We start from the raw sequence: 53,262 nt of genomic DNA on the forward strand, positions 1-53,262 counted from the left end.
ACAGAAGCGGGTTAGCTCTAACTAAGCTTCGACCCTCATAATTCTCTTAAACTCAAATAACTTTGAAAAGCAAAATTTGAAAATAGATTTTCTGCAGCTATCTTGTATTTTTTTTTGATTGGATTGTCAAGTCTCTTTATAGTAAACATTCTTCAAAATAGAAAAAAAAAAATCAAAGAAATCGAAAATTTAATCTGATTTTTTTTATCGTGGGGACAGGGTTACCAGGTCTGAAGGGTAAAAAATCTGGCAAAAAATCTGGGAAAAATCTGGCAAGCCACTTTTCTCAAAGTAATAAGTAATTTTTTGTTCAAAAACTGTGTATTTTAACTTTTTATACATTATAGCTTCACAAAATAAAAAAAAATACGTCAATGAAACAATGTGAGGAAGAAATAGAAAATTATTTTTTTCTAATTGGCGCAATGCCAGATTTATCTGGCAACCTGGCACCCCTGCGTGGGGATAACTATTGGCCAAAAATAATATACCTCTCGTTATTTATTAATAAAAAACGTTACTTAATCCACCTTTAGATGGTTGTTGCCTTCCTCATATTTAGAGGGTAATGCTATCCAAAATAGATACACAATACATAATTCAGGGCACTTATGTCCTTATAACTTTTGATAGGGGTGTCAGATCTGCAAGCTACTGAACTATTTGGAAAGGTTTTTTGATTACCTATCCAACGACAGGTCGCATGATAGATCCGGACAACGTTTTCATCGAAATATATGAGATCCGGCCTCTAAAAAGTTCATATATATTACTTAGGTGCTTATAACTTTTGATAGGGTTGTCAGATCTTCAATCTTTTAAACTCGTTGGAAAGGTCTTTTGATCACCTATCCATCGACAGGTCGCATTAAAGATTCGGACAACGTTTTCATCGAAATAGATAAGGCCTCTAAAAGTGCATAAAAACACTTAAGTGCGCATAACTTTTGATAAGGTCGTCAGATCTTCAAAATTTTGAACTCGTTGGAAAGGTCTTTCAAATAACTTTCTAAAAATGTATAACACGACGGGGTTTCTTACAAAAACCACCCTTTTTACAATCTTCTGGACTTTTGCTAGAATCGTTTTTTTAGCATAACTTTTGAAGTACTTTACTAAACTTTATAATTTTCAATAGCGACTTATGGAACCCCAAGACGGATCGAATAAGACCAATACGGTCCAAATCGGTTCAGCCAGTGCCGAGATAGTCCAGTGCAAATTTTTTTGATCAACATCAACACCACACACACAGACATTTGCTCAGAATGTGATTCTGAGTCGATAAGTATACATGAAGGTGGGTCTAGGAGGTCAAATTAAGAATTTCGTTTTTCAAGTGATTTTATAGCCTTTCCTCAGTAAACGACAATTCCGTGTAAAAGGGGTGTCAAACACGGAAAAAAATCAATTCTCAAAATCGTTAATTCAATTCACGAATGCGAGAACCACGAAAGAATATAAATTTAAATTTAAAATAAATTCCTTCGTGGTTGTCACGTTCGTGAACTTAATCCACGATTACGAGAATTGATTTTTTTCTGTGCAGTTGGTCTCAAACAATCGTGGTTTGAGTGTATCATAACACATTGTGAAAATCGGTTACTGAAAAATTGCGTAAGACATTTTTGAGACATATTTTTTAAAGAAAAAAAAAAACACCCACACCTAAACTTTAAATTGCTGTTAAACTGACAAGATTTGTTCCAGCCGGACTGATGACATGATTTTAATTTTCAATCAGGGTTGAGTTTTAATAATTAGAATAAAGACCAATTAAACTAAATTACACCAAATGGCCAAAGGTCATCTCTACGAACGGTACTTGTATTTTGTTTAAAGTGGACTTAATTTTTAAAAAATCTGGATTTTATAAACGACAATCTTTTGAAAGAAATCTTTTCATGAAATCGGAAAAATTTGCGATCGTGACAGACGTCACGTTTAAAAAAAAATCACATAAGAAGATTCAATTGTTTTTTCAACATTCAATATATCTGCAAACATTAATATTTTCATAGAAAGTTGCAAACTATTGGGGCTAGTTTTGAATTAAAGGTGAAGATGAGTAACTTCAATCCATATAAATTGTGGCATCATTTGAACATCTTAACTGTCAATTTTGAATGACTGCGATTTCAACAATCGACCCTTAGTTACTTTGATAATTGTAATAAAAAAATTACTGAGCTTAAGAAAATATAAAATTCCCTCAGAAACCGGCTAGCCCTGCTCGTGCTGACTTCGTTAAAATTTCCCCAATATTTCAGTTTCTAGAAAGTCTATGAACATTGCTTGGGTCGTGGAAATGATATGTTTCCCTCCCCCAACTCCCTCTCCAAACAAACGAATAAGCAAGCACCTGCACAAATTGGCACACTACATACACACATACAGATACGCGCGTACTGCTGAATCAAAGAAGAAAAAAAAGAAGTTAAAACAAAATCAAACACTGAGGAATTGCAGAAAAAAAATAATAAATGGAAAAACAGAGTGATTAATCTTAAAACCCTACTACTAACTACAAGCTAACGCGATAAGTAAGCAAGCAAAACCGAGGTTGTTTTAATTAGTAACAAAAGAAGAAGAAAAGAAAACACTTTATGAAGCTAACAAAAGCCGTAAATGTACATTGCATATGTGTGTGTATGTAAATATCAGATTGTTTTATTGTTTTTTTTTTTCAGTTGAAACTGTGTCAAAATCTGTGGCTACTTCCAATGGACGTGACTTTCACGTTTTACAATCAATCTGTGACAAATAACAAAAAAATGTATTGAAACACCCCCTCCACCAGAGTTGAGGCAATTTTCTGATTTCGGTCACACACCAGCTAAGTTCGCCTTCCGCCACCACGTAGACAATCGCGCTTCCCACGTGTACAGTTGTTTGAGTTAGCTCGCGGAGAGAGCATTTTTTGGTCTTTGTCAACCTTCTTTTTGGCATCGAGCCCGATCCTTGATCGAAACGAAACTTGAAGCAGAACTCAAGCCAACCGAAGTACTTTAGAGAAAAATACTAACATAACACAAAACAAAATCGCATACAACACATACGTAGCAAAAGCAAAAGTTGTACAAAACGTGAAAATAACATGGTGAGACATTATTGGAAAAAAGGAAAAAAAGACACTCAGCCACAATTCAAGGACTACAAATAGAACGGTCAGTTAATCAATCTTAGCTAATGAACCTATCATTATTGACAAGTTGAAGTAATATTAATGGAAAATAAACATGGGAGAATTAATAGCACAGACACACAACAAAAAAAAACGAATCGACGTGTAAACTGTATGCGCAAATTACCTTTTTTATGAGACAGAAAATTGCAGTAAATAGTATAGATATTGAACAAAAAAACATCTTATATACACATCCATTTTCAAATCACGCGTTTTTTACATAAACAGTTATCTTTTGTAAGAAAACACTCACTAAAAATAACAAAAAAATAACACTCTGCTAGGTGATAAATGACGTGTAGTTAAAAGTGAATAAATTTACAGAAAAAAAAACATTTCCCAAATACACATTTAAACACCACGCATACATCCAAGTCTAACCATCCTATGAACGGAAAATATTCCATTAAAACCCCCACTCATGTGTGTACATTCACCAATTTCTATCGCGATTGATCGAGAGCGTCGAAGCAGTACTCACACCGTTACTCAACGATTTTTAAACAAGAGAAGTGTCAAAATTAACAAAACCCTCTCATCACACTGCGCGAGCAACTCGCTCTCGATCGCGTGCGCGCACGCTCTCTCTCTCTCATCGATTCTTACTCCCGTTCATCCATATTATCGTGTAAGAATAACAAAAAAAAAACTCTTTGTTTTGATTGTACTTATTTTTTATGAAAAATATTTCGTGCAACTTTTCAATTAAATTGATCAAATGAAATTAATTGAAAAAGGAAAACAAAACAAAAACCAGAGCTGTGAATCTTAATCGACGATGTTGGGGTTTTCGGAACCACCCTAGTGAGGGCGGCCGGCGAGGGGGTCCACGTGGTTGGCCCGGACCTACCTTTTTCGCGACATCCCGGGCACTGGCGGTGACGTAGGACGTAGTACGAAGGTTCTATTTTAATAACAAACTTTTTCGCGCTTATGAAAAAAAGCCTAGTGTCACGAAGCTAATAGCAGTAAAAATGTACATTTTTTGCACAAAATAAAAATACACGAGAACCACCCCGTGCCGGTTCGGGTCAACCGCGGAAACTCCTCCACCAGCCGTTCTCGAGGGCTCACGTGACATCTCATTGGATTCTTGAACATAGTAAAGTTGTAAATATATTTTTTAATGAAGGTAAATAAATTTTTATAATTGTTTTCGAAAATAATTTATAATAAGGTTAAGGATAACGATAGTGTAAAAATATGGTTAATTATTTATAAAAGTGGGAGGAAAAATGTAAGTAACGATTTTTATCAAAAGCAAAAAAATAAACTACCAAAAATTAAACATAAACTAATGGAACGTCTATACTAAAACCCAACTATACCTGCGAAGTAAGGAACATGAAAACAACTCCGACGTCAGCAGAAATGAGTTAAACTAATCCTACAATGATATTAAATTTATAGATAAAACAAGAATAACAAGTAACGCAACACTAACAGACAAAGTGGAAAGAAAACGGATTCTTAATCATAACTGCATAAGTATTGTGATCATTGATTAACTTAATGTTACTGTCACATATAATGATGAAACAAATCACTGGAGAACACCACAAAATCTCGAAAGAAAAAAAAGAAACGCAAACATGACAGCAAGCGAAAACAAACACGAACCATCGCCAACTGGAGAAAATAGTGAAACCCATTCGAACAACCACAACACAATATAGCAAACAGTGAAGAAAAAAAAAATCAGACAACACAAACACGAAACACAAAACAGCACACAAACGCATGTGGAAACTATAAATTTAGTACATTGACAACAACAACAGCATAAACAGTGGTTAGACGAAAATGTGTGCAAAAAAAAAGGAAAAATGAAGAACTTGAAAATACACACGTACACCCAAAATAACACACGAAATGTAGACAAACTGCAACTGTGGAGAAAATGATGATAACAAACGTCATGTGACATAATTAAAGAAAAAAAAATTAGATTGTATATTATAGAAATTTATTAATATATACATATATAAATAAATGTTACGCGTTATTAATAAATTATAAAAAATAATTTGAGTGCTTGATTTTTTAGAACATTCCGAAATCGCCAAACAACTTTATACCTTCAACCGATTATCAATTCGTGGTTTCACCAGAAAACTGTTATTACTTTTAGCGAGACTTAAATTAAAAATCTGATGCATCGACGAAAAAAAAAATCAAAATCAAACCATTTCGCTAATCCATCCAATGATCCCCTTTTTCAAATATGATTGACACGTGTCTATCAATGCCACGGGGCAAAGCAAGAAAACAAAAACGTTTACATGACAATGTCATCAGTTCTAAAAGCCTTTTTTCCGCTTTGGCACACATCATGTTTGTGATCACTGCACAAATTACGTGCGTTGATCGGCTGATGCAGGTTGGCTGAAGGCGAGTAATAACGCATGTAGTTTAAATGAGTTTGGAAGACATTTGTTTTAAAGCACAGACTTTGCTTGAAAATATTGGTGCGTTTTTTCTTGGGAACTAAAACAAAGTAAACAAGGTTAGCACAAATCGTTTCAGATTTCCCGAGCAGACAGAAATAACTTAGGAATAACATTTTATGTTATTTGAAAATACTAGGCCAATAATATTGTATGTTATTTAAAACAAGATTTGTTATTCGTCGTTATGAATTTTTTGTTATTGGATTGTTATTACACGGCGTGTTTTCTAGAACAAACTTTTCAGGAAAAAAAAATCCTCGCTACTTTCAAATGTGTCTTATAGAAAATTTTCTCAGTTTCCAATGCTTCTAAGAGCGAAATGTTTCATCGGGAAATTTCTGTAATTTCTCTATTTTAAGTTTTTTGGTTTCAAATTTCTTTATTATTTATTAGAAACATTATACTAACAGTTCAGAAAACTTGTCAAATGATGTGTTTCATGTGTCATTTACTCATCAAATTGTGCAAAATAAGACAAGAAACAACTTTTTAGAAGGTTGCAAACCGCTTAACATTTTGAAAATAATGTTTTGTCTGAGTTTTTGAATGTGTGGGGTTTATTCAGCAATTTAAATGATAAAACAGTGCAAAAATATATTTTTTACAAGAAAAAATATAGATTTCTCAGAAATTTCCCGATGAAACATTTCGCTCTTAGAAGCATTGGGAAGCTGCGAAAATTTCCTATAATACACATTCGAAAGTTGCGATAACTATTTTTTCTCTTTAAGGTTGCCCAGAAAACACGCCGTGTATTGTAATAACAAACTAATAACATTTAAAAAAAGTTATACTATTTGTTATACTACTACAGAGTTCTTCGACGCTCAGACTCAGTCGCCAACAGATCGTCCAAGAGATTGGATGGGATGGGATTTGGGGAGGTTTGGGACTTGACTAAGTCAATTCCCACATTAATCGAAATCCCCTCTCGACAGCCACCTACCCCTTTTGCCTCGCCAGATGGGTTTTAAGCCATCGACCTTCCGCTTACAAAGTGAAACCCGTACCACTAGGCCACGGGAGCTCGGCACCGCGCACTTGGGTTTGTGTTCGAACATCCGTACAAAACGGAATCTGAGAAAAGTTGCTGGTTGGAGGCGGGTGAGAAAAGTTTGACAGAAGTTCAAACAATGTTTCTTTATACACTCAAACCCCCTGTTGGTCACTTTTTCGTTTGACACTTTTTTAGTTTGTGCCCCGTTGGTTGGTCAAAGTCAAACTAAAAAGTGACGAACTGTCACTTTTTACACGGCGTTCACGCACACTATCAAACAAACGTTTGGTATTGTGTGTGAACTCCGTGTAAAAGTGGTGTCAAAATAAAACTTGATCCCACTCGTTTGACAACAGTTGGTGTCAAACCATCGGGGTTTGAGTGTATATGAGTCACTCGCGAACAAACAGAATAATTTTCAATGTTCTATGTCGATTTTTTTTTATCTCTTTGAAAAAATGTTTTGTAAACCCTACTAACTACGTTGTATCAAACTGAGTCAGTTGCTGATACCAGTTTAAATTGATAAATCAAGTTTTTCGATAAGGGATTCCTTAAATATAATCAACAATGACTTTTGCAGCAGTTTGTTCTAAATGTTTCACAAACAAAACAAAAATGCTGTTTTTTTAAATAGTACTTGTTTATTTTTTTAACACATTCGCTCCACCTTGTTATAAAATTGTTGCACATTCCAGATTCGTTTATCTGAAGTTTTTATTATCTGAAGTTTCGATTATCTGAAGTTTCGATTATCTGAAGTTCGATTTTTCGAAAAAATTAAAAAAATCAAATGATTTTAGAGTAGTTTACTGCCCATTTTCGCATAAATGTCTCATATGCAAAAACAGCATGCTGAGAAAAATGTATTTGAAGTTTGACCTACACATAAGGCTATGTGTTAATCTTTCGTGAAAAAAAATTGGATTTCCTACTGATTTCTCGAAAAAAGTACTGGATGGACACGATTTTGAACCAAAGTGCACTCAAAATTGATGAAAATGCTGCTTGGAAAATGAACTTCTTTCAGAAACGTCGTAGACCCGCTTTCATGTATAAATCGGCTCGAATCGAATCGAAAAACTCAACAAATGTGTGTGTGTGTGTGTGTGTGTGTGTGACACAAATTCTTACTTAGTTACTGGCTTAACCGTTTTGTTCAAACTGGTCGTATTCGACTCGGTTTAGGGTCCCATACATCGCTTTTGAGTTATTTGAAATTATTTTAAATTTTGATAAGTACTTCAAAAGTTACATAAAAATGTGTTATCACAAATATCCGGATCTCACATAAATGTAAGTAAACTATGTCCGGATCTATCAACCGACCCATCGTTGGTTAGGTAATCGAAAGACCATTCAAACGAGTCTAAAACATTGATGATCTGGCAAACCTGTCTCGAGTTACGATCACTTAAGTGATATTTATGCACCTTTTTTCCGGATCTAATAAATATGTAATATGTTAGTGGCAGTGTGTGGCCGAATGGTTACGCTGTCCGCTTTGTAAGCGGATGATTCTGGGTTCGATTCCCATCTGCTCCAACCTTCCATCGGATGAGGAAGTAAAATGTCGGTCCCGGCCTTGGTTGTTAGGCCGTTAAGTCAGTCCAGGTGTAGGAGTCGTCTCCATGCCATAAGTACAAACAACACACCAAACCAAGCCTACTCCGGTGGAATCGCTGGCGGCGGTTGGATTCACAATCCAAAGGTCGTCAGTTCAAACACTAGGGTGGAAGGTTCCTTGGAGTAAAAAGAGGTTTGGGTGCTCTCCCCATTCAAGCCTTCGGACTCCTAGGTTCGAGCAGAAACTTGCAATAGAGACCACAAAAGACCCGGGGGTCGTTAATGTGGTTGGTTTGATTTTTTTTTTATATATTTTTGTAATTTGTGTTCAAATGTGTGTGTTTCATCAAGTCACCCACTGTTTGTGAACAGTGAGGAAGGGATGAACCACAAAGGTGAATTAAGTTAGTTTTTTTTTGTGATTCGATTATCCGAAGTGAAGGTTTTCCGAGGCCTACAAATAATAGAGTCTGGACTGTAACATACAAAAAAAAATCATCAATTTTGATGCAGAGCATTTTCAGCTCAAAACAGTATTTTTCAGGTACTTGTTCAAACGACTCTCTTCGATATCAATGCAACTTTTGTATATGGAGCACTCGAGCTCTCGAAAATGACATTTGAGAAGGGCGTATGTTATTTAAATATTTTGGTATAAGGTAATTTAAACATTGCTGTGTCTCAAAGCCGTTGCATTGAATCAAATAGTGATAAGAGACAAACTTGTTGGAAATATGACGGGCTTTTCAAATCGTTTATTAAAATATAAAAATGTATGAAATGTTTGATACATTCACTTTTCAATCGACTAATGTTGAACAAAAAGTTCTTTAACTAATCCCAGCCTTTTCAGATATCATTAGCTCTATCAAGTAAAAGCCTTGTTTGCCTTACGCCATGACAAATCCATACTCTCTCTACTTTCCACTTGTTTACGCTGGATCTGGTGGGTACGCTAATTGAAACGGTAATTCCCTCAACAATCTAGATTACCTACTTCTGGGCTAAAGAAAACAAGCGAGCAAAAGTAAAAAAAAACATCGTCATTCCCCCACCATCCGGCTCGATTCTTCCGCGGACGGATCAGAATCGTGGCGGTTGGCACCAGGTAGTGCAAGGTAGCAGCCAGCAGTGATGAATGGCTATAATTATCACCTTTTGCCATTCGAGGGCACTTGCCAAAGCGAGAGGTTCGAACTCATTACACACACACACACACCGCCACATTTCACCTGCTAACCAACAGGTCACAGTCCCCGGCCAAAGTCAGACGAGAAAGTCGAGCACGTGAGAAATTATTTTAAATCGAGAGCTTTCCATTGCCTGCCCGCTGCGCCAGGGTTCTAATTGATGGATGAAAGCAAAGTTTTCCGAGCGGGATTTTTTGCCTTTCTTTGCTGTGCGGTATGTTTTTATTTTATTAGAATAAAATGAGACAAGTATTGCAACTAATACTTGTTTGTGTTCATTTTTAACAAACATAGTAATAAATTCCAGTGAGATCACGGAAAGTGGATCCAGCGTCAAATAAGCAAAAGGAATTCACTGGTTTGATTTTGCTAATATTTGCAGAAAAACTTGCTAATCCAGAGAAATGATTCTAGTAACCCGTAACTAAGTTTTGACAACCCAAAATCTATCAAGAACTCTAGCAGAAATTATACTCAAAGTTTATTAAGGCCCATTCAAATATTTTTCCAACAACGTTCTAAAACGTTCCAAAAAATGAGGTGACAATTTTTTTCAAAAAATTTCAATGTTTTATTGGAATTAGAAGTCTAATCAACTGAGATAAAATTGAAATGCTTTTTCTTGCGTTTAGAATCATTTTTAGCATGTGAGCAATAACCTGAGATTTCGGTCAAGAAACTTTTTTAGTGCCTTCGGTATGCCCAAAGAAGCCATTTTGTATCATTAGTTTGTCCATATAATTTTACATGCATAGTTGGCAGCTGTCCATACAAAAATGATGTATAAAAATTCAAAAAACTGTATCTTTTGAAGGATTTTTTTGATCGATTTGGTGTCTTCGCCAAAGTTGAAGGTATGAATAAGGACTACACTGAAAAAAATGATACACGGTAGCATCTGTCATTACACTGAAAAAAATGAAACACGGTAAGAAAGAATTGGAAATTTTTTATTTCACATTTTGTCACATGATTTGCAAAAAAAAAAACTATTTTTTATATGTTTTAGGGGACATCATTTCACTCAGCGTCACACCTCTGCCGCGAGTAGACGCGTTTAGTTTTTTCTCCGCCGGGCAGAAGTCGACCGAACCATTGTGCCTTTTTTTTTTCTTTTGTACTCTTCCAATCACGCGTCGCGATCTCGTCGCGAGTGCTGAAAAATGGGAAGACAAAACACGATTCGCATCGATTATGGTGATCTTCCAAACAAGCCGGGATTGCAGAAGGCGCAGAAATTCTGCGCCGAAAAACTCGGACTGAAACGTGGAGAAGTGATCCGCATCCAGACCAGCCATACCCTTGGGGTAACCTTCGTGACGGTCGCTGACCTCGCCCTTGCCCTTAAGGTATGCGAGGAACATGGCAAAGCCCATGAGTTGACCGGAAGCGACAAAAAACAACACCAGGTGACCATCACCATTGAAGACGGAACAGTGCTAGTGAAGCTGTTCGACCTATCGTCTGACGTGTCGAACGCCGACGTCGCAAAGTTTCTCGAGCGTTACGGCGATGTGCGTGATGTCTACGAGGAACAACTCGGCGACGACCAGGAATTCGCCGGGGCCTACACAGGTGTCCGCTTAGCCAAGATGGTTGTACGGGAGAACATTGCATCCTGGATAATTATCAATGGCGAAGAGACCAAGTGCTCATATTATGGGCAACGGAGCACCTGTAAACACTGCCACGACTACCTCCACATAGGCGTGGGTTGTGTGCAGAACAAAAAATTGCTTGTGCAAAAAACTTTTGCCGACGCCGTCAAGCAACCGGCGAAGCCGCAACAACCGGCGAAGCCGCAACAACCGGCGATGCCGCAGCAACCGCTCAACCCGCAGCAACCGGCCGACCAGCAGCAGCCGCTCAACCCGCAGCAACCGATCAACCCGAAGCAACCCAAACTGAAACCAAATGGCGGGAAGTTGAAGCCGAGCGGTGGTAAGTCCAAGCTGATTTCGGACAACTTCCAAACAAAACCAACCGACGAGGGAAACGGCTCATCTCTTTTGATGCCCCCACCCGCGGACGTGCAGCCATCGGGCAGTGGGCTTATCCCCGCTGGAGGTGCAGGTTTTAAAAAATCTGGCCGTGACAAATCCGATGGCCATGACACCGACTCGTCGACCAGCAGCAGAAAACTTCGCCCAAAGGGTAAAAAACCAAAATACAACGACGACGCCAACGACGACGAAGACGAGGAAGACGAGGAAGAGGAAATATAATTTTCGATTTCTCGTCTTACAACCTTGCAACCGTAAATATCAACAACATCACCAACGCCACAAAGGTTGACGCCCTGCGAAGCTTCGTCCGTACACAAGAACTCGACATCGTGTTTCTGCAAGAAATTGAAAACGAGCGTCTCACGATTCCCGGTTTCAACATTATCTTCAACGTGGACCACGCCAGGCGCGGAACCGCAATCGCTCTAAAAGAGCAAATTGGATACAGCCACGTCGAGAAGAGTTTGGACGGCCGCCTCATTGCGCTGCGTGTCCAAAACACAACGCTCTGCAATGTCTACGCTCCGTCGGGTACCGCACTCCGTGCTGAGCGAGAACGCTTCTTCAACGGTACGCTCGCGTACTACCTTCGGCACAACACCGATCACATCGTCCTCGCAGGCGATTTTAACTGCGTGCTACGACCGTGCGATTCCACGAGCTCAAACCCGAGCGCCGCGCTACAGACGGCCGTCCAGCAAATACAACTGCACGACGTGTGGCTGAAGCTGCATCCCAATACACACGCACCCACGTACATCGTACACAACGCCGAATCCAGACTCGACCGTGTGTATGTGAGCGCGGGACTGTGCGATCAGCTGAGAACTGCCACGACACATGTGTGTTCATTCACGGACCACAAAGCGCTGACGGTGCGAATCTGCCTCCCCCACCTCGGTGGCGAATGCGGCCGCGGGTTTTGGAGTTTGCGCCCCCACCTCCTGACTCAGGAGAATAAAGAAGAGTTCGCCGTACGATGGCAGTACTGGACGCGCCAGCGCAACCGGTACCGAACTGCGCTGGACTGGTGGACTTCGTTCGCAAAACCAAAAATAAAATCCTTTTTCAAGTGGAAGTCGAACGAAGTCTACCGTGTCCACCAAGCGCGGCACCAGCAGCTGTACGCGGAATTACGTGAGGCGTACGATGCCTACTACCAAAATCCCGCCATGCTCACCACCATCCACCGCGTGAAGGCACAGATGCTGACGTTACAGCGCGAATTTTCGCAGAATTTTGCGCGCGTCAACGAAACCCGCGTTGCCGGCGAGAGCCTGTCCACGTTCCAGTTGGGGGAAAGACGAAGAAAGAAGACGACGATCACGCGCCTTAAAAATGCGCGCGACGAAGTTCTGCAAACACAACCCGAAATTGAGCAGCACGTGCTTCAGTACTTTACAGAGCTGTACGCCGCAGACCCCGCGGGAGCACCACAGATCGACGCCGGCATCGGTTGCGAGAGGATTATCCCCGCCGACGATGACACGAACGCGAGTCTCGTGGAAGAGATCACGCTTGAGGAGATCAAATTAGCAATAATTACGAGCCCCAAGCGTAAATCACCAGGGGGCGATGGTCTAACTGCCGAGTTCTTAAACTGGGCGTTCGACGTCATCTACCGCGAACTGCACGCGGTGATGAATGAACTGCTGGTGGCGCCCGTACCAGCAGAATTCTCCGAAGGGACCATCGTGCTCGTGAAAAAGAGCGGCCGGAGCGCAGAGAACATCTCCTCGTATCGTCCCATCAGTCTGTGCAATACAGACAGCCGAGTCTTCAGCCGTATCATGCGGCAACGATTGACCAGAGTGCTGCAACAACACAACGTTCTCACCGCCTCGCAGAAGTGCGGAGAGCACCGGAGCATCTTCCAGGCAACTCTCGCGCTGAAGGACCGAATCGCCAGTCTGCTGGCCCGAAAGGTAAAGGGTAAGTTGATCTCTTTTGACCTCGACCACGCTTTCGATCGAGTATCACTACCCTTCCTTTACCGCACGATGCTCTCTCTCGGGATCAACCCTGAATTCGTGTCTCTGCTGGAGAGACATTTCTCCCGTGCTGGATCTCGTATTCTTCTCAATGGGTTTTTGTCCCCACGGTTTGATATAAAAAAATCTGTTCGTCAAGGGGACCCACTTTCGATGGTGTTGTTCTCCCTATACATGCATCCACTGTTGGTCGAACTTGAACGTATCTGTATGCATGGGGATCTCTGCGTTGCTTACGCAGACGATGTGTCGGTGGTAGTAACATCGACGCAGAAGATTGAGGCAATCAATCAGCTGTTTGGTCGTTTTGAAATAGCCGCGGGCGCGCGCCTAAACCGACAGAAAACCGTTGCAATCGACGTGGGGCGCGTCGAAGGGAGACCGCTGGTCGTTCCCTGGCTGCGAACGGTCGAGAAGGTGAAAGTGCTTGGCATTTTCTTCGCCAACTCGATACGCCTGATGATCAAGCTAAACTGGGATGCGCAGGTGACGAAGGTGGCGCAACTAATCTGGATGCACTCGATGCGCAGCCTAACGCTACAGCAGAAGGTGATTCTATTGAACACCTTTATTACGTCCAAGGTTTGGTACTTGGCGTCAACTCTTCCACCGTACCAGGTGCACGTGGCGAAGCTGACAGCGACGATGGGGACGTACCTGTTCCGGGGCCTCCCAGCGCGCGTCCCAATGCAGCAGCTGGCGCGACGCCGCGAAGACGGCGGGCTGAAGCTGCAACTACCGGCGATAAAATGCAAAGCACTTTGCATAAATCGCCACCTCCAAGAGATCGATTCCCTTCCCTACTATAAATCCTTCCTAGACCGAGCTATTCCTCCCCCGACAAGCCTTCCCTGCCTAAAACTCCTTTGCGAGCAAACGCCCTTGCTCCCCGCCCACATCCAAAACTTCCCCTCCAGCGATCTAATCAACCAGCACTTCCTGGACGGAACGGAGCGGCCCAGGGTCGAAATGAAACAACCGAACCACAACTGGAAGCGACTGTGGAAAAATATCTCGTCTCGGAGACTAACTTCCGGCGAACGCAGCGCGCTGTATTTGCTGGTGAACGAGAAGACGGAGCACCGACGGCTGATGCACGTGATTCAGCGTGCAGACGGCCCGAACTGCCAGCACTGCGCGGCGAACGAGGAAACGCTGACGCATAAGTTCAGCGAATGCCAGCGCGTGGCAGCGGCCTGGGCGCAAACACAGCGAAGGCTGACGGCGATTGTCGGAGGAAGGCAACAGTTTTCCTTCGGTGAACTCTTCAGGCCAGTTTTAAACGGGATTGCAGACGAAGAAAGAGCAAAATTGCTTAAGAATTTTATCAACTACATCGTCTTTGTTGACAACTGTTCAACAACTGCGATCGATGTAGCCGCTCTTGACTTTGAGCTCAGCCTGATCCGCTCCTAAGCAGCGTGGTGTAACCACTGACGCGCCCGGAGGTCCCGGGGCCCCCCTGACCACAAGCTACATTTAAAGTGGAACAGGGAACAACCTCCGGCTCCTCCGGGGCGCCTGGCATCGACACCAACGCACCAGCGAAGAATCCACGGAGGTGCTCGGGAGACCCGGGGTCCCCCTAACCACAAGTCTTTGGAGGAGTGGAATAGGGACAACCCTCCGGGCTCCTGAGACCCCTGGAAGAGGACGCAAAAGGGGTAACCCCCCATCCCCTCGGATCAAGCAAGCATCCCGGCGAGGGACAACGATCAACGATTCACCGGCCGAACTACAACACACCAGTACAAGTGAAACTCTTATACGTTTAGCATATTCGAATATAGGTTATCAAATTTACTGTTTAATTTTAAGAAACGTCAAATAAACAATATTTTATATATAAAAAATAAAAAAAAAAAAATCTTCATAAAAAAAAAAAAAAAATCATTTGCCAAAATTTCAAAGATTTCCAGAATGTGCAAAAAATCTTTGACCGAGTTATGAATTTTTGAAATTATACTGACTCGTTTCAAAAAAAAAAAAAAAATATTGATCGCAAAAATATTTCAACTTCATTTTTCGAATAAAAATCAAATTTGCAATCAAATAGTACAGTACTGAGATTTTTGATAAATTGCACCGATTTTATGTAATAGCCATTTTCAGGTTACTTTTTGGAAAATAGTGCAGCAATTTTTTTTTAAGGTTAGTACCCATGTTTGCCCACTTTATAAAAAAAATATTTTCGAAAATCTGAGAAAATTCTCCATACTTTTCTTTTTGAAATTAGTCAATATAACCCTTAGCAGCTAAAATATTGCCATGCAAAGTTTTAAAAACAGGAATATTGATGTTTTATAAGTCTCACCCAAACATCCCGCCATTTTCTAATGTCGATATCTCAGCAACTTATGGTCCGATTTTCAATGTTGAAATATGAAATATTTTTAAAATTTTCCGATCTTTTCGAAGACAATATTTTCAAAAATTTTAAATCAAGGCTAACATACCAAAAGGGCCAAAAATTTAATTTTACGCCCTTTTAAAATGACAGTCTTGATTTTTCTCAGATTTTCAAAAACATTTTTTTTCAGAAGTGGGCAAACATGGGCCTTATTTAAAAATGGGAATAACAGCGACTATTTTCAAAACACTTATCTAAAAATGGCTTTAAAGGCCGTTGCAAATATTTTTTGAAGTTTATGTCCCTCGGCTCTGACCAAAGTCGAGGCGGGGGAGGGGGGAGGGGCAAAAAAAAAAATAAATGACAAGACTAGGTATCAACAGTTGGATGAAAAAAGTATTTTGAAATGCATTTTACACGCGCCCAGTTGCTTTCCAATCATTATAGTGTTCAAAATATCGAGGTATCGACGGATTTTTTTTCGCGAAAAAAAAAAACTTTTCGCTGGACTGTTCATTGGTATTTTATGAAAGTTCAAAATGTTTTCAAAGAAGTTCAAGCATGGCAAATATGATTATAAACGCAGGAAAATGCATTTTAACTGGTTTTCAGTTGATTAAACTTTAATTTTCACTAAAATTTTGAAGTTATTCGAAAAAATAGTTTTTGCCCCCTGATTTCAGGCCGACTTTGAAGGGGGAGGGGTGACATAAACATTGAAAAAAAAAATGCAACGGCCTAACTTGAACTGGTGCACTTCATCAAAATTTCACTACAGCATTTTTTGATTGCAAGTTTAATTTTACATCGAAAATGAAGATATTTTTTTTTTTGCTATCAATATATCGATTATTTTTTTAAATCAGTTTTTCTTTTGATTCATAACTCGGTCAAAGATTTTTTGCACATTCGGAAAATTTAGGAATTGTTGGCATATAATGTCCCCTAAAACATATCAAAAAATTAAAATAGTGGTTTTTTTTGCAAAACATGTTTTAGTGACAAAAAGTTAAATTAAAAATCATCAAAAAAAATATGTGTATCATTTTTTTTCGTTCGTTCATTTTATTTCTTATAAATACATACAACTTCACTAAATCGATCGAAAAAATTCTTCAAAGGACACAGATTTTTTAATTTTAATATATCATTTTTGTATGGACAGCTCCCAAATTTGTATGGAAGATTGGAGAAACTATTGATGAAAAGTGGCTTCTTTGGGCGTATCAAAAAAACTTCAGCCGCATTAAAAATAACAAAATTTAAATCATGAAAAATACCTATTTTGTAGAGAATTGCTCTTTTGCCTTAAAATCGGACCGTTGATATTTTCTCAAGTGTTTTGTTTGCGATATTTTTCGAATTTTCCATTACGGGGTGTGTCTTCCGGTATCACCTAAGATCGCTCTTGGTAACCTCCGGGGTACTTGTAGAGTAAACCGAAGCGCGAGGTTTTTTTGCCGGGCCGATTTTTCAAAAAATGCCAAACTTTGAAGGGCTGTACCGAGCTCCAGGGTGCTCCAAATTTCAATGTTATATATACCAAAAGATGCGCAAGGATCTGGCCTACTCGCCAATGATTTAGTGGCCAAAATGCCTCAAAAAATAACATTTTTGAAAAAAATCTTTTTTTACGGGTTAAACCCCATTTAAAATTCAAATGAAAAGCGCCAGCTCCTGTTACGTCCAATCAAGTTCATATTTTGGATTTGGGCTAAGTATGCCCACCGGAACAAACCCTTGAATGCCGGTTAAAAAGTCATTTTTGTTACATCCTAATGTGCACTAGCCTTTTCTGGCTTTAATTGAAATGAAAATTTCCAATATTTGGGTGGTGAATGTGTCTACGGTTATGCTGTATGCTCGCGAAAAAGAAATCGAAAAAAATTAAGCGTATTATTTTTGCGGGCAAAAATAATGTTTTCGCTGGTTTCTTAGTAAATTTCTTGTTTGATATACAAGGTTTAAAACACCTAAAATTAACCAAATAAAAAAAACTGGTTTGCAGATTGGTAACTGAAGTAACTGCAAATAAAATAGTGAAAAAATATTCACTGTATTGTTTCTCTAAGTTGTTCTATGACCTTTTCAAACATAAAGAGCTGTACGGGGCAAGTGTGCGCACTTAAAATTCCCAATCAATTTTATATGGAGAAAAAAAATTATCAAATCGATTGATTCATAACAAAAATATGTTGAAACGATGAAAAAGTTGCGTCCATGCAAAAAACATCAAAGTTTTAAACAAATAACCCAAATATGAAGTTTTCTAAAATTCAAATTATCAAAACATTGAACTACTTGTCACAAATATATTTCGAATCACTTATTTATTTATTTTTTTTTTTTTGAAAAACTCTGGCAATACGTTTTGAAGGAAATTGATATTGCTTCCTTTTGATAACAAGGTCGAACAATAAACGATCCGATAAATTTCAGTAGAAACCAGAACGTTGTTTGTTAGGTGCGCACACTTGCCTCGGGCCACTCTAGCCCAGGTTAACAACTCGATTCCTCTGTGCTCTCTTATACTAAGCTTGCTGGTTTTCCTTTCTAGTTAGCATAAGAGATCACAGAGGCATCGAACTGATGCAATACAGGAAAAATCAATTTATTTCAAAGACCAATTTTTATTCGATTTTAATTGAGATTGAATATGTTGGATTCGGTATACTTCTAAGATATGCATTTAGTTAGATTTTATTAATTTGAGTAATTCTGTAATAATTTGGCCAACACATGTACCAAAGTTTACATTCAAGCGAATGCATGCTGATGGACTGCATAAATCAGATAAATTATGTAAATTTTACCAAACTTATCGTACGAAATGGTGTTCTAAGCTCAAACGTTGCCTCCTAGTTGAATCGATCATTCCTTCCATCCCGTTTGCTTCCCGCTTTTCGCTCCCAGTTTTCTAGATCGGTGAATATTTAATTTCTCAACCTCCTCATTCTCAGCACTTTTTTTTTCCTCCCGCTCTGGACTCTGGAGAGCTTTCTGGGCGTGGGGAATCCGTTCGCGGCGCGCAGTTGAAGCTGTACGTCGGCAGCCGAAAGTGGCTGACTTGGTGCGCTTGTTTGCGCTCAACTTCTGGACGATTAAATATCAATAGCACTTATAGTTTTGTGTGCAGGGCCAACTTTTGCGAGCTGGGAAGAGTAATTGATACATGCCAAAATGGTGCTCAATTGTTGGTTGGAAGTTTGTAATGGAACATAGTTTTAATGGCTGTTCACTAATTTTGCAGCAGCAGGACCAGCTGAGGTGGACTCGATGGTTGGTGATAGTTTTGGCATCGATTGGCCAGTGTTTGTCACAGGCATTGGCCGCAAATGGCACGTGGATCACCGAGTTGGGGACCAACGCCACAACGGAGGTGGAAGCTTCACTTGGTGCCGATTCGTCGGGGCTGTTGTCCAGAAAGAAGAGATTCGTCGTTTTTCCCGAAGGTGCAAGTTTTTCGGTAAGTTTATTAAACAGTAAAATCATGATTACCGTAAGTTCTAAGCCTCAAAGTGACTTATTCAAAAAATGATTTTTCTTCAGGTTGCGGTGTGCATGACGGTCGGAGTGTACGGCAATCCCAACTACCAGATGTTCAGTTGGGCGTTGAACTGGGGCATCGCGTACAACTTGCCGAACCAGACCCTGACCTACCAGCAGGACCTGATGATGCCGAAGCCGATGGCCCAGCGCAGAAACCGCCGGGATCTGTACCACAAGCTGGAAGTGGCCATGAATAGGTAACGTAACACTAACTTTTCAGCAAAAGTAATCAAACACAAACTTCTCGCGTCGTCCCCAGCATGGGTTACGACGGTCGCAACTGTATCCTGAGGGCGCTGTGCGAAAGTTCGCAGTACTTTGGCCGCAAGGGAACCAACATGGTCGCGGAGATGCTCCGGTCGCTGTTCAGCTTTCCCAAGTCGAAGGTGCTGTCGATGGAGCACGAGGACACGCGCATCTACGACGCGGCCCACCGGAAGGGCAAGAACCGGGTGATGTGTCAGTCGTTGTACCCGGAGTGCGGGTTTTCGCTGCTCGAGCTGGGCCTCGGCAAGTACGCTAGTCCGTACAGCTTTATGTGATTGAGACTGAAATAAATGGTGTTTTATAGAACGATTTTGAGTCATTTTTTGTGAAATCATTTGCTGTTGTTATTTTTTTTTTTAATATGTTGAGTTTCAAAAACTGATCAGCTACGATTCTACAAATTTTCGAAATTTACTAAGCAAAGTCAAGTAGAATTTGGCTATCAGGAAAATTGTGCAATTACATAGTAGAGTGTAACAAAATTGACTTTTTGGCGGGCATTCAGGGGTTTGTTCCGGTGGGCATACTGAGCCCAAGTCCCAAATATGAGCTTGATTGGACGTAACAGGAGCTGGCGCTCCGCCCTTCAATTTTAAATGGGATTTAACCCGTAAAAATACTTTTTTTCAAAAATGTCTATTTTTGAGGCACTTTGGCCACCAATGCGTTTACCAAAAACATCATTGGCGTGTAGGCCAGATCCTTGCGCATCTTTTGGTGTATATAACATTGAAGTTTGGAGAACCCTGGAGCTCGGTACAGACCTTCAAAGTTTGGCATTTTTTCGAAAAATCGGCCCTAGCAAACGCGACGCTATTTGATTTCTCTACGGAATCGGTCTTTTTTCTTTAATTTTAATTTTTGTATTTTTTAATCCGGCTGAAACTTTTTTGGTGCCTTCGGTATGCCCAAAGTAGCCATTTTGCATCATTAGTTTGTCCATATAATTTTCCATACAAATTTGGCAGCTGTCCATACAAAAATGAAATGTGAAAATTCAAAAATCTGTATCTTTTGAAGGAATTTTTTGATCGATTTGGTGTCTTTGGCAAAGTTGTAGGTATGGATATGGACTACACTGAAAAAAAATGATACACGGTAAAAAAAATTTGGCGATTTTTAATTTAACTTTTTGTCACTAAAACTTGATTTGCAAAAAAACACTATTTTTATTTTTTTTATATGTTTTAGAGGACATCAAATGCCAACTTTTCAGAAATTTCCAGAATGGGCAAAAAATCTTTGACCGAGTTATGATTTTTTGAATCAATACAGATTTTTTCAAAAAATCGAAATATTGGTCGCAAAAATTTTTCAACTTCATTTATCGATGTCAAATCGAATTTGCAATAAAAAAGTACTGTAATAAATTTTTGATAAAGTGCACCTTTTCCAAGTTATAATTTTTTTTGGTAACTTTTTTGAAAATAGTCGCAGTTTTTCATTTTTTGAAAATAGTGCCCATGTTTGCCCACTATTGAAAAAAATATTTTTGAAAAGCTGAGAAAGTTCTCTATATTTTGCTTTTTCGGACTTTGTTGATACGACCCTTAGTTGCTGAGATATGTATTACCATGCAAAGGTTATTTTTTTTTCTCAACTTATTTTTATTAGGTCCTTTTAGGTGCTGTGACCAGGTTGGGATCGAGGATCAGTAAAACAATAAAAAATAACAAAAAAAACTCCTTAAATTCCATACTTGGAGATCATGTAACTGACGAGGGTTACTTGGTCCAAGCGGGTCTTGCAGGTCTTGAACCTGCCGATGTACTCGGAGAAAATCCCCCACAGCTCAGCTGAACTGTAGAGTACCTCCCCGGCTTCCTTCTCCGTGGCTCCACCGTCTCGGGGGCCACCTTGGCTGCTTCCTGCGGGACGAGGGCGATCCTTGGATTTTCCGTCCGGAACTGCGCCCGGCAGTGGAGGGAACTCCGCCGGCGTAAACGCCGGAACTGCTGGACTCTGCTTCTCCGCCTTCCTTGCCGGCGGTTTCGGTTTCGACGCCTGCTGGCGCCTCCGGATAAAGTCCGCACGCTTGGGGCAGCTGCGGTCCGTGGCTTCGTGGGCTCCAGAGCAGTTGGCACACCGCTTTGGCTCGGCTTCCTGGACTTTGCACTCGTCCGTCTTATGAGGACCCCCACAGTTGTTGCACCTCCCCTTGAGGTGACAGTTCCTGGTTCCATGACCCAGCTGCAGGCAGTTCCTGCACTGGGTCACGTTCGGCCGCTTGTTCCGGTAGGCCTCCCACCGGATGATAGTGCTTGCCACAACTTTCACTGCAGATAGCTTTTTCAGATTGGTGTATCCCTTGGGGAAGACCACAATGTACGGAGTTTCGTCCACGGTGGACTTTTCCTTCCGTTTGATGGCATGCACCTCCAGCGCATCCAGCTTCAGATCCCTCTTCAGCAGGTACTTGACCTCGTCCGGTTTCAGTTCATCAGGTAAACCACGAAGAACTACCCGATGATTTCGTTCGCTCCGCCGTTCGTGGGTGTAGAATTCCACTTTCTTCTTCTTGAAGAGCTCATGCAACTTGTCAAAATCTTTGACAGAGAAGCAGGTCACCTTGGTTCCAAATCGGGTTAGTTTGTAAATCGGGTTGAAACCAAATTTACAACTTTCCACTATTGCCACGAGCTTGTAAAAATCCGTGGTGCTCTTCACCACCAAAGGTGGTTGCTTTTGTTTACCTGCCAACTGGCCGGGTGATGAAACCGCCGGGGCGTCACCTCCTCCTGCTGGGCTGGCATTGTTGTTGTTTTCGTTTTCCGCTAGCGGGCTGAACTTGTTGTTATTGAGCACATTCTGCTCCACTTTTCCTTCTCCGACGACAGCTCCGGTGATCTCAGGGGTCTTCTTCCGCATCCGATTTCCGGGGATGAGTTGAAAATCATCCGTCTCGGAGGTCTCTTCCACCTCCATCCGTCAAACAACCCGAGGCACGATGCCTTTAGCGCTCACGTCACACACGTCTACACTCTTGGAGCTGTCAGAGCCAAGAGATGCAAAGGTTAAAAAACAGGAAAATTGATGTTTTCTAAGTCTCACCCAAACAACCCACCATTTCGACGTCGTCGTGCTATCTTGTCGCACCCGCCATTTTGACGTTCCGAGAAAAACGCGTTTTAATGTTTGACCTTGAATATTCAAAAACGAGAGCACGCAATGTAAACAATAACAAACACGTTTTGTTTGGCTCACCATTCTGTGCATTGTCCCAAAGTTTGGTTGAAGTTGGTTGCTGGAGTCCCGAGTTATAATTACAAATGTTTACGGTAGTCTAGCTTGTACGTGCGACAAACGCATCCTGACTTTTCTGGCCTGAAATCCCTTTGGCCTTTTGTCGCACTTACATCAATTTTCATGGAGTGACAAGATAGCACGACAAGATTGAAACTACTTTCATATGTAAAGTGACAAAAATGCACGGAGTTTTTTCGGGTTTTGTTGAATATCTCAGGATTGAAATCGAATTTTGGAGATCTATGAAGGTCAAAAGGTGAGGCATAGTGAGCTGCACAAAATGGCGTTCTTAACTCAATTTGGCCCAAAATGCACGTACGACAAGTTAGCACGATTGCGACGATTTTCTAATGTCGATATCTCAGCAACTATAGGTCCGATTTACAATGTTAAAACATGAAACATTCGTGAAATTTTCCGGTCTTTTCGAAAAAATATTTTCAAAAAATTTAAATCAAGACTAACATTTCAAATGGGCGTAATATTGAATGTTTGGCCCGATACAAACATCAGGGGTTTGCCTGTAACCACCACAAGTTATCGCGATTTTACGAAAAAAAAAGTTTTGAAAAAGTTAATTTTTGCGTTTCACTTTGTTTCGTCATCCGTGACTGTCGCTGATCAACTACGAGCTTGAAAGAAAAACATGAAATTTTTTATGGCTTTAGTAATATTTCAATAAAGTCATGCTCACAAATCAAACCAGTTGGTGTAAACAAAGGAGGATTAAGGTAAAAATCCACAAACTCCAATTCATTTGTCATTACCGGCGCCTGCCATGTCAGTTTGAAGATTTCGATTTTAAGGGACAGGAATGTTAGTAAGCGCAGGTTGCTACAGTTCGTATCATTTTGAAAGCCTAATTTTCCTATGGTAATGCCGTTTAGCATTCATTATCCTCAGTTTACCCTCACCATCAACTCTTTATTTCAATCAATTGTCTATCTCGCCTGTCATGTCGTCGCTCACTGTCTGGACAGTTCAATTATTTTCCATTTTGATTCAATGATTAAATGATGGCTCGATTAAGCTTCGGAAAGTCGAAGCGAAAACGGGGCAGAAATTGTACACCTCATCCGGAATGAATTTAAATTAAATCAATTATCATCCTTGAAAGGCCTTTCCCGCGAACGCACAGCCCCTTTTTGCCAGCACGACACGTGTCAATGGCAGATTTTGGACTGATTGAGGCTCATGGTGATCTTATGGGAGGGAAAAATAGTTTGGTCATAATCAGTTTTAATTTGATTATTTGATTGTTGAGCCCTTTTTAAGTAATTTTTAATATATTTGTTTCATTATTCTTCAAATCACTTGAAAATGGTGTCATTTATGGAATATCTTGAAATTGTTAAAAATTTAAGAATGTCATTCTTCTGAAATATTACAATCAAACGTAAGTGAAATGTTTATAAGCTACAGTAGGGTGATCACTAACCTACGCAATATATTTTGTATTTTTTATTTCAAAACAGTTTATATTCCAAGTATAAATCGGTAATTCTTAAATAAATCGGATCCATTTTTAAACAACGAGAGTTAAAAAATAGGTTTGAAACAAATTTCCGGTTGTGGAACATGAGATCATTTCTGGACATCCTAGCCCAAAGTCATCTAAATCAATGGTCCAAATCGGCACGCTCCCGTACTAAGCCGAATATTAGACAATAATCAAAACAACCAACAAAACGAGGCACGAGCCCAATTAGAGCAGAGCATTTCGCCTGGTACTAATGAGTCGCGGACTATGGAAGTTGTACTAATTAAAAGTTTTAATTCCAGAAAGCAAAACAAAAGCCAATTTTGCTCAAAATCCCTCCGCTCTTGGCTGGTAATTGATCGGCGGCGTACAAGTAGTCTAGCGTGATTAAAGTGAAAAATGGCTAGAAAATTAGCTAAACTAATGGTTATCATCCTGATGGCATACTGGGGTGCAGCGGTTGAATGTGGTGAATTGAACGGAACAGATACCTCTGGTAGTGATCAGCTTCATTTGCGCAAAAAACGATTCCTGCTGTTTCCCGTCAACGCAAATCTTCTGGTGAGTTATAAGCTGTATGGTCAAACATTGAAACGTCAAAAAGCTCTAAAATACAATATTATTCTCACAGTTCACTACTTCCGGCAACAAGGCAATGATTTTCAAAGGCCCGGGTGGATACTTTACCATACTTGAGTTGGACATGTATTACCCCCTGCCAGATTATCGCTTTCGCTTCTCAAAGTTTCGACTGGGTGAGGTGGCCATACTCCCGGACTCTTCTTCGGCAGCACCACCGCCACCATCGACAACCACAACTACAACCGCAAAGCCGGAAACTTCTACAGCTGCTCCAGCCCCGGTGAGTGAGCACCACAACGGGCAAGAGCTATCGCCGATGGAAGTTCAGCAGTACCTGAAAGATCATCCCGGTGCGTGGGTTCCTCCGGGGTACGGCAAGGACCGTTCCGATTGGTTTCCGGTTGAGTCCTACAACCAGCACCTGAACAAATGGCACCAAAGCAATTGGAATACTTATCCATCTCAGCAGTACAGCTATCGGTACATTCCACGGATGAAGCGATCTTCAAGCGATTCAGAGGACGAGGACGATCTCGGTGAGGATGATCACTTCAACATCAGCCACCATCGTGACTGGGAGCACTTCCACCATTACCGGGAACGTCGTGAGCTGTACCACACGCTGGAAACGGGAATCGGTAGCAAGTAAGACCAATTGCTTTCCTCATTAGAACATATTTTTTGAGTAAAGTGTACTTTAAGGTTCGACTTCTCGATGAAATCTTGCATCATGAGAGCGATCTGTGAGGCGCAAAGTTTCCTCATGCCACCGGGAAAGTCAATGGTGATGGACGTTGTGCGGATTCTGTTCAGGTGAGGCTCGTGAATCAATCTGTGATGTATGCTAGAATACATATTTAAATAAAATTTTAGTGTTCCACTGAAGGAAGATTTGCACGATGAGTACAGCAAAGCGATGCGAGAGGAAGGACTCGATTGTCATGAGCAGTACAGCAAGCACTGCCCGATCAGTATATTGTATTTACTGTTGTTTGGAAAATTTGTGCCATAGATATCTAAAAATAAATTATGAAAATAACAAAAATAAAACTCATGCAAAACTAGACACTAAAACAATATTTTCAATTTTTAAGTCAAGACTAGCATTTAAAAAAGGCAAAACAATCAATATTACGCCTTTTTAGTCTTGATTTAAACATTTTGAAAGTATTTTTTTAGAAATGGTTGAAAAATTTCATGAATGTTTCATATTTTAACATTGTTGTTTGGGTGCAAAAATTGGAAATTTGGTTTATTGAACCTTTAAAAAAAACTCCAGTTTTGCATGGCAATATCTCAGCAACTAAGGGTCGAATCAACAAAGTTCAGAAAGGTGAACGGCCCGAGCGGTTTAGGCTTTCAGGATTTTTGTGATATTTACATGCGTAGTCAAAATAGATCAGTAAACTTCGCTTATTTGTATATTACACTTTTTTTATAGATTACATTTTTTACGGTAACACTCTTGACTTTTACGCGCACGATCACATCACTTTGCATTAAGATCTTCGTCGAGCCAGTTCTCTATGTTGTAAGCAAGACTTGTCCTCCAGACCTCTGCGCCGAGCCATGCCAGACCCGAACTCTGCTATGTCCCTGGTTGACTCCACGGCGGCTAAGTCCCGGCGGACTCTTCACGGCGGCTAAGTCCCGGCGGACTCTTCACGGCGGCTAAGTCCCGGCGGACTGCGGTCTCCACCGCTAAGTCCGGCTGGACTGGGGCCTCTGCTACTGGTGGCTGCTGGCGGGTCCGGCTGGTCTGGGGCGTCTTCTGGAACTGGAACTGGACTGGAGTTGAGCTGGCTGGAACTGACTGGAACTAATTCTGGAACTAACTGCCCTCCTCAAGAATTTTGGGGTTTTTATAGTCAGTCCCCGAAAACTCTACTAAATTTTGTTCTACTAAAAGTGGTCCGTTTTGATGAGAAGCATCGATGAACCTCATGAATTAAATTATGCAGACCTCTGCAATTCTTCATGACTTTCCGTATGGTGTAGTGAGTACACCTCAAAATCGGAAGTCATGGGTTCGAACCATTGTCGTGAAACTTTAAATTATGTTATTGGAATATCAAAATTATGTTCCTCAAATATTCTCAAAAATGTAAGTCAATAATGAGAAGGTCGAATTCTCCATTAAACAAACATGCCAATGAATTTGGTTAAGCCACACCCTCAATTTCCCCTGTGGAATAACATCGCACATTCATAATTGAAAGCTTAACCATTTTTTTGATTGCCTAACAATTGGCGAAAATTAATAAAGGGCTTTTCAGGTGAGGATGACTCATGATCCACACCTGTACATAAGCTTAATTATTTGTCGCGCAACGCGTGTCAACGGGTAAAATTATTTATGCTTGCGTAAGCGCGCATGGTCAGAACTGTGGTGAGGTTCGAAAAATGGACAAATTTAATGATTTAAATTTGAGGTCGCTGCAAAGGCAAAATATAAAGAAGTTTCTCAGCTTTTCAAAGATATTTTTTCAAAAGTCGGCAAACATGTGTTTTTATTTCAAAAAATGAAAAACTGTGATTATTTAAAAAAAAGTTACCTAAAACTGGTTTAAATTTGAAAACGGTTCACTTAATCAAAATTTCACTGAAGTACTTTTTGATTGCATTTGCATTGAAAAATAAAGATGAAAAATTTTTGGGACCAACATTTCGATTTAAAAAAAAATCGTTTTGATTCAAAAATTCATATCTCGGTCTTAGAGTTTTTGCATAACCTAGAAATTACTGAAAAATTGGCATTAGAAGTCCATAACATATCAGAAAACCCGATTTAATCCCACCAGGGGTGAGATAGAGCCTTTCTTACTAAAGAATACGAAAACGAACAACGAAACTATTGGCACTACGCCCCCCGGGGCATGGCCTTCCTCTAACGTGGGATTTCTGCTCCAGCGCCTCTGACGAGACAGGAGAAACTAAAGAATACAACTTCTTTCAATTCATAACTTCAACTTTGTTTATTTATAACGTCAGCACAAAAGAAAGTGACATGATACAAACAATCTTATGATGAAAGCAAGGTATTATTATAGAGTATTTCAAAAAGAAATTGAAAAATCAATTTTCACCAAAAGAATATTTTTAATCGTACATAATTTCAATCAATCAAGCGTTTATGACAAACGCGAGCATAGCAAGCTTCCCATGCGCCAGTGACGACTAGAGAGCCTATATGGAGAGGCGAAATGTCACTCTCAGGGTTCCAATTGAACTGTCAAAACGGGGTTCCAATCGAGCAACAAGACCATGCAAGAGCAAGGTCGGAATTAATTTAAAATCATTTTGACCAAGAAAAATAGATTTATAACAATCACATGCATTGTAAAACTGTGGTTTATAATAATCGGATAGTTTTTGTTATGTTTGTGCTTGTTCGGTACCGTAAACCGGGGTGACTTTGATAGGATTTCAATTTGTTTTTGAAATATTTTCCAACAGGTAAGGTTTTTCTCAAGATTATTATTTTTAAAACATGTACTGACGTAGGCCACACAAAGTCCATGCACTATTTTGGATAAAAAGTTTTTTCAATAGTGTTTAGAAAAATAGTTACGTTAAAGTTACGGGGTGACTTTGAAAGTCATAGTTTTTCTTGTTAAAATCATATTTAAGATGTTCAAACTTTATTTGTACGTTAAATGTACCATCACTAAAGTAGCTGATATAGTTTTAAAGAAAAAAAATCAATGTTTATATTTAGTTAACTAAGTTTATAAGCTTTTTATCAAAATACTAATAAATTTTACATGAAATTGTTGAAAAGTAGGAATTTTGCCTGAAATTTGTTAAAACTAGTTTTGTTTATGGGTAATTCTCCGCCAACTCACACAGCAGTTGCCCCGACCCCTCTTCGATTTGCGTGAAACTTTGTCCTAAGGGGTAACTTTTGTCCCTGATCACGAATCCGAGGTCCGTTTTTTGATATCTCGTGACGGAGGGGCGGTACGACCCCTTCCATTTTTGAACATGTGAAAAAAGAGGTGTTTTTCAATAATTTGCAGCCTGAAACGGTGATGAGATAGAAATTTGGTGTCAAAGGGACTTTTATGTAAAATTAGACGCCCGATTTGATGGCGTACTCAGAATTCCGAAAAAACGTATTTTTCATCGAAAAAAACACTAAAAAAGTTTTAAAAATTCTCCCATTTTCCGTTACTCGACTGTAAAAAATTTTGGAACATGTCATTTTATGGGAAATTTAATGTACTTTTCGAATCTACATTGTCCCAGAAGGGTCATTTTTTCATCTAGAACAAAATTTTTCATTTTAAAATTTCGTGTTTTTTCTAACTTTGCAGGGTTATTTTTTAGAGTGTAACAATGTTCTACAAAGTTGTAGAGCAGACAATTACAAAAATTTTGATATATAGACATAAGGGGTTTGCTAATAAACATCACGAGTTATCGCGATTCTACGAAAAAAAGTTTTGAAAAAGTTGGTCGTCATCGATCATGGCCGTTCATGGTCACCCGCGACAGACACGGACGACGAAACAAAGAGAAACGCAAAAAGTAACTTTTTCAAAACTTTTTTTCGTAAAATCGCGATAACTCGTGATGTTTATTAGCAAACCCCTTATGTCTATATATCAAAATTTTTGTAATTGTCTGCTCTACAACTTTGTAAAACATTGTTACACTCTAAAAAATAACCCTGCAAAGTTAGAAAAAACACGAAATTTTAAAATGAAAAATTTTGTTCTAAATGAAAAAATGACCCTTCTGGGACAATGTAGATTCGAAAAGTACATTAAATTTCCCATAAAATGACATGTTCCAAAATTTTTTACAGTCGAGTAACGGATAATGGGAGAATTTTTAAAACTTTTTTAGTGTTTTTTTCGATGAAAAATACGTTTTTTCGGAATTCTGAGTACGCCATCAAATCGGGCGTCTAATTTTACATAAAAGTCCCTTTGACACCAAATTTCTATCTCATCACCGTTTCAGGCTGCAAATTATTGAAAAACACCTCATTTTTCGCATGTTCAAAAATGGAAGGGGTCGTACCACCCCTCCGTCACGAGATATCAAAAAACGGACCTCGGTTTCGTGATCAGGGACAAAAGTTACCCCTTAGGACAAAGTTTCACGCAAATCGAAGAGGGGTCGGGGCAACTTTTCCCGATTTCGTGTGAGTTGGTAGAGAATTACCCTTATAAAATTATCGATTTATGTTGCATTTTAAACTGAATGCAAAGCACGAATCACAAGTTTTTACATTTTGCATGAAATTTGTTCAACTGAAATTGCCTATAAATTTGGAGATTTTTTTAATTGTGTTTCAAGGACACATAATTTTTATTATTTACAAATTTATTTAACATTCTCCTAGTGGAAAATTGTCCAAAGAACCCGAAAATGCATTCCGTTTTCCGATTCAAAATCATGTTCATTGAGAAAATCATGACACTTTGAGAAGTTTTAAATAATGACTTTCATCAACATTTTCTTAATTATAGTTAACTAACTTTTTAAACATTTCAAAATTTTATGCAAAGTTCTTCTTGAGGTACTTTGAACACTTCTCTACCATGGTCAGTATGATTCTGAACCATTCCGTACGTATTTTAATTGTACTCTTCATTTTGCAGAAAAATCGCAAACCTATCAAAGTCACCCCGGCTATCAAAGTCACCCCGTTTTACGGTACAAGAAAAGCGCCAGCTCCAAAATAAAACCACAAGTTTTCCAACCTTAAATTTGAATCACTTTGGGTGTTTGAAATTTCTTCCAAAACATTTCGTTTCCCTATATAGGTCCCTAGTGACGACGCACACCGCGGTTTTGGTGTTCTAGTTTTGGTACGATTCCATAAACCGAACAAAGCAGGCGCAAAGCAAAAACGAGGTACAAGTGAACCGCGTGTGCCGCACAGTGCTGGGAAGCTTGACATTCAGCATCTACGAAAGTGAGAGAGTCAGAGATAGCTATTTTTACAACCGCACCACTACACACAAAATCGCGAGTACCGTAAGTAGAAAGCCATTGGCGTCGCCAGCATTGAAAACTTTGAAAACGATATAAACGATGAAAAGCTTAGAGAGCTCCTATTGGAATCCAATGAACTCTGTAAAATAAAATTACAAAATCACGACAAAATGAAGCCTACTTAAAGGTGATTTCAGGAGCACACAGGAAACACATTGTTTGTAGCCGGATGAATGTCCTATGTCACAAAAGTTTTTGCATAAACATTGGACAGTTATGCAAAAACGGATAGGGAAAAAAATTACCGAAAAGCTACGATATCTTACATGTTGTAGGAAACATCGATATATGAGCTACTACAAACGAGTATATCTCTAGCCACAACATATATGCGCCAGCATTCTCGCGCCAGTATTCGAAGCTCAACTTGACAACATGTCGACTTGGCGATGAAGCGTCGAAAATCGATGTTGTATTATTTTTTTAGCGATTTTTCCAATTAAAATTCATGCTGAATCGTCATATTTACGAAAATGAAAATGATGTCCAGCCACAAAGTAAACCCTATACCTTTCTTTAGTAAGAAAGGCAAAAAGTAAATCGTTCTAAAAATTGATCGGGATTGCCGATAGATGTTAAATTTGTTTTAGATGCTCACTCATGGTCTGTACTATGAATGTAGAAAGAAATTTCATATAAAATTAGAAACGAAAAAAGTTGGTCACCAGGTGGGCTTTTACCTTTTTTATGGGATATTTTTTCTTATAGTTGATTGATCAAATGGCTCTAACTCCAAGAACCAAATTATGAATCTCGATGACAATTTGGGAGGTTGTAGAGCTAGAAAAATGCAAAAAAATTGAGATAAATAAAAAGTATGAAAATGAAAAATTTTGACCATATTTCCATTTGAAAACTGTGTATTTTGTTGAAAAGTCTGGCCACATTCGAAAACAGATGGATATTTCGAAATTTGAGCGGTAACTCGCCTAGGTTCAGCACACTAGCTTTCATCTGCATTCAGAAGAATCAAAATCGGATTCAGGGGAGCTGAGAACGACGCGACACCAAATTTGGCAAAATTTTACCACACACGAACATCACTTGATCTCCACGGAATTTATTTTTTCAAAATTCGAGGGTTGGAGATAGACGAGTTCTGTCAAGATGAATCGATAGAGCGTCGAAAATCAATGCAGTGTGATTTTTTGGCGATTTTTCCGATTAAAATTCATGCTGAATCGTCTTTTTTACGAAGATGGCAATGACGTCCAGCTATAAAGTAAAACCTATACCTTTCTTTAGTAAGAAAGGCAAAAAAAATAAAAATAATGTTTTTTTTTATGCAAATCAAGTTTTAGTGACACAAAGCAAAATTAAAAATCATTTTTTTTTCTTTTGTTTAACGGTATTGAATTTTTTCTAATTCTTTCTTTCGTGAGTTGTTAATTAAATAGTTTTTTCCAAGAGAAATTAGTTTCTATTTAAAAAACATTTTTTCCAAACAAATATGTTTTTTGTCCTTCATTAAACCTCTATCAAAAGTTTATTATGTATTTTGCTGTAATATTTTTTTTGTTATTGTTTTTAATAAAACTCGTTGTACAGTCATCCCACATATTCGGAACGGTTTCCAGATCGGCCAATGTTCAAAAAATCATAGCAAATCGATAATTGAACTTTATGATTCACTTTTACCTTCATTTGAAAGCTTTTCTTGCGATCTTTCGAATACTGTATCGAACATCTGGAAATTTTAAACTTTTATATGAAGTTTTTGAAGAATTACTTTGACCCTTGAAATCCACAAATTCGGAACACTTTTTTCTTACGAGTTTTAACAAACTTTGGTTCTCTCCAGGAGTACATATTTATTACCAAATAATGACTTCACACACTGAAACCAATGAAACTCAAGCTAAGTGATGTTTTATACATTGTTTGATATTTTTTTTTGTGAAAATATCAGTTAAATTCAGGTGTTCCACAATTGTGGGAGGCACAATAACATCCCACCATTATGAAACAGGCCATTTGGAGGCAGTGTTTTGCTGCTCTGAGCAAAATAGTCTTGGAATGAAGTTTTTTGTTAAAAAAAGTACTACTTTTACTAATGAAATAGCAAGATATTTCCAAATGAAGGTTCTAAAAATAGTAAGGCCGACAGAAAAGCTACTTTTGGCATGCTATTGACAAATTATCATAAAAGTGTTCCGAATTTGTGGGTGTTCCGAATATGTGGGATGACTGTACTTAGTGATTATGTCCGTTCAACTTTTTAACCATTTTCTCAGTTTTTTCACACGACCTTATTGTTTGTAACATTTTGTTATGTGTAAAAAAGAGATTCTCCGGACGCATGCGGCGAATTAGGTAAGCGATTTTAGCCATGTTTTTGCACAATATTGTGTTTCAGTTAGAACATACCGTCAACATGGGTAACATTGGGTTTGGGGGTGAGAGTGGGTCATACAAAAATGCTGAAATTTGTGTGACCCAATCTCACCCCCTGACCCAATGTCAACCTTGACTATGGTACACAGAACAACAAAATAAAAGCATAGTTTTTTTCAAATTTTGAAACTGAACTGAATACTTCTGCCCCAATTCAGACGGTACGATGTCTCTTGATCTCTTTTTCGATTCAGCACGGAGAAACAATTTTGAAAAACGTACCATGGCATTTGAACACTTTGTTCGTGGTTCCCATTTTCATGAACGCTTGTTCACGATTTTGGGAACTTTTTTTTCTCCGTGAGTTGTTAAAGAAATTGTACAAATACATTTTTATAAATTTTTGGAAGTGATTGACTATTTTCATGTAAACACATGACTGAAACACTTTAAAAATAATTTTTTTGATCCATTTTTATCGCCGAAAGTTAAATTTCCAAAATATGGTTTTAATATTTTTACTGAACTACCATCATCGAACAACAAAAACGTACCCCAACCATGCGTTGAAAACTAAACTGCTCTTCTCCAAACAATATCAAAGAATCATGTCCCGCAAGTAAAAGTGAGCGTATGGCACGTTTTTATTTGTTCACTTGTTATCGAGTTCACTCGCAGTAAATAAAAAGTACCTTTCTCGCTGCGACAACTATCCGGCAATGTATCGGAGTGCGCCCACATTTTCGTTCAGTAATGATTTATCTAACGGATTTCTTGCGCCCGTCTTCGTAGTATAGATCTGTTCAGTTTGACTGGAGTGGTGTCGAGGAAGTTTCGCGTTTCAAAATGGCTAGAATGGTTGTGTTTTTGCTCGTTGTGATAGTTACAGGGATTTTATTTGAGGAAGCAAATTCCGATGGGAACAGTACTATAACTGAAAGTGATCATCTTCTTTCAAGAAGAAAACGTTTTCTGCTGTTCCCTGTAAATGGAAATCTCTTGGTATGGTTTGATTGAACAAAAAAATAATTATACAAAAAGCAATTAAACAATCTTTTTCTTCTAGATTACAGCTTCCGGCGGTAAAGCAATGATTTTTAGAGGACCTGGAGGAAACGTTGCAATTTTGGAGCTGGATTTGTACTACCCCCTGCCAGATTACAGGTACCGAATATCGCAGCTAAGATTGGGTGAAATAGCCATGCTTCCATCGGTAGCTCCTCCCCCACAAAAGCTAGTGACCACAACTACTACGCCAATACCGATTGATTCTGGTGACCGCCACGATGGTCATGAGGTCTCACCCATGGAAGTTCATGAGTATCTAAAGGATCACCCGGATACGTGGGTTCCTCCTGGCTACGGTAAAGACCGGTCCGACTGGTTCCCAGCTGGGACTTACAATCCGTACGTGAACAAATGGCGCCAAAGTTATCCAAATCCCCAACCATATCAAAGAACATCTTGGAAACCAAGTTCAGCCAACAGCCATCGGTACATTCCTCGAATGAAGCGATCCTCCAATTCTGGGGACCAACTCAAACAAGAATTTGAACAAGAAGAAGATCGCTTCAACATCAGCCATCATCGGGACTGGGAACACTTCTATCACTACCGAGAGCGTCGCGAACTGTACCACATGCTAGAAACGGGACTTGGCAACAAGTGAGTCTATTTGTGAGCTCATAAGTAACCGAATTTGATCAATGTTGTACTTGTAGGTTTGATATCGCGCTGAGATCCTGCATAATGAGAGCGATCTGCGAGGTGCGAAGCTTCCTGCAGCCACCGGGGAGGTCCATGATCATGGATCTTGTACGAATCTTGTTCAGCGTTCCTCTGAAAGCGGACTTGAACGATGAGTACAGCAATGCGATGCGAAGTGAACGGCTCGACTGTCATGAGCTGTACGGAAAGCAATGCCCGATTAGTTTTTTGTATCTTTTGTTGTTTGGAAAATTTGTACCTTGATTAAGTGTTAAAAAATAAAATAAAATTGTTCAATTGATGACTGAACTCCGACAAAAGAGTTTAAAATTGTTGTTTGTAATGATACATCACTAGACGCTAATTCGATTTAATTTTGGCCAAAACCCGGAACTCAGAGCCTGATTTTAGAGAGCTCTTTTTCTGAAAAATTTGTGCGATGTCTGTATCCGCTCTTAAAAATTTGTTCCTTCAAAAATTTTCTACAGGCAACACATTCAAATGTAAAAAATTCCATTTCAAACGAAAAACCATTCAAAAATATGCGCCATAAACGACTTGTGCCCAAAATTTGAAGCTTTTCCAAAATTTCCTTCCAGTGATATAGCCATATTAGTGTTGCACGTCTTATTTTTACCCTTTTTTTTCCTATTAAATTGTTGGTTTTATACAGAACCATGCACTGAACATCAAATTTGAAGCCCCGGCTCGTTCTCGCTCGAGAGATCGACAAGTCGTCAAGTCGAAGCATAAACGCCAGTACATTCATGCTTGCGCGTTTTATGCTGCACGTGTAGGGTAGGGTAGTCATCAATGAGACACTTTTGGTTTACAACTTGCAACGATTTTTCTTATTTTTTATCAGCTTGTTTTAATGAGCTTAGTGTGTTCTAACATTGACAAAAATATGAGATCGATCCGACATCTACAGCCAGAGTTATTCAACTGTCTCATTGTAGACGCACTTGGCAGGAACAATGAGACAGCCGGGGAACAATGAGACACTCTACAAAAATCAATACTTTTCTAGTAAAACATCATGTTTTTGTATTGTTCCATTTCAGGTGACTTGCCTGGAACATTTTAGAGCAATTTTGCCAACATGAAACTTTAATTAACAAAAGTTATACTAGAAAGTATTTAAATTTTGTAAAATCCATATACTTATACCAAATAACTTTGTATGTTTGGTTAAATGAAGTTGAAACTTTATAAATATGCCAAAAATCACTTTCAATTCATGTTTTGAAAGATTTACATGGATTTTGTAATGTTCAATGAAGAAAAACTTTGTCCTAAGGGGTAACTGTTGTCCCTGATCACGAATCCAAGGTCCGTTTTTTGATATCTCATGACGGAGAGGTGGTACGACCCCTTCAATTTTTGAACGTGTGAAAAAAGACCTGTTTTTCAATAATTTGCAGCCTGAAACTGTGATGAGATAGAAATTTGGTGTCAAAGGGACTTTTATGTCAAATTGGACGCACGATTCAATTGCGTACTCAGAATTCCGAAAAAACGTGTTTTTCATCGAAAAAAACACAAAAAAGCTTTAAAAACTCTGCCATTTTCCGTTACTCGAGTTATCGCGATTCTAAGAAAAAAAGTTATGAAAAAGTTGGTTGTCCTCCTTATGTTTCTACCTCAACATTTTTGTAATTGTTTGTTCTACAACTTTGTGTAACATTGCTACACTCTAAAAAATTACCCTGCAATGTTAGGAAAAACACGAAATTTTAATATAAAAAAAGTTTGGACCGATGCATAATGTTATTTTCACGATAATTTGGCTGTAAATCACTATCAGCAAAAATTGTAAAAAATATGGACGTTGGAATTTTCTTTTAACATCAAACAATATATATATACTTTTCTGTTGTAATTTTGACATTCTCGTGTTTAATTATTGCATTTGAAATATTTTCAGCACGTTTTTTACTTTTATAAGCAATTTCGTGCATTGAAAATTGCCTACGCTTTTTCGAAATACTGCTTTAAATTTTCACCAATAAGGCCAACATTATTTCATCAAGATTTTTTTTTTCATAACACGCACACTGTTTTAGCTTTTCCGGTGTTGCACTCAGATTTTTGTGATATTCGGCAGAAATCTGCCTAAATCAGAACAACTTATTAATTGATGTTTCTTTTGTTCAAGTGTTATTTCGCCAAAATTTACACCATAACTTTTCAAAATATTCTAAAAGCTTGATAATTAAAAACAATTCAAACTTTTATTTTCTGAAAAATTAGTTTCAGTTAAAAACAAAAAACGATATTTTACCATGGTTTGATAATATTTCCATAGCTTTGTACAATTTTTTTAAAGGTCTTTTAATCATATGAAACACAATAGCTTATTGGACCCTTTTTTCAACTCTAGAAATAATATTATTTTGGAATATGGAATTTAATTTTACGAATTTGAAATAAATCAAAAAAATATCGATGAAAACAAAATTAATGCATAATTAAAAAATATAAAATTATATGAGCAAATCAATAAAATTGAATAAAAATTGGATTCATATTGTTTTTATTACCGAATACAATGCTACTATCATTTTCATTAAGCCCGTTGCAAAAATTTTCCAAAGTTTTTGGAGTTTATTTTACAAATCCGGAAAAGTTCTTTGCTTTTACAATCAAATTAATACTAGTTCAGATCAAATTATGCAGGCTTAGAAAATATCAAATAAGCTAATAAGTTATAGCAAAATTTACCTTGATTCAATTCTGTGCTTCAACCTATTTCATATTGATATGAAAAATAAAACATAAAAAAAACTGTGTTTCTGGTTTCAACAGACATATTTATGTCTCCAAATTCAATTATAAAATCAAAACTCATTGCTGCAATAATTGAAAATTAACATAAATTAAAAAAAAAATATTGTAACTTTGTTAGGGGCGCCAAATTGTGGATCCTAGGTACGGCTCTGGTGATCAGGGACAAAAGTTACCGCTTAGGATAAAGTTTTACGAAAAACGAAGAGGGGTCGAGGCAACTTTTCTCGATTTTGTGTGAGTTGGTAGAGAATTACCCATATTTTTTTTATAATCATCTTGCGACGAGATTGAGCCTTAAAAGACTCGAGGCTTTAGTGCAAATTCTCACTGGGTGGTAAAATAATATTTCAGAAAAATGAATTTCTGCAATATTTGTGCCAGATTTTTATCATTTTGTAAGAAAGCAGTAAAATCGGGGTTTTAAATCAATTTATTGAATAATGCAATTTCATTTACGTTTTCAGTATTTTTCTGAAACTTACCTTAGACCTAATACTTTAGAAGACATCGTTACTTTGAGATTCCAGGAAATTTTGTCTGGAATCAGTTTGATTTCTCCCCAGCGTTGATGTTTGGAGAAAAGAGGAAATAATTAATACTAATAAATCCCCATGCAAGAAAGCAAATGGAGCCAAACTTAACGCCACTCAAAAATTATACTAATTAATAATTATCCAAACTCTCAAATGAGGAACGCCAAATTTAGATTCGATCGGCTCGATCGCCCGTTAGTATAAGCGTTGCTGGGTTTTAGGCCACTTACTGTTGCTCCAAACAGTAATGACAAGGAAAACAGTGCTCCTGTTTGCGGTGGTTTTGGCAGGATGTTGGTGTACCACGGTTGCAAATGTACAATCCAACGCAACGGATCCTTCGGGCAGTAGCAGTCAGAGTCTGTCCCGACGGAAACGTTTTCTGCTGTTTCCCTTCAATGCACAAGTCGTGGTAAGTTAAGTAAAGCATTTTCCAACAAAAAGATTGATTTCTACTGTCGCAAGTTGGATTTTTCTCTAGCTTGAAATGACATTTTGTCATCTTGTTTTCAAAGCTATTTTTGAAATGAAAGAGACATAATAAATATCAAATATTTGCAACGGACAAATTTGCAAAACAGTTGCAACTGTGTTGAGCTTCTATTTATACAACTTTTATCGAGTGCTGAAGCTGTCAATAACAACACCTTTTTTGGTTCATTGGATTATATTTGAGTAGAATCACAGAAAAGCATACAAATATTGTTGATGTTTGCTAAAAATCCCAGAAATCCAGCTATCCACCGCCAGCATTGAAATTTTGGTTTCAATCAAATTGTCTGTGAAAAATCTGGGTTCAATGTCTTAACTTGTTTTTGATGCTTTTTGCAACCAATGTAGATCAATTTTAAATAAAGATGGAGATAGGTTGAGATTTGCATTATTTTGCACATCTCTTCAGTTTGCTCCAGGTTTGGTCGACGATAGTTTCCGGAATGTACTCTCTGCATTTGTTGCTCATTTTGGCAATCCTTGATTTCGGTTTTCACGTGGAAAGAGCAGTGGAAACCAATAATAGCCCACAAACTCTGTCTCGAAAGAAGCGTTTGCTGCTATTTCCCGTTAATGGTCAGGTCGTGGTTAGTTTTGAATTCCAAATTGACAAAACGTTGAAAAATAATTGTCGAAAACAAATATTTAAATTAAATTTAATTCTTTATTTCAACAGATCACAGTCTCCGGCGCCAAATCGATGATCTACAAATCTCCCGGCCTTGGCTTCACCGTCCTCGAGATGGACATGTACTACCCGTTGCCCGATTACCGGTTCCGTTTCTCACAGTTCCGGCTGGGTGAGATTGCGATGTTGCCATCGGTGGCTCCTCCTCCACCACCTACGAAGACAACCCCAAGAACGACAACTGCAGCAGCAGCAGTACCGGCCAGTTCTGGAGATCACCACGATGGGCACGAGGTCTCAGCCATGGAAGTCCAGCAGTACCTGAAGGACCACCCTGATACATGGGTACCTCCGGGATACGGCAAGGAACGGTCCGACTGGTTCCCAGCTGGAACGTACAATCCGTACGCAAACAAATGGCAGCAAAGCTATTCAAATACAAAGTACCGCCAACCGTACAGTAGAGAAGGAAGCTACCTGTCGAATCGACGAAAGGCTTGGAGTTCTAGTCCAGCCAACAATCATCATTACATACCAAGGATGAAGCGATCCACGGAACAACCGGAACCGGACGAAGTCCCGTATGAACTTGAAGAAGAGCCAGATCGCTTCAACATTAGCCACCTACGTGACTGGGAGCACTTTCATCACTACCGAGAACGTCGTGAGCTGTTCCACACGCTGGAAACGGGACTTGGCAGCAAGTAAGCTCGAAAATGTGAGTTTAAATACCTAACTGTAACCAAATTGTATTTTTAGGTTCGATATTCCGATGAGAGCTTGCCTGATGAGATCGATTTGTGAAGCACGTGGTTTACTTCTTCCGCGGGGAAAATCCATGATAACAGACATTATGCGGATCATACTAAAGTGAGCTACGCTACAAAATAATTCTAGAGTTTATAAGTTAAAACTTCGATTAAATTGCAGCGTTCCACTGAGGGCAGACTTACAAGATGACTACAGCAAAGCCATGCGAGATGATGGAGCCGATTGTCGGGAGTTGTACGGCAGAAACTGTCCAATCAGTCTGCTGTATCTGCTGTTACTGGGGAAATTAGTGCCGTAATGCAATGAGGAGATCTTTGGATAATTGACCACTTGAATCTGTGTTGCTTGAACTGGTAACAACTGAATTGGAAAAGTAATACAGATTTGACTGCAAAATAAATGTAATATTCTAATGAGTAACGCAGGATAAAATTATTATCATTAAAGATAACTAATGATTGAAAGAATGTCTCCTTAGAGCAGTACTCTGCGAAATCTGTTTTTTTTTTAATTTTATTTTTTGAATATTTTAATCCAGCTTAAACTTTTTTCGGTATGCCCAAATAAGCCAAGAATTTTTCGTTAGATTTGGTGTCTTCGGCAAAGTTTTAGGTAGGTTTGTCACTAAAACTTGATTTGCAAAAAACACTATTTTGATTTTTTTTATTTTCTGATATGTTTTAGGTCAACTTTTCAGAAATTTCCAGTACGGAAGAGAGGAGACCTCGATTCCAGGTACATTCTTAAATTCTCGTGCCTTATGAAATGACGAAGTAAATTGGAAGAAATATGAGTTTTGGTGGTAACGCCAGCTTACGAGAGAAAATATGAATTGTCTATGATTTGGGCCGTTGCAAACAATTTTGGAAGTTTATGTTTTCCGAATCTGACCATAGGCAGAAAATAAAAAAGTTAAAAATTTTAATACAAGCCACAGTTCAACATTTGAATGAAAAAGTGTTTGGAAATACACAAGACAATTTTCAAGCTGTTTTGCAATCATAAGTTCCAAAAATATCTCAATTGACTGGACAAAATAAAAAAAGAAAATAAAAATTGCGATGCTGTACATTAGTATTTCATAAAAATTAAAATATTGGAATATACCATTGAAATTTATAAAAAAAAAACAAACTTAATCCACTTATGTGGTTGGTGCCTTCCTCACTCTTTTCCAACAATGGGTGATATGTGATATGATGGGTTTGGAAACAAATTTCGTCTGATTTCGTTAAGTTCCGGAATAAAAAAAACACACATATCACTCAAGGGCTCATAAGTGGCATCTTAAGTGGTCATAGCTTGAGACAGGGTTGCTAGATCTTCAATGTTTTAGACACGTTGGAATAGTCTTTCGATTACCTTACCAACGATGGGTCGGATGATGGATCCGGACATTGTTTACATACATTTAAGTGAGATCCGGCTACAAAAAGTCCATAAATATCACTTAAGTGGTCAGAACTCGAGACAGGGTTGCCAGATCGTCAATGTTTTAGACTCGTTGGAAAGGTCTTTCGATAACCTTACCAAGGATGGGTCGGATGATGGATTCGGACATTGTTTACATACATTTAAGTGAGATCTGGCTACAAAAAAATGTCACTTAAGTGGTCAGAACTCGAGACAGGGTTGCCAGATCGTCAAAGTTTTAGACTTGTTGGAAACGACTTTTGATTACCTAACCAAGGATGGGTCGGATGATGAATCCGGACATTGTTTACATACGTTTAAGTGAGATCCGGCTACAAAAAGTCCATAAATATCACTTAAGTGGTCATAACTTGAGAAAGGGTTGCCAGATTATCAATGTTTTGGACTCGTTGGAAAGGTCTTTCGATTATCTAACCAACGATGGGTCGGATGATGGATCCGGACATTGTTTACATACGTTTAATTGAGATCCGGCTACAAAAAAAGTACATAAATATCACTTAAGTGGTCTGAACTCGAGACAGGGTTGCCAGATCGTCAACGTTTTTGACTCGTTGGAAACGACTTTTGATTACCTAACCAAGGATGGGTCGGATGATGAATCCGGACATTGTTTACATACGTTTAAGTGAGATCCGGCTACAAAAAGTCCATAAATATCACTTAAGTGGTCAGAACTCGAGACAGGGTTGCCAGATCGTCAAAGTTTTAGACTCGTTGGAAACGACTTTTGATTACCTAACCAAGGATGGGTCGGATGATGAATCCGGACATTGTTTACATACGTTTAAGTGAGATCCGGCTACAAAAAGTCCATAAATATCACTTAAGTGGTCATAACTTGAGAAAGGGTTGCCAGATTATCAATGTTTTGGACTCGTTGGAAAGGTCTTTCGATTACCTAACCAACGATGGGTCGGATGATGGATCCGGACATTGTTTACATACGTTTAATTGAGATCCGGCTACAAAAAAAGTACATAAATATCACTTAAGTGGTCAGAACTCGAGACAGGGTTGCCAGATCGTCAACGTTTTAGACTCGTTGGAAACGACTTTTGATTACCTAACCAAGGATGGGTCGGATGATGAATCCCGACATTGTTTACATACATTTAAGAGAGATCCGGCTACAAAAAAGTACATAATTATCACTTAAGTGGTCATAACTTGAGAAAGGGTTGCCAGATTATCAATGTTTTGGACTCGTTGGAAAGGTCTTTCAATTGCCTAACTAACGATGTATAACATGATGATGTTTGGTTAAGTTTACTGCCATTTATTCAACTTCCGAAAATATGCGAAAACACATTTTTATACATAACTTTTGAACTACTTATCGAAACTTCAAACAATTCAATAGCACCGTATGGGACCCTAAACCAAGTCAAATGCGGCTGGTTTGGTCAAAATCGGTTCAGCCAGTTCTGAGAAAACTGCGTGACATTATTGGTCACATACACACATACACATACACACAGACATTTGTTCAGTTTTCGATTCTGAGTCGATTTGTATACTTCATTATGGGTTTTCGAGCTTTAAATAAAAAGTTCAATTTTAGAGCAGGATTATAGCCTTACCTCAGTGAGGATGGCAAAAATCAAAAAATATTTCTGTTGCTTTTTCGTATCAATTATGAAGGAAAGGCGGTGAAATTTAGTTAGTTTTGCAACAAGTTGAAATGAATATTTTTCGCATTTGCAGCAAATACTATCGAAAAGGTAATTTTCAATTAAACATTTGTTTCCCCATTTTACTTTAGCGTCATTGTCGTAAATATGATTTTAAAAATAATTAAATAAAACATTTTTGAAAAAAAGCAAAATTTGGTTTACCCTAGGATCAATACGTCAAATGCTGTATCAAGTAGGCGAACATCTGTTTCACCCCTAATCCGACAAAATGTTAAAAAATGTTTTTTGCAATTCCGTCGTGAAACTACTTACTTTTCCTGTCATTCTTGAACGACGAAATAGCCTACTTTTCTGTACCAAAAATAACAGAATCGAATAGCAACACTTTTCAAAATAAATGCTGAAAAGTTCTACTTTTCAGCACTCCAACGGGTGCTGAAAAGTTGAACTTTTCAGCACTTGTTTCGAAAAGTAACACTTTTCAACATTTTTTTGATTTAAACGATTTATTGACAAAAAAAATGAAAATTTGACATAAAATTTCACTCAGTGTGTGTCTTTTGGAATTGCAAAAAATGTTGTATGGAACTCGTTGCAAAACTTGATTTTTTCAGCACTCTTTGTATTTATCCAACTCGGTGAACCTCGTTGGATAAATGTACGACTCGTGCTGAAAAAATCCTCTTTTTGCAACTTGTTGCATAAACTACTATTAATTCATTCTAAATGGCACTTTTTCAATCAAATTAACAACTTTTTAACTTCAAACTTACGTGAAATTTCCCGAGGATTCCGAATATGTAAAAATTGAGCTCAAAAAGTGCCGTCTTGTTGGCACAAGTTAACGCTGTAAAAAGTTTGTTACAGAAAAATCGTAAATCTATGAGAAAACTGCGATTGGCCAAAAAGTAGAAGAATGGATGTTGGGGGCTGTTGCAAAAATATATTAAAATCAAATAATGTTCTCTAATTATTATTTTATGTATGATTTCAAATCATTGGTGCCAAAAAGGTAGGATAATGTATAACGTCATGATTCGAAATCCGGACACTTAGTAGCATATCATTTTTGTTATAGCTGGCAAAAAATCATGTAATAAGTTGGAAATGTAGAAATATCATCAGGATGTAGTATCAACAGTCAGTTTCAAGAAAATGCATGCAAAATATGTCTTTTCAAACAATTTTTCATCAGAATTTCAAAATTAAGATGACTTGTTGTGCTTCGAATCCCGGACACTGATAAAAGCTGATTCGAAATCCGGACACTTTTGCTTCGAATTCCGGACACTCGATTTTACTTATTAATCGCACAAATTTGGACTGAAATGTTAGTGAATGGCATTCTTTAGGTCTCAAATAAGCTGTTAACATCAAAACAATCGATAGTTTATATAAAAATTTGCTAGAATTTAAGGAAATCGTAACCATAAATTTCTGCTTTGTCTTCCCGGTGCTTCGAACGCCTATGAAATATTTCAAGTGAAATGTTTCGCATTTTTGGTAAACTTATAATTTTATTGTATTTAATTGTTTTGGCATTAACTACAGCGTTCAAACAAACTTTAAATGAAAGTTGATGTTAGAGTTCATCAAATAACACAGTTTTGGCATTCATAATGCGAACTTATATCCAAATAATTGATAAAACAAAATGAAGTGTCCGGGTTTCGAAGCGTCCGGGAATTCGAATCATGACGTTACTTCCGTTTGTATTTTAGAAATTCCCGGGAAATTTACAAATTTCTTAGAAAACAGAACATATTTTTCTCCTGGAAATCCCGGGAATTCCCAGGATTTTTTTTCCAGGGACGATAAATTGGACGCTCAAATTGTCACTATATATCGAGACTGTTTTAAAAATACGAAACGAATGCCATTGCAATGGTAAAGTGTCTTTAATAAAACTAATAATAATAATATCGAGACTTTAGTGGAATTACCTACTTGTGTTTAAAATGCCTAATATTGTAAATTTTTATGCATGACGAAAAATTGGCAAAATTAAAAAAAAATTGACCAAAGCAAAAGCCAAAAATAACAATCCATTGACACGACAACAATTTTATTCTGAAACATGGGAAGAGTTGAGTGTCACGAAAGGCCGCCATCATCTAACTAGTCCCATGCTAATGTAAATCACCCGAAGTCAACTCGATCCGTCCGAGTGGTAAAGCCCAGTCAATTGAGTTGTCTGCACGCAACGGGGACCAACAATTCAGGCAGTTTTTTTTTGGGAAAGCCAGTTGTGTGTCAGCAAAAAAGAAATCACTTTCAAATGCCAAAATCGATTGTCGTCAATGGGCTAGGTGTGATGTGCGTGTGTGCGTGCTGATTTCAGGTGGGTGGGAGAAAGTTCACGAATAGAAAGTTTGAGAAAGTCTTTCCAATATTTAAGACAGCTTGACAAGGATTTATTTGGAGTTGGGTGGGGTGAGGCGAAAGCAAGCGTTGTAAAGTGGAGGAGAACAGATTGAATCGCGTTCAGTCACAAGCGCAAAACGGTGTGACACGACGAGAGGGCCAATTCACTCGGAATTTATGAATTGTACAATCTGTTGTTCGTCATAAATAATTCAGCACGCCGCGCGTACCGTCGAATGAATTAGAAGTGAAATGTTGTTCGACTATGCTACTTTTCACGGCGATTTTTTTATTTTTTATTGTTTGTGTTTCTTCGTATTGGTATCTGTGCAAAATTGTGTCCTTCCAAGAATTTAATCAATTGAATTGAAAATTTTAAACGGCATTTGGAAATACGCTTAACTGTAGCAAAAGTCCATATTTTGGGCACCGTAATGGACAGCTCTGTTGATAAAACGTCTTTTTTATTTTAAAAATAAATTTGACTAAAAATTTCATAATTATTGTTATTAAATTAAGAAGAAAATTTCAAACAAGTTTCAATATTCAACATCGAACTAATATTGTCCAAAATATCACCAGTTAAAAATTGAGAATTAATTAAGTGACACTGAGCAAAACTCATTTTTAACAAAATTTTAACTTAAATAGGGGAAGGTGGGGCAAGACTACCGTGTGGGGCAAGAGAAACAATCGCTCGTACGGTCGTAATTTTTACAATTTTGATTATTTCCAGTATGAGGAATTGTTGCTAGCAATGCAATTAGCTTATCATCAAAGTAATAAATATTTTTCGTAAAAACGACCAAATTATTAGTAAAATATTATTGTTTAATCTAAAAATCAGAGATAACAGTTCAATTGTTAGCAAATTAACATGTTGTTTCCTGCATTGTTCCTCTTGCCCCAACGGGTTGTTCATCTTGCCCTACTAGTTGAGTAGAACGTACGTAAAATCAAAAAATTTAAAATCATTTTTTTACATTGAAAAACAAGATTTTTTAAAAACTTGTTCTATCAAAGTCTTGGACCTGGAATAAGATGATTATAAAAAATCCGACAGATTTTTACTTTTTTAATGGGTTATAACGAGCATTCCCTTAGCTTGTTACACTTGCCCCACTTTCCCCTAAACTTTATCTTAAAAACCAGTCGATCAGCGATTTAAAAAAAAGAAAATTTTAATCTTTAAATGTTTTTATCTAGAAAACTGAGTTATTGCCAAAACATTAAGATGACTTGTTGTGCTTCGAATCCCGGACACTGATAAAAGCTGATTCGAAATCCGGACACTTTTGCTTCGAATTCCGGACACTCGATTTTACTTATTAATCGCACAAATTTGGACTGAAATGTTAGTGAATGGCATTCTTTAGGTCTCAAATAAGCTGTTAACATCAAAACAATCGATAGTTTATATAAAAATTTGCTAGAATTTAAGGAAATCGTAACCATAAATTTCTGCTTTGTCTTCCCGGTGCTTCGAACGCCTATGAAATATTTCAAGTGAAATGTTTCGCATTTTTGGTAAACTTATAATTTTATTGTATTTAATTGTTTTGGCATTAACTACAGCGTTCAAACAAACTTTAAATGAAAGTTGATGTTAGAGTTCATCAAATAACACAGTTTTGGCATTCATAATGCGAACTTATATCCAAATAATTGATAAAACAAAATGAAGTGTCCGGGTTTCGAAGCGTCCGGGAATTCGAATCATGACGTTACTTCCGTTTGTATTTTAGAAATTCCCGGGAAATTTACAAATTTCTTAGAAAACAGAACATATTTTTCTCCTGGAAATCCCGGGAATTCCCAGGATTTTTTTTCCAGGGACGAAAAATTGGACGCTCAAATTGTCACTATATATCGAGACTGTTTTAAAAATACGAAACGAATGCCATTGCAATGGTAAAGTGTCTTTAATAAAACTAATAATAATAATATCGAGACTTTAGTGGAATTACCTACTTGTGTTTAAAATGCCTAATATTGTAAATTTTTATGCATGACGAAAAATTGGCAAAATCGACACTGAGCAAAACTCATTTTTAACAAAATTTTAACTTAAATAGGGGAAGTGTGGGGCAAGAGAAACAATCGCTCGTACGGTCGTAATTTTTACAATTTTGATTATTTCCAGTATGAGGAATTGTTGCTAGCAATGCAATTAGCTTATCATCAAAGTAATAAATATTTTTCGTAAAAACGACCAAATTATTAGTAAAATATTATTGTTTAATCTAAAAATCAGAGATAACAGTTCAATTGTTAGCAAATTAACATGTTGTTTCCTGCATTGTTCCTCTTGCCCCAACGGGTTGTTCATCTTGCCCTACTAGTTGAGTAGAACGTACGTAAAATCAAAAAATTTAAAATCATTTTTTTACATTGAAAAACAAGATTTTTTAAAAACTTGTTCTATCAAAGTCTTGGACCTGGAATAAGATGATTATAAAAAATCCGACAGATTTTTACTTTTTTAATGGGTTATAACGAGCATTCCCTTAGCTTGTTACACTTGCCCCACTTTCCCCTAAACTTTATCTTAAAAACCAGTCGATCAGCGATTTAAAAAAAAGAAAATTTTAATCTTTAAATGTTTTTATCTAGAAAACTGAGTTATTGCCAAAACATAAATTGAATTATTTTCTGTTGCGAATTATATTTGGCATCTGCAAATAAATTCTGAATTCAATATTATCGGAAAATCATAATTTTTATATGCCATTTTGTATGATTACTATGCCAAATTGGACCACAGTGCCAAATTGTATGAAAATCATTTAGGACTATTTAGAAAGCACGTGAACACTTTTTTCGAAATCTCAGATTACACCTCCCCCTCGTGAACAATTGTCCTTACAAAAAAAATCATGTTTGTATGGAGTGTGGACAATCGCAAGCTCTTGGTGTCTACGTGGTTTATGGAAGGCCTTTTTTTAAAAAAAATAATGCAACATTAAAACCACAAACAAAATATACGAATGTATTTCTCATTCTTGATTTCTTTTTTGAATTATTTATTGCCTTTAGAGTAGGGTTAGATTTATTGACTTTTAAAAGGATTAAAAACGGGTTGTTTTCTTGGTGGGTAATTGTCCGCCAATTCACACAGCAGTTGCCCCGACCCCTCTTCGATTTGCGTGAAACATTGTCAGAAGGGTTAACTTTTGTCCCTGATCACGAATCCGATTTTCGTTTTTTGAAACCTCGTGATGGAAGAGCGATACGACCCCTTTCATTTTCGAGCATGCGAAAAAAACATGTGTTTTTCAATAATTTGCAGCCTGAAACGGTGATGAGATAGAAATTTGGTGTCAAAGGGACTTTAATGTAAAATTGGACGCCCGATTTGATGGCGTACATTTTCCGTTACTTGATTGTAAACATTTTTGGATGACATGTTTTTATGGGAAATTTAATGTACTTTTCGAATCTACATTGACCCAGAAGGGTCATTTTTTTATTTAGAACCAAATTTTTCATTTTTTAATTTCGTGTTTTTTTCTAACATTGCTTGCTATTTTTTAGAGTGTAACAATGTTTTACAAAATTGTAGAGCAGACAATTACAAAAAAATGACATATAAACATAAGGGGTTTGCTTATAAACATCACGAGTTATCGCGGTATTACAAAAAAAAAGTTTTGAAAAAGTTGGTCGTCGTTGATCATGGCCGTTCATCGTCACCCGCGACAGACATGGACGACGAAACAAAGAGAAACGCAAAAAGTAACTTTTTCATTTTTTTTTTTCGTAAAATCGCGATAACTCGTGATGTTTATAAGCAAACCCCTTATGTTTCTGTATCAAAATTTTTGTTATTGTCTGTTTTACAATTTTGTAGAACATTGTTACACTCTAAAAAATAACCCTGCAAAGTTTAAATATATGAAAAATTTTGTTCTAAATGAAAAAATGACCCTTCTGGGTCAACGTAGATTCGAATTTCCCATAAAATGACATTTTTTTACTGTCGAGTAACGGAAAATGGCAGAGTTTTAAAACTTTTTAATTGTTTTTTTTTCGATGAAAAATACGTTTTTTCGGAATTCTGAGTACGCCATCAAACTGGGCGTCCAATTTTACATAAAAGTTCTTTTGACACCAAGTTTCTATCTCATCACCGTTTCAGGCTGCAAATTATTGAAAAACACCTCTTTTTTCGTATGTTAAAAAACTGAAGGGGTCGTACCGCCCCTCCGTCACGCGGTTTCAAAAAAAGGACCTCGGATTCATGATCAGGGACAAAAGTTACTCTTTAGGACAAAGTATCTGAGCTGATTTCTGATTCGAACAAACTTTCTTGTGTTGCACTTTCCACGAAACGATTTCAATCGAACGCAGATTGATAGCGGTTTCATTTTCAATTTAATTAAATGAAATTCAGGATTATTTACATCATAATGTAAACATTTCTATTCCCTTACGCTGAAATAAAAAAGTACCGAATTCTTAAATTCTAGGAATTTCGCCTCCTTTCCTTATTTAGTAATCCAAAAAACCCAATCACTAATAAAAGAAAGGCAGCAAATTTTCTAGAATTCATTAATTTGGCACTTTTTTTTATTTCAGTGTACGAAACATGCATGCAAATTGCTATCGAAATGTTGAAAGTGCAACAAAATGAAGTTAAGCATTCTGTGAAGCTTCTGAGATGATTACTATGACATCTGCGAATAATAAAATAATAAATCTGAAAAAAAAAATCAAAATTATCTTGGAACATTTCAAAATTGGACGTAGATTTAGAACCAGCGCGCTGCAGCGGGTGAAAATTTAAATAGAAACACATTTAAGATCTTAATAACGAAATCAAATAAAATGTATGTTGATAATGTTAGAATTTTCTTTTCATTTTTTAATGTATGGATTTTTACGGTATGTTCTCATTTTATTTCTTAAGACTTAGAATAAAGATGCACTTTATTCTCTAAAATAAATAAACAAAAAAACTCCTCTATCACAGTGTAAACCTAACCTCACTTGCAATCAAAGACAGGCGCTGGCGTCATCAACGTTATCGATACTAATCGGATGCTCTCCAGTCAGTGGCACAGCAATTACGGGGATGGCCAAAGTGGATTGCAATCCGGTGCGCTTCCTTCTTGAATTATCGACAAGCTGTTGCTGCTGCTACTGCCGACAACCAACCTCCTACACACAATTCCTGACTGCCTGACGGTTATAACTGATGGATCCCATCGCCCATCTCTTTCAGCATCGCGAAAGTGATATTTGCTATCGGAACAATCCCCGGAACCCCGGAACGGCAATGGTGTGCTGAAGACGGTGTAAATAGAGTAAATTGATAGATGATACTGTTGATGATGTGGCGGGGCGTCGTTTAAGGATGTTGCTGGCTAAGAAGTTATTTTCGACTCTCATCGCGCACCAACGTGGTTGTCTTCGACGGGAACCTCCAGCTGGGAGATCGGGCAGTGCCGGTCTAGCTCCTCGCAGTCGCCAGATTTGAGGTACGGAAAGTACGACTCATCGCCCTCAGGTAAACTGTTAGGACCGGTGGAACTAGCGTCAGTGGCAGCTGCGGAATGGCTGGATACACGACATACATTGTTAAATCAACAAAAGGATAAGATTTATTAGCACGGAGACCGCAAGACTGCAAGAAATTGACGAAAGCAACTTACGTGAAGATTTTCCTGAACAGTTTGAACAGCATTCCACTTTCGGGGGTCACAACTTTGGACAGCTCGCAGAATGCTCGCAAGATGCAAGCTCTTCCATCGAAACCGTGACTGTAAATTAAGAATAATTAGCAAATTGTCACAAGTTATGAAAATCGAATCTACTCACTTTTCTAGCAATTCACCAAGCGATTGATGCAGGTCACGCTTGGCAATCTTCAGCCCCGGTGGATTGTTGAACTCGACGTTCCAACGGTATCCGATGCCCTGGGCCCACACGTTGGTCGAGTCAACCATTCGATCTTTGATGTTTGCACGAGCCTGGAAACAAATACCTGAATCTTCAAAAAATCTCCTCCACAAATGGCGCTCATCTCAACTCACAAATCCTCTCGAGTAATCACGGAAAATAATGTACCGCTTTCGGCGTGCCAACACCTTGGTCGAATTTCCAGAACCAGAATTAACGTCCAACTCGGCTAGCACCAAAGTCACGTGCACCAGCACCACCAAAAAAGTAAACCACTTCATTTTGGACGGATCGGATCCGATGTTGGTTGGTCGGTCAAGTTTACCTCAACGCACTGGAAGCCGACCAGGGCCGAGGACAACTCTTTATGAGGTCGTTGTTTGCGCATCCCATTGACGGTGCCCCGTGAAGCGGACACTTTCACTGCTGCTCCGCCAAGTCGAACTCGACCGGAACGATCGGTTTCAACTGAGGTGAAATTCGAGGACGTGGGGGGCAACGCACTTTCGAAGTTGTCTCGGCCAGCAATCAGGTGGAAAGGGTGTTTTTTGAGCTAATCAAAGCGAACTTACATCGTTTTAAAAGGGCAATTCTCTACCAACTCACACGAAATCGGGAAAAGTAGGGGGAGAGGGGGTAATATGCACGGGGCAAAATGCAGCCCCTGCTTTTCTCGGTATTTGGAAGAGTTTTCTGGGAAAAAAACATAGAAATTGGAAGCTTAACATTGTAAAACCATGCTGGAAAAATTTGAGCGTCGTAGTATAAAAAAAGCTTAAGTTATTTGCAAAACATTAAAATGCTGTGTTTTCATCAAATTTTAATTGAACTTTCATTATGATATGTTGACAATATAAAAAGCATTTATTGTTATTGTATGTTTTGAGGTATATTGTTTTTGCCATAATCTTCATTATTCAGTAAGATGACTCCAAAAACATCAAAAAATTCATTATTAATCAAATTTTCTGCAAAAATCGTGGTCGGGGCAAAATGCACCGCTGTGAAGCTCCTTTGTAAAAACAGCGGTGTCATCTGGTGGTGACTAGGGAAAACTGCTTTTACTCGGTGCGTTTGGCCCCATGTTGTGGTGCATTTTGCCTCACATGGTTGCTTGAAATGAATCAAACATGTTTTTAGAAATTTGACATTTTCGAACAATTTTGAGATTTTTAAAGACTTTTTTTCATATGGATGACGAAGAACAATACATGTTTTAAAGCATTGAATAAAATGGTTGAGAAATCACAGTTTTCCCGTAGGGGTTGCATATTACCTCCTCTCCCCCTACTTTTTGCGTTTCTCTTTGTTTCGTCGTCCGTGTCTGTCGCGGGTGACGATGAACGGCAATGATCGACGACGACCAACTTTTTCAACACTTGTTTTTCGTAAAATCTCGATAATGATGATTAGAAGCAAACCCTTTTATGATTATATATCAAAATTATTCCCATATTGTTTTGGTCACCGAGAAATGATATTTATTAAATTTTAATCGGACTATTTCGGTGATAATTGACACAAATTTGAGAAGAAAGGTGATGAAATTTTAGGTGGATAGGTCGACTAAGAATCATAGAAGAAGATATAAAGGAAGGAAAACTAAGTCTTCTAAAATTTGTGTCAGTTTTCACTGAAATAGTCCGATTAAAATTTAATTAACATCATTTTTTTTTTGTAATTTTCTGCTCTACAAATTTTTAGAAAATTATAACACTCTTAAAAATAACCCAGCAAAGTTTGAAAAAACACGAAATTTTCAACTAAAAAAATTAAATTCGAAAGGTATATTAAATTTCCC

At 38.1% G+C, this 53,262-nt stretch overlaps 5 protein-coding genes across 7 annotated transcripts; 4 read left to right on the plus strand and 1 right to left on the minus strand.

Moving 5' to 3' along the window:
* Positions 1–9,463: 9,463 nt before the first annotated feature.
* LOC120425951 (uncharacterized) lies at positions 9,464–19,853 on the plus strand. 3 transcript variants are annotated; one of them, XM_039590589.2, is made up of 4 exons: positions 9,464–9,604; positions 18,988–19,203; positions 19,287–19,483; positions 19,546–19,853. In XM_039590589.2, exons 1-4 carry the CDS (start codon positions 9,551–9,553, stop codon positions 19,826–19,828), a joined length of 750 nt encoding a protein of 249 aa, XP_039446523.1. In that variant the 5' UTR covers positions 9,464–9,550; the 3' UTR covers positions 19,829–19,853. The 3 variants fall into 3 exon arrangements, with proteins under 3 accessions (XP_039446523.1, XP_039446525.1, XP_039446524.1); XM_039590591.2 differs by lacking the exon at positions 9,464–9,604 and adding an exon at positions 18,728–18,920 and having other exon boundaries at positions 18,991–19,203; XM_039590590.2 differs by lacking the exon at positions 9,464–9,604 and adding an exon at positions 18,729–18,920.
* Positions 19,854–24,690: 4,837 nt separating this feature from the next.
* LOC120425947 (uncharacterized) lies at positions 24,691–25,873 on the plus strand. Its single transcript, XM_039590584.2, has 4 exons — positions 24,691–24,840; positions 24,911–25,506; positions 25,564–25,674; positions 25,735–25,873. Exons 1-4 carry the CDS (start codon positions 24,703–24,705, stop codon positions 25,871–25,873), a joined length of 984 nt encoding a protein of 327 aa, XP_039446518.1. The 5' UTR covers positions 24,691–24,702.
* Positions 25,874–34,032: 8,159 nt separating this feature from the next.
* LOC120425946 (uncharacterized) lies at positions 34,033–35,175 on the plus strand. The gene is made up of 3 exons (XM_039590583.2): positions 34,033–34,206; positions 34,271–34,869; positions 34,926–35,175. Exons 1-3 carry the CDS (start codon positions 34,051–34,053, stop codon positions 35,173–35,175), a joined length of 1,005 nt encoding a protein of 334 aa, XP_039446517.2. The 5' UTR covers positions 34,033–34,050.
* A 3,306-nt stretch (positions 35,176–38,481) lies between these two features.
* Positions 38,482–40,488, plus strand: LOC120425945 (uncharacterized). Its single transcript, XM_039590581.2, has 4 exons — positions 38,482–38,646; positions 39,403–40,058; positions 40,114–40,224; positions 40,285–40,488. The coding sequence occupies exons 1-4, from the start codon at positions 38,482–38,484 to the stop codon at positions 40,421–40,423; spliced, it is 1,071 nt and encodes a 356-aa protein (XP_039446515.1). The 3' UTR covers positions 40,424–40,488.
* Positions 40,489–50,442: 9,954 nt separating this feature from the next.
* On the minus strand, positions 50,443–51,867 carry LOC120425944 (uncharacterized). The gene is made up of 4 exons (XM_039590580.2): positions 51,596–51,867; positions 51,381–51,532; positions 51,215–51,322; positions 50,443–51,119 (listed from the first exon to the last, which is right to left on the minus strand). Exons 1-4 carry the CDS (start codon positions 51,740–51,742, stop codon positions 50,948–50,950), a joined length of 579 nt encoding a protein of 192 aa, XP_039446514.1. The 5' UTR covers positions 51,743–51,867; the 3' UTR covers positions 50,443–50,947.
* Between the last annotated feature and the right edge of the window lie 1,395 nt (positions 51,868–53,262).

This window comes from Culex pipiens, chromosome 3 (genome assembly GCF_016801865.2).
Source record: "Culex pipiens pallens isolate TS chromosome 3, TS_CPP_V2, whole genome shotgun sequence".
Taxonomy (NCBI): domain Eukaryota; kingdom Metazoa; phylum Arthropoda; class Insecta; order Diptera; family Culicidae; genus Culex; species Culex pipiens.

Excerpts from the sequence above, each read along its gene's own strand:
- LOC120425951 (XM_039590589.2), top strand. The coding sequence starts at position 9,551 with ATGGATGAAAGCAAAGTTTTCCGAGCGGGATTTTTTGCCTTTCTTTGC. Across the intron at positions 9,605-18,987 it reads TTGCCTTTCTTTGCTGTGCG|CAGCAGGACCAGCTGAGGTG; the intron begins GTATGTTTTTAT and ends CTAATTTTGCAG. Across the intron at positions 19,204-19,286 it reads CCGAAGGTGCAAGTTTTTCG|GTTGCGGTGTGCATGACGGT; the intron begins GTAAGTTTATTA and ends ATTTTTCTTCAG.
- LOC120425947 (XM_039590584.2), top strand. The coding sequence starts at position 24,703 with ATGGTTATCATCCTGATGGCATACTGGGGTGCAGCGGTTGAATGTGGT. Across the intron at positions 24,841-24,910 it reads CCGTCAACGCAAATCTTCTG|TTCACTACTTCCGGCAACAA; the intron begins GTGAGTTATAAG and ends TTATTCTCACAG. Across the intron at positions 25,507-25,563 it reads GAAACGGGAATCGGTAGCAA|GTTCGACTTCTCGATGAAAT; the intron begins GTAAGACCAATT and ends GTGTACTTTAAG.
- LOC120425946 (XM_039590583.2), top strand. The coding sequence starts at position 34,051 with ATGGCTAGAATGGTTGTGTTTTTGCTCGTTGTGATAGTTACAGGGATT. Across the intron at positions 34,207-34,270 it reads CTGTAAATGGAAATCTCTTG|ATTACAGCTTCCGGCGGTAA; the intron begins GTATGGTTTGAT and ends TTTTTCTTCTAG. Across the intron at positions 34,870-34,925 it reads GAAACGGGACTTGGCAACAA|GTTTGATATCGCGCTGAGAT; the intron begins GTGAGTCTATTT and ends TTGTACTTGTAG.
- LOC120425945 (XM_039590581.2), top strand. The coding sequence starts at position 38,482 with ATGACAAGGAAAACAGTGCTCCTGTTTGCGGTGGTTTTGGCAGGATGT. Across the intron at positions 38,647-39,402 it reads CCTTCAATGCACAAGTCGTG|ATCACAGTCTCCGGCGCCAA; the intron begins GTAAGTTAAGTA and ends TTATTTCAACAG. Across the intron at positions 40,225-40,284 it reads ATTATGCGGATCATACTAAA|CGTTCCACTGAGGGCAGACT; the intron begins GTGAGCTACGCT and ends ATTAAATTGCAG.
- LOC120425944 (XM_039590580.2), bottom strand. The coding sequence starts at position 51,742 with ATGAAGTGGTTTACTTTTTTGGTGGTGCTGGTGCACGTGACTTTGGTG. Across the intron at positions 51,323-51,380 it reads CTTGGTGAATTGCTAGAAAA|TCACGGTTTCGATGGAAGAG; the intron begins GTGAGTAGATTC and ends CTTAATTTACAG. Across the intron at positions 51,120-51,214 it reads CTGTTCAGGAAAATCTTCAC|CCATTCCGCAGCTGCCACTG; the intron begins GTAAGTTGCTTT and ends TCGTGTATCCAG.